This window comes from Notolepis coatsorum, assembly GCF_963971535.1.
Source record: "Notolepis coatsorum genome assembly, chromosome: 17".
In the NCBI taxonomy this organism is placed as follows: domain Eukaryota; kingdom Metazoa; phylum Chordata; class Actinopteri; order Aulopiformes; family Paralepididae; genus Notolepis; species Notolepis coatsorum.
The window spans coordinates 101,677,202-101,749,290 of record NC_140181.1 but is presented as its reverse complement, the minus strand read 5'-3'; the positions used below and the strand labels follow the sequence as shown (position 1 = coordinate 101,749,290).

At 42.8% G+C, this 72,089-nt stretch overlaps 1 protein-coding gene across 1 annotated transcript; it reads right to left on the bottom strand.

Annotated features, from left to right (window-relative positions):
• Positions 1–31,727: 31,727 nt before the first annotated feature.
• Positions 31,728–59,094, bottom strand: LOC311244183 (acidic mammalian chitinase-like; the record flags this gene model as incomplete). Its single annotated transcript, XM_084333590.1, has 11 exons — positions 31,728–31,996; positions 32,267–32,399; positions 32,666–32,782; positions 33,985–34,167; positions 34,283–34,400; positions 34,955–35,079; positions 53,336–53,501; positions 54,108–54,164; positions 57,195–57,399; positions 58,950–58,979; positions 59,070–59,094. The coding sequence occupies 11 exons, from the start codon at positions 59,092–59,094 to the stop codon at positions 31,728–31,730; spliced, it is 1,428 nt and encodes a 475-aa protein (XP_084189716.1).
• Positions 59,095–72,089: the final 12,995 nt, after the last annotated feature.

Below are 72,089 nucleotides of genomic sequence, written 5' to 3'. Positions count from 1 at the left end.
TGAGGAAGAGGAGCGCGGAGCAACTGAGGAAGAGGAGCGGGGAGCAACTGAGGAAGAGGAGCGGGGAGCAACTGAGGAAGAGGAGCTGGGAGCAACTGAGGAAGAGGAGCGGGGAGCAACTGAGGAAGAGGAGCGGGGAGCAACATAGGAAGAGGAGCAGGGAGCAACTGAGGAAGAGGAGCGGGGAGCAACTGAGGAAGAGGAGCGGGGAGCAACTGAGGAAGAGGAGCGGGGAGCAACTGAGGAAGAGGAGCGGGGAGCAACTGAGGAAGAGGAGCGGGGAGCAACTGAGGAAGAGGAGCGCGGAGCAACTGAGGAAGAGGAGCGGGGAGCAACTGAGGAAGAGGAGCGGGGAGCAACTGAGGAAGAGGAGCAGGGAGCAACTGAGGAAGAGGAGCGGGGAGCAACTGAGGAAGAGGAGCGGGGCGCAACTGAGGAAGAGGAGCGGGGAGCAACTGAGGAAGAGGAGCGGGGAGCAACTGAGGAAGAGGAGCGGGGAGCAACTGAGGAAGAGGAGCTGGGAGCAACTCAGGAAGAGGAGCGGGGAACAACTGAGGAAGAGGAGCGGGGAGCAACTGAGGAAGAGGAGCGGGGAGCAACTGAGGAAGAGGAGCAGGGAGCAACTGAGGAAGAGGAGCTGGGAGCAACTGAGGAAGAGGAGCGGGGAGCAACTGAGGAAGAGGAGCGGGGAGCAACTGAGGAAGAGGAGCGGGGAGCAACTGAGGAAGAGGAGCGGGGAGCAACTGAGGAAGAGGAGCGTGGAGCAACTGAGGAAGAGGAGCGGGGAGCAACTGAGGAAGAGGAGCGGGGAGCAACTGAGGAAGAGGAGCAGGGAGCAACTGAAGAAGAGGAGCGGGGAGCAACTGAGGAAGAGGAGCGGGGAGCAACTGAGGAAGAGGAGCGGGGAGCAACTGAGGAAGAGGAGCGGGGAGCAACTGAGGAAGAGGAGCGGGGAGCAACTGAGGAAGAGGAGCGGGGAGCAACTGAGGAAGAGGAGCGGGGAGCAACTGAGGAAGAGGAGCGGGGAGCAACTGAGGAAGAGGAGCGGGGAGCAACTGAGGAAGAGGAGCTGGGGGCAACTGAGGAAGAGGAGCTGGGAGCAACTGAGGAAGAGGAGCGGGGAGCAACTGAGGAAGAGGAGCTGTGAGCAACTGAGGAAGAGGAGCGGGGAGCAACTGAGGAAGAGGAGCAGGGAGCAACTGAGGAAGAGGAGCGGGGAGCAACTGAGGAAGAGGAGCTGTGAGCAACTGAGGAAGAGGAGCGGGGAGCAACTGAGGAAGAGGAGCAGGGAGCAACTGAGGAAGAGGAGCGGGGAGCAACTGAGGAAGAGGAGCGGGGAGCAACTGAGGAAGAGGAGCGGGGAGCAACTGAGGAAGAGGAGCAGGGAGCAACTGAGGAAGAGGAGCTGGGAGCAACTGAGGAAGAGGAGCGAGGAGCAACTGAGGAAGAGGAGCGGGGAGCAACTGAGGAAGAGGAGCGCGGAGCAACTGAGGAAGAGGAGCGGGGAGCAACTGAGGAAGAGGAGCGGGGAGCAACTGAGGAAGAGGAGCTGGGAGCAACTGAGGAAGAGGAGCGGGGAGCAACTGAGGAAGAGGAGCGGGGAGCAACTGAGGAAGAGGAGCAGGGAGCAACTGAGGAAGAGGAGCGGGGAGCAACTGAGGAAGAGGAGCGGGGAGCAACTGAGGAAGAGGAGCGGGGAGCAACTGAGGAAGAGGAGCGGGGAGCAACTGAGGAAGAGGAGCGGGGAGCAACTGAGGAAGAGGAGCGCGGAGCAACTGAGGAAGAGGAGCGGGGAGCAACTGAGGAAGAGGAGCGGGGAGCAACTGAGGAAGAGGAGCAGGGAGCAACTGAGGAAGAGGAGCGGGGAGCAACTGAGGAAGAGGAGCGGGGCGCAACTGAGGAAGAGGAGCGGGGAGCAACTGAGGAAGAGGAGCGGGGAGCAACTGAGGAAGAGGAGCGGGGAGCAACTGAGGAAGAGGAGCTGGGAGCAACTCAGGAAGAGGAGCGGGGAGCAACTGAGGAAGAGGAGCGGGGAGCAACTGAGGAAGAGGAGCGGGGATCAACTGAGGAAGAGGAGCGGGGAGCAACTGAGGAAGAGGAGCGGGGAGCAACTGAGGAAGAGGAGCGCGGAGCAACTGAGGAAGAGGAGCGGGGAGCAACTGAGGAAGAGGAGCGGGGAGCAACTGAGGAAGAGGAGCGGGGAGCAACTGAGGAAGAGGAGCGGGGAGCAACTGAGGAAGAGGAGCGGGGAGCAACTGAGGAAGAGGAGCGGGGAGCAACTGAGGAAGAGGAGCTGGGAGCAACTCAGGAAGAGGAGCGGGGAGCAACTGAGGAAGAGGAGCGGGGAGCAACTGAGGAAGAGGAGCGGGGAGCAACTGAGGAAGAGGAGCGCGGAGCAACTGAGGAAGAGGAGCGGGGAGCAACTGAGGAAGAGGAGCAGGGAGCAACTGAGGAAGAGGAGCGGGGAGCAACTGAGGAAGAGGAGCGGGGAGCAACTGAGGAAGAGGAGCGGGGAGCAACTGAGGAAGAGGAGCGGGGAGCAACTGAGGAAGAGGAGCGGGGAGCAACTGAGGAAGAGGAGCGGGGAGCAACTGAGGAAGAGGAGCAGGGAGCAACTGAGGAAGAGGAGCGGGGAGCAACTGAGGAAGAGGAGCGGGGAGCAACTGAGGAAGAGCAGCGGGGAGCAACTGAGGAAGAGGAGCGGGGAGCAACTGAGGAAGAGGAGCGGGGAGCAACTGAGGAAGAGGAGCGGGGAGCAACCTAGGAAGAGGAGCGGGGAGCAACTGAGGAAGAGGAGCGGGGAGCAACTGAGGAAGAGGAGCGGGGAGCAACTGAGGAAGAGGAGCAGGGAGCAACTGAGGAAGAGGAGCGGGGAGCAACTGAGGAAGAGGAGCGGGGAGCAACCGAGGAAGAGCAGCGGGGAGCAACTGAGGAAGAGGAGCGGGGAGCAACTGAGGAAGAGCAGCGGGGAGCAACTGAGGAAGAGGAGCGGGGAGCAACTGAGGAAGAGGAGCGGGGAGCAACTGAGGAAGAGGAGCAGGGAGCAACTGAGGAAGAGGAGCGGGGAGCAACTGAGGAAGAGGAGCGGGGAGCAACTGAGGAAGAGGAGCGGGGAGCAACTGAGGAAGAGGAGCGCGGAGCAACTGAGGAAGAGGAGCGGGGAGCAACTGAGGAAGAGGAGCGGGGAGCAACTGAGGAAGAGGAGCAGGGAGCAACTGCTCCTCTTCCTCAGTTGGGTAGAATTCGGCAGTGGCGTGTAACTCTGTCACTCTTACCAACCACTTTGGCGAGTAGACCATGCAGCGTCACCGTTTTAGAATTGTAGTGAAGAGTCTCTCTCTCTCTCTGTTTCAAGTAGCCAAACTTTACACTATAAAAACAAACTGGATATTTGGAGTGTGTGTGTGTGTGTGTGTGTGTGTGTGTGTGTGTGTGTGTGTGTGTGTGTGTGTGTGTGTGTGTGTGTGTGTGTGTGTGTGTGTGTGTGTGTGTGTGTGTGTGTGTGTGTGTGTGTGTGTGTGTGTGTGATTTTTGGTTGGTGAAAATGCTGAGTGGCTAGTGACTTTGGAAAACCACTAGCCACAGTGGCTGGTGAGCCAAAAGGTTAATGTCAAGCCCTGGGTAAGATACTGTTACGATTGGGGTTGACAGTGAAGGTGAGAACACAGTTGCAGACCAGGAAGAGAGGAGGCAGAGACGGCAGGGTAACGTGGATATATATAGACTTTACTTGGAAGACGACACGTTACAAAACGGAACATAAATGGCTGGCTCTAATACAAAATTAAACTGACGACACGAGAAAACAAAGATGAACAAAAAATGGAATACTAATCTACTTACAACACTCAAGACAACGCAGCAAGGCAAGGGATAAGACAGGGGACACGACGAGCAGGGGAACACCGAGGTACTGGAAGAAATTACACCACAACAAGGAGAGAGAGAAGCACACTAATATACACAGACTAACGATGATGAGCCACACCTGGCACAGCCAGGCAAAAACAAAGAATACAAAATCAGACCACAAAAGGAATAATCAAACCTGGACACAAAAGGCAATAAGACACACAACAACCAGACAGGGAGAGACGACATCAAACAAAGGCAGGGATGGCCCAAGATAACAAATAAGTGGAAATTAACTCTATTTTTAACCAGACCAAAATGGCCGCCTGCACCATCTGGCTCATCTGGCCACTAGAGGGAGGTAGGAGACCAGGTAGGAGACCACTGTCAGGAGGTAGGGAATGTCCAATGTCTTTATCATAACCGGCCCACCAAGGGCTGGGCCTGGGGTCGTTACAGATACTGGGGATTCATAGACTGAAATGTGTTCTGGTCATGACCCTAGAAGTTTCCGCTAGCTGTGCTGCTAGGTCAGGTCTGCTAGGCGAGGCCTCCACTTCATCATAAAAAACAACAACTCAAGAGCCATCTTCCTCTCCTCCAAACTGGAGGCATGGTCATAAAGAATGTCCAAGAAATCCTGGATTTAACGCCATGCCTCACCACCCAAACAGACTGACAAAGAACTACAGGAAACGAAACAAGAAACTACAACTATGGAAAACAAGGCAACCAAATACCAGACACTGGGGCAAAACATGGTACTACAGTACAATACTAATACTAAACAGTGAACATAATACAAGTAATACATAAATAATAAACAAGTAAACAACTCTAACCTAACAGGGACACATGAAGGGGAGCAAGAGAGAGAAGGAAAGAGAGAGAGAGAAGAGAAAGAGCACAGAGTGAAAGAGAGAAAAGGAGAACAAACAATGACACAGGGAGAGGCAGAGCAGGGGAAAACAGTCCATGGACAGGCCCAACATTACACAAACAACATGGCCAAGTTCAACGGACCCATGCCCCTTTGATGTGAGCTTAAGTATTGACAAAGCCAATGCTACATACCCTACCACATGGCCCCTAGTGGCCACCACAACCCAACATAGATAGACAATAGACAATGATTTCCTGAGGATTCTGCTGAGGATTCTGCTGAGTGAGCTGGATACAATCCTACCTGGAGGGGAGAGAACAGATGGTGGAGGTAAACGGTACCCTATCCCCCCCCCCCCCCCTCCCAGTGAGCTGTGGTGTTCCACAAGGAAGCATACTAGGACCGCTACTGTTCCTAATTTATGCAAATGACAGCTTGTGACTGCAACTTGTTCCTGTTTGCGGATGACTCAGCCCTGCTGGTCTCTGACAAGAACAAGTTACAGGTTGAAAAAACCCTCAGCTCGGAACTAGGCAAAATCTGCATATGGCTCGCCGATAACAAACTATCATTACACATGGGCAAAACAGAGTCCATTCTCTTCGGTTCAAATAACAAACTCAGCAAGACCGAGGGCTTCTCAGTTACAGTGGGTGACAATATTGTCACAAGGAAAGATGAAATTACCTACCTGGGTTCCATCCTAGAGGCTAATCTTTCCTGTGACAAAATGGCATCCAATGTAATAAAAACAGTAGAGCTGGGCCGTTAACGGCGTTAACGTGCTGCGTTAACGCTATACTAGTATCGCGCGATAATATAATTAACGCATTAATCTAAAACAATTTTTTTTTTTTTTTTTTTTTTTTACATTATATATTTTTTTACCTTTATTTACCCAGGGTAGGTTCGCTGAGCACAGATGCTCTTTTTCAGGAACACCCTGCTTCACATTCACACAGTTCCATTCACACCTGGGAGCTGCCAAGTACAACCACAGTTGACACCTTTGGCCACTGAGCAACTCCACTGGAGCAGTTGATTCAAGCCATGTCACATAGTTCAAGTTTGAAATGATTCTTTCTGTTTTGCTCCTGAGAGTGTGCTAGATACTGTCTGTACTGGTAATATTATTTATTTGTGTTCACTTCTGAATAAAACAACTTATTAAACACAAGTACATCTTATTGAACATTATTTTGATATTTCATTACCAATTATCATAGCAAAACAGCTTTTTCAAACAGTCTGTAATGCATTTTGGAAACAGGAGATGGGCTCATGGTGTAATGGGCCACCTGGCCTGAGAAACATAAGGAGGAAAGAAAAAGTAAGGACTTACTTCTGGTCATTATTTGGGTAGAACACACATATTTTGAATGCCTTCGGCATTTTTTTTTTTTTTTAGACATTTTAATCTAGATTAATCTAGATTAAATCCAGGATTGCAGATAGATTAATCTAGATTAAAAAAATTAATCTATGCCCACCTCTAAAAAAAAGTCAAGCAACAAACTCGATTCTTGTACCGGATCTCCTCTCTGGTAAACAAGAATACCCTGAAGATTCTGGCAGGAGCACTCATTCAAGGGTACTACGACTATGCTTGCACCTCATGGTACCAAAGCACCTCAAAGGCGCTAAAAACAAAATTACAAATATCTCAAAACAAACTGGTCAGACTGCTGCTTGACCTTACTCCTAGAACCCACCTCACCCCTGCCCACTTTGACAACCTAGGATGGCTTAGAGTAGACGACAGAGTACAGCAACTTGCAATGGGCCTGGTCTACAAGATACACTACACAACCAAGGTACCCATGTACATGTCAAAATACTTCCCAAAGGTCAGTGAATACCACGACCACAACCAGAGGGAGCTCCACAAATCATGTTAAATCCAGATTCGGCTCAAACAAGGGACTAAACACGTTTCGCAATTATGCCACATCAATGTGGAACGCCCTACCCAAAGCTGTAAAGGAATGTGAATCACTACCCACTTTCAAAAACACTCTCAAAGAACACCTACGGGAGACTGCAATTCGAAACTGGCCCCTGCAAATGTCCTAACCCAACCCCCATCCAATGTACAGTAAATTACCAGGTATGGCTTTGTCAATATTCCAATGTACAGTGTACAGTGTCCCCCCCCCCCCCCGTGCCCAACACCCCCCCCCCCCCGCCACCCCACCCACCCAACCACCTCCAATGTACAGTTCCTCCCCCCCCCCCCCCACCCACCCAACCCCACCCCACCTACCCAACTTCCTCCAATGTACAGTTTCTACGTCAAATGTATATACTCTCTTTTCTGGACTCTTTTTGTACCACAAACAGTACTGTATTTGCAAATCTGGTTTGTCATAAATGTATAGATGTAGCAGTACTGTTCAAGTTCAAGTTTCAAGTTTCTTTAATAGTTGTCATACAGAAGTACAGAATACTTTTGTACAAAATGCTTCTTACTGTTGCGCTCCAGAGACTGTGCATGACAAGATAAGTATGAAATAAAAACATAGTAAAAATTAGAAGTAAAAAAAGAGGTCACAGTGTTCAGTTTTGACATATGTACAATGTTCGTAGACGTAGTTACCATACAATATACAATACTGTGCAGTGTACTAATATACAATACAATATAGTGCAAGGCATAAATGGACGAGGTGCAGTTTAGGTACAATTCACAGTAGGTGTACGAGTTGTAGTGCAAATCCTTTATCAATAAATATAAAGTGTAAGTGTGTTTGTGTGATCTAAAGTGTGGAGAGTGGGTGCTGCAGTGTGTTGTTTGTTTGAGTGAGTGTGTGCGTGTGGGTGTGTGTGCTGTGTGCATTTGATGGTTGTTGCATAGTGATTATTGTTCGTTTAGCGATTATTTTCGTTTAGCAGCCTGATGGCCTGGGGATAGAAGCTCCTTCTGAGTCTTTCTGTGCTCGCCATAAGACTCCGGTATCGCTTGCCTGACGGCAGCAGTTCAAAGAGGCAGTTGTTCGGGTGGCTCGAGTCCTTAATAATTCTCTTAGCCTTCCCCTTGCACCGCTTGTTGTAAATGTTCTGGAGGGTGGGAAGCCCCCCTCTAATTGTGCGTTCGGCTGAACGTGTCACTCTTTGTAGTCTGCTACGGTCTTGTGCAGTGCTATTCCCAAACCAGGAGGTGATGTTGCCGGTCAGGATGCTCTCTATTGTACATGAGTAGAAGTTCCTAAGGATCTTCTGACTGACTTGGAACTTCCTTAGGCGCCTGAGGAAGTAGAGGCGTTGTCGTGCCTTCTTCACAACACTGTCAATGTGTGTGGTCCATGTCAAGTCCTCGGATATGTGGGCTCCGAGGTACTTGAAACTGTTCACTCTCTCAACTGGTGCCCCGTCGATGCTGAGGGGGCTGTAGTCCTTGACCCCCGACCTCCTGAAGTCCACAATCATCTCTTTTGTTTTGCTGACGTTCAGGGAGAGGCAGTTCTCCTGACACCACTGTGACAGGTTCTCTACCTCTTCCAGGTAGGCCCTTTCGTCGTTGGCAGAGATCAGGCCCACCACTACTGTGTCATCAGCAAATTTGATGATGGTGTTGTTGTTCCGCTGTGCTATCTGTATGTCTATCTGTATGTCATGTATGTCATATATGTTATGATGAATTGAAAATGGGGGACCCTGATGTAAACAAGACAAAAGTCTTTCTCTGGTCTGCATCCCCTTAACAATTGTGTGTATTGAGCTGTACTGTACTGTACCCATTCTGCAATCTGTTAATAAAGTTTTCAATCAATCAATCAAAGGAAGCCTAGGTGCTGCAGCACCAGCGAAATGTTTTGTGGTGCTGGAGTTAACTCCTTTCATGCTCTGCTGAGACACCTGTCGTCTGAATGTGTCTCAGAATAGGATCATCCTGTTGCTGACTCAACCTAGTCTCAGTGGCATCAAGTTCCAGTCCTGTATCTGGAAGTATTGGTACAGTGCCCTGTTGTAGAGCTGCTATTGGTTTATGTTTTTATTTATTGTGATGTAATTTGTTGATTATGTTTGTGTGTTTTTTACTTATGAGATAGACAGGCAGCGAGAGCCAGCATATCACCAGTAAAGTGTATTTGTCTATGAACATATATCATTAAACACCATGACAGTCAACAGCAGTGATGCCACAGATTACTTGTAAAAGTAATCCGATTACTGATTACTGATTACTCCTTTAAAAAGTAATCCAAGTTACTTTACTGATTACTTGATTATCAGAGTAACTTAGTTACTTTGAAAGTAACTAGGTTACGAAGTCGTCGTCGTTCCCCCAACATTTTTTTTTAAACGCTTTATTGAAAGTGCATAAATTGTTTTTAACTTGTTTCTCTGCACATAACGTAAATTGTTAAACTAGTGCTTCAGCTTCTGTACCATCAAGTATGGTAAAGCAACAGTCTATGATGCTCACAGCATTAGAGCAGCCAGCCAGTGGTTTTACAAAACCAGTGTATCCATTCACATCTAACAAATGCAGGCTGAACTATTCAATTATATCAACTGTAACTATTAAATTGTTTTTATAAATGTCTCTCTATAAACATACAATCAGTCTCTCTTTAACATGTAAATTAACTGTAAATCTGGCAAATAAGAGCTTTTGCTCTGCCACCATCAAATATACATTAATCAAAAGGGAAAGAAACAATCTCTCTCTTTTGCTGTTTGGCTGGCCTCCGAGTCCTCCTGTACCTAGTCGAAGCGTCGGCTAGTGTTGTGATTCCAGATGCTTTCAATGCAATTGGATGTGCTGTTTTTAGCGGTAGACAGTATTTTGTTTCCTCCGCATATGCATAGACGAGCGTTTTGGGGTGGAAGTCTGAACAGAAACCGCAAAAGTCTTCTTGCGGTTTCACTTTTAATTTTGCGTTTAGACAAGTGTTTTGGGGTGGAATTCTCAGACGAATGCAGACGAGGCTGTAACAACGGAGCCCTGCTGTCACACGATTAGCGCATATGTCACATGACGTGCTGTGAAGACCCGCCCTACTCTGCCTCTGATTCGCAGACTGTGGATGGGGAATGTGATTGTACCAAAGCAGAGTCACTCACAGACAGAGTGTCCAGTCACGCCGCGGGACACATTCTTGTGTAACCCTTTCACTGCCACACTACGTCACTCCCAAATAAGAAAAACAGCTCAAAATGTATTTTTGACTGTCGAAAACGAAATAAAATACTGCATTCCGCCTGCATTATGAATTTATGATGAGATAGTAACGAAATAGTAACGCACAGCCACTTGGACAAGTAACTGCAATCAGATTACTGGCTTTTAAAGATTAACGCGTTAGATTACTATTTTCGGGGGAAAGTAATCAGATTACAATAACGCGTTACTTAGTAACGCGTTACCGGCATCACTGGTCAACAGTACATGTATCTGTCTATGAAAAGATATCATTAAACAGCATGCAGAAGCTTTAACTTCTTTCTCTTGTCCGTCTTCACCTGAGGGAGCCTGACATCCTCTGTGTCAGGGATGGGTGGGGTCCTCTCTAATCTCAAAAGAGAGCTATGTCCCCTCGCCTGGAAGCCTTCCAGCTGTTCCACACCCAGACCTGACAGATACAGTCAGAGAAGAAAGACAGAGCTGGACAGCAGCCGATAAGATCTGCCTCACTGGCATTCTCCAAAAACATTATGAAGAATTTAATTGTCATGCAGATTAACACACACACATGCGAGATGAGCAACCCAGAGTAACACACACACACACACACTGAGTCACCGATGAAATGTCTCTCTGCACTTTTCCCATCCTGTCATCCTTCCCCCCAAGAGCAGACATGGGACACGCCCCGGGGACCAATCCAAGTGCTCCTGTTCGTCTTCGTCAGGAGCTATCTGTTCTGCATGTTTTTCCATTGGGATTATCTTATAGGGAGGGGAAACCCTTGCGAGCACGGGGAGAGAACATGCAAACTCCACACAGAAAGGCCCGGGAGATACCCCACCTGAGTACCTGGCAACCCGGCAACCTGGTCCCCAAGCGGAAATCAAACCCTGGACCTTCTAGCTTATCACTGCCAAAGTCTCTTTCTTTCACCATAAGATTGAAGCCTCGGCTAAGAACCTCCACAAACTGCACGCCACCATGCCCCCCCCCCACACTCTCTCTGTGAAAGACTTTGCCACCATCTTTGAGAAAAAGGTAGAGAACATCCGCAGCTGCTTCTCCCAACCCCCACCCACTCCAAATGCTGACTCAAGAGCCTCATCTTTCACTCTGTCATCCTTCTCTCCCATTACAGACGCCGAAACGTTGACACTGGCAACGTCGAACTGTCCCACTACATGCCAGCTGGACCCAATACCCTCCTCACTCCTCCAGACCAGAGCACCAGACATCCTCCCATTCCTAATTGCAACCATCAACTCCTCTCTCAACTCAGGGGTGGTTCCCAACTCTCTAAAACATTCACATTTACATTTAGTCATTTAGCTGACACTTTTATCCAAAGCGACTTACAAGTTCTGTACGACAAGTCATCAGGAAGGGTACAACTCTATCAGCTGAGTAACAATGTTCATCAAAATGTTGCGTGTTACAGTGTAGGTTAGTTTATTAGGACAAGTGCGTGACAGTAAGGTTAGTTAGGGTTAGATTAAAGTAGATTAGAGTTGTAGGCTCTGCACTGGCATGGCTGTCATCCAGCAGATTCTTCCTGAGAAAGACCAGAAGGATCCGCTCCTTCCTGACATAATAAGCCACCAACTGCAAACAACAAGTTTCAAGTTTCTTTATTAGTTGTCATACAAAAATACAGAATACTTTTATATGAAATGCTTTTTGCTGTTCTGCTCCTGAGTGCTAGATAAAAATAAAATAGATAAGTAAAAAATGTAAGTAAAAAGTGTAAACAAGGGGAGCTCCAGTAGCTCACCACGTACCGCGAGCGCTATTTCAGCGCCGTGGACAACCGTGCTCGTCACGGATCTGGGGTTTAGCGAGTTCGAATCCCGGACTGCAGCCGTGCCTTTCCCAGAGTGTCTTCCCCCCCATCTGAACCCTTTCAGCCTGTTTCTGTCGGTCGAACTTGACCAGTATAAATGCGATAAACGTATAAAAGAGCCAGGGGAATGGCCAAAGTTTAAAAAAAAAAAAAAAAAAAAAGTGTAAACAAAAGTGTTCAAAACCAAAGTGTTCAATATATATATATGTATACAATATACAATACAGAGTAGAAAATAATTAGTAACTGAGTTACATACAATATAAAGTACAATGCAGAATGGGATGAGGTACAATTTAGGGTAAGGTGCAATGAGGTATGAGTTGTAGTGCAAATCTTTTTACCAATAAATATAAATATAAAGTGTGTTAAGTGTCTAAAGTGGGTGCTACAGTAGTGAGTTGTTTATTTAAAGGTGACATGCATTATAAATGTATTTTTTCAGTCTCTAGCATTGTATTATAGTAATAGGAGTTAGTATCAATGGGTCTCATTCCCGAACGAAGTTACGACAAAATATTTCGTCTTAGCCAGATTTCGGCCCATTTAAGACATTATTAGGGCTGGGAGCGGGAGTCCCCAAACTTTCCTGAGATCGTATTTGATCGTGGCTGAGAGCAGATTTAAGAGTGCTGAGGAGCACACTTAAATATGCTCTCAGCCCACGATCAAATCTCATGATTGATTGACTAATTTAAAATGTTATTATAACTTGACAGACTGTGTTCTCATAGTGATTCCTTCACGTCAACGCTACAGGCCTCCTTGGAATTAATTACTTAATCATAATTAAAATAAATATGACAATATTTGTACGATAAGAAATAAATTAAAAATAAATAATATGGATTCATCTGATCACAGGGCAGCTGCTTAACCATATCTGAACCAGCTATTTTGGACAAATGTATAATTACTTTAATTACTCAGATATTCAAACACAATTATGCAATTATTGTGAAATGATTGAAAATAATAATAATTTAATGCCTTCTGTGGAATTTGTATTTCTTATTTGTTACACATCTGTTTTAATGATTAATTATATACATTTGAAAGAATGCAGGTCAACATGCAATGTATCCCATTGATTGGTATACAATGGGACAGACCTTTGTTTGATTGATTGATTGATTGAAAACTTTATTAACAGATTGCAGAATGGGTACAGTACAGTACAGCTCAATTGTTAAGGGGATGCAGACCAGAGAAAGACTTTCTTCTTGTTTACATCAGGGTCCCCCATTTTCAATTCATCATAACATATATGACACACATGACACAGATAGACAGTACTGCTACATCTATACATTTACGACATACCAAATTTGCAAATACAGTACTGTTTGTGATACAAAAAGAGTCCAGAAAAGAGAGTACATTTGACGTAGAAACTGTTGGAGGAGGTTGGGTAGGAGGGATGGGTGGGGGATAGACTGTACAAGCAAAACTGTACATTGGAATATTGACAAAACCATACTTGGTCATTTACTGTACATTGGAGGGGGTTGATATAGCTATAAACCTGCATTCCTTCGAATATATCATTAATCAATTAAACTTATATTGAAATACACTATATAGCCTATACACCAACACTGAAATGACAGTGTATAAATAAATAAGAACTAAAGCTAATCGGTGGAAATAGACTGCATTAATATTCCATAACAAGTCTTGTGTGCGCCTACGAATGAACAGTAGCCTATAGGCTTAATTATGGAATAATAAGCCATACTGCGTTCATTCATTACGCCCGCCGTAGGCTATATATATTATATGTCATTCATTCATTCATATACAGTACTGCGCGCGCGCGCGTGTGTGTGTGTCTGTGTGTGCGCGCGCGCGCTGCGGCAGGTGTGTACCGCGAGCTGTATATGATGCCAATACATTAATCTAATCTAGTTTTGATGGGCGCAAGCGTGATTACGAAACCTAGCCGCATTTCTCGGAGAAGCTCTCTGATTGGCACTGACTGACGCTAGGTTTCGTAATCACGCGGCTCGCAAAGCCCTTCCGCCATTCCATTTCACACAGCTGCGTCACCAGTTGCCTTATGGAGCTATGGAGCTATGGAGGCGTTGTTTTGAATGCAAATGAGCTGAACGGGAACGCGCTTTAGAGTTTAAGACAGAATGCCATTCTCCAAGCAGATATCAGATAATATAATTTGTGCGACCTTTTCAGCCACTTAAGACATATTACCAGCACGTTCAGGACTCAGAGTGTACTTGTCATAGATTATGTCTCAGTGGTTCCAAGATAAGTCTTCCAGAATATATCTTTGAAATATTTTCGGGAATGAGACCCATTGTGTTTGTGTCTCTAAATACCATATTGGCGGATTGCCGTCATTCAGGTCATTCATTACCTGGTCCATTTTAATCAGGTCGTTCTGATTTGACTCGCATGGTGACGTCATGTGGCGAGGATGGAGCGGATAGTGATCCGATTGGCTCTGTGGTTGTATCGCACCAAATGGGGTTTGACAGAGCGAGCGAGAGAGAGAGGGAGAATCAGATAGACCCTCGCGACAGAGCACACATACACACACGCAGGTCGCGCTGTCGTCTCTCGGTCTGTCTCTCTCTCTCCCCCTCTCTCTCTCGATTCGGGAGCATAGCGCGCGGCACAGTGGAAGACTTCCTCAAACAGGAGAGGGAGAGAGAGAAAGAGAAGGGGACCTGCGTATCTCGCTCGCAGCTGTGTTTACACAGTTCTCTCTCTCTCTCTCTCTCTCTCTCTCTCTCTCTCTCTCTCTCTCTCTCTCTCTCTCTCTCTTTTTTTTCTTTTTAAGGTACTTAAAACTGTTCACTATCTCAACCGGTGCCCTGTCGATGCTGAGGGGGCTGTAGTCCCTGACCCCCGACCTCCTAAAGTCCACAATCATCTCTTTTGTTTTGCTGACGTTCAGGGAGAGGCAGTTCTCCTGACACCACGTGCCAGATTTTCTATCTCTTCCAGGTAGGCCCTCTCATCGTTTGCAGAGAGCAGGCCCACCACTACTGTGTCGTCAGGAAATTTGATGATTGTGTTGTTGTTCCGCTGTGCCACACAGTCGTGTGTGTACAGTGAGTAGAGGAGGGGACTCAGAACACAGCCCTGGGGGGCCCCTATGTTGAGGGTGATGGATGAGGAGGTGCAGTTTGGCTGAACGGGCCACTCTCTGTAGTATGCTACGGTCTTGTGCGGTGCTATTCCCAAACCAGGAGGTGATATTGCCAGTCAGGATGCTCTCTATTGTGCATGAGTAGAAGTTCTTAACACTAGAACAGCCGACAAGGGGTCAAATGACCCCTAGGCATTTTCAATAAATGTGTCCTCGTCACTGAATGACTTTTCCTAAAAGTACCTGTTTTATCTGGCACGGTTTCTGAAATTTCAAAATGACTTCAGGAAAATGTAATTATAACGTTATTCCACATATGGAAAGTCACAGCACTTTGCAAGCGTCTAGCGCAGGGGTGGCCAACCCGTGGCTCTTTGCCCGTCAATGTGTGGCTCTTCCAGCCAAATATATATATTTTTAATTATAACATTTTTATTTTATTATAATATTATTATTATAATTTTTTTTTGTCACTCAAACCTGTGGTAAACCTCATATTTTTATATTAAGAGGTAATTATATAGTTTACACTGTTTATTTTTCTCATATTTCTCATATAAGCTGTGGGGTCACCTGACCCCTTCCGGCGGGAATCAGTGACATTTTCTCCATGGCTGTGCTAGTGTTAAGAAATCTCCAATCTACCAAAGTCAGCACACGTTACCCCACTTATTAGAGAGGGTTTAAACTGAGCCAGCTGGATAGGCTGGTTTAGGTCCGAGAGTGAGAGCATCTTCAAGAGAGGTTCGCTTCCCACTCCTGGTGACTCCCATTTGTCACATGTCTTCCCCGCCTCTTCTCCTGTTAATCCTCTCCTCATCTGTCGGTCATGTCTGACCATGAAAAGCAATAAATGCTAAAAAATAAATCTTTAAAAGGAAGTAAACATAGAGCATCCAGCACTAGGGGCAAGTACCATGCTGAAGCCCTCGGGGTGCTCAGGGGGCGCAATCTCAGAGCCCCCTTTAACCCTTTCACTGCCACACTACAGGTTACCGTCGGTAGTGTGATAGTAAAGGGTTAACCTTATCTAGTGTGGCAGTGAAAGGGTTAACCTGCTGTTGTGTGGCAGTGAAAGGGTTAACCTGTGTATCGTCGCAGTGAAAGGGTTAACCGTTTGGTAGTGCGGCAGTGAAAGGGTTAAGAAGAGTGACACCAGCCTCAGGCTCCCCACTGTGCCATTGTCGACCTTAGTGTGTTGTGATGAAATAGCAGCTGTACACACCTTCAGGGTTGAGGTAGCCCCTTCCGTGACTGCGATGTGCAAGCCAGGGGCTGGCTTTTGAATACGCAGTCACTCGCAGCTATATAGCTTGCAGGCTCATTTGGACCACCAAGCACTGCTTAGGAGCTCGGGGTGGGTCAAAAATATATCAGATATGAATTTCAAAGGTACCCAGCGTACAATTAGGGTTACACACAGCGACGCGCTGGGGTCTGAAAGCTCGGAGTTGCTAATAAACATTTGAAATCATTGTTATAAAACGAGTGGTACTCACAGAGTGAGCCGTGTATTTCCGCCGTTGGTGTCACAGCGCATGCGCACCAGGCAGCCAAATACGGAAATACACGGCTCGCTCTGTGAGTACCATGCGTATTTAGCTGCCTGGTGGCGTGAACACTTTCGGCAACCAACATGTACTTCCGCGTTTCTCTGATTGGCCAGCGATCGGCCAGCCCTCTACGCTCGTTTCCCCCCTACGCCGGTAACGCGCGCATGTGCATTTCGCGCATTTCGTACTTGTCTCCCTGTGTACAGCTGAGAGCTCCAGCATTAAGCTAACAAGCTGGGGCCGCTGGTATACTTCTGAGAGCTCCAGCATAGCTAACTTATGTCCGCGAGCTAGGCGCAAGCCAGAGTAAAACACAGTTTTCATTCAATCAATAATAACATTAACGAGACTCTCATTGTGTCTATTCTGCTAACGCTACCTCTCATTGCTTTAACGTTACCTAGGCTCTCGTGTCTATCTGCTAACGTTAACGTTAGCATTAAGCTAACAAGCTGGGGCCGCTGGTGTACAGCTGAGAGCTCCAGCATAGCTAACTTATGTCCGCGAGCTAGGCGCAAGCCAGAGTAAAACACAGTTTTCATTCAATCAATAATAACATTAACGAGACTCTCGTTGTGTCTATTCTGCTAACGCTACCTCTCATTGCTTTAACGTTACCTAGGCTCTCGTGTCTATCTGCTAACATTAACGTTAGCATTAAGCTAACAAGCTGGGGCCGCTGGTGTACAGCTGAGAGCTCCAGCATAGCTAACTTATGTCCGCGAGCTAGGCGCAAGCCAGAGTAAAACACAGTTTTCATTCAATCAATAATAACATTAACGAGACTCTCGTTGTGTCTATTCTGCTAACGCTACCTCTCATTGCTTTAACGTTTACCTAGGCTCTCGTGTCTATCTGCTAACGTTAACGTAAGCATTAAGCTAACAAGCTGTAACGGCACCAGTCTCGCGTCTATCTGCTAACGTTAGCATTAGGTAATAACCGGTTTAAAATGGATGGTGATTACTTCACGTTGTGTCTATTCTACTAGCATTAACCATTAGTTACTAGTACAAACAATCAATAGCTAGTTATATTGATCACCCTATGTACGATAGCATAGCCATGCTAAAACGCTAGCACAACATTAGCACCTAACCTAACAACAACAACAAGCTTAACAAGTCAGCGATCTTTTTGTGAGACTAAACTCTCTGCTCGGTGGCAAATTGTGTTGATGCCGGTTTTGTTTCATCAATAAATGAGGCAGAATACACAGTGACTGTATCCTTTTTTGTTTATTGCACTTGTTCCTGCTGCAAATGAAACCCAAAGCGAGACATTAAAGATGGCGGCTTTCTGTTTTTCTGGAGACCCTCCAACGAGTGACGCGTCTCTCTTCTGACCAATCAGTGGTCTGCAGTGTTTCACGTGACTCATGAGGGGGTAAACGAGCGTAGAGCGGCTGGTATTCACGAAGGAGAGCACTGGCCAACGCTGGCCAAACAGAGAAACGCGGAAGTACATGTTGGTTGCCCAAAGTGTTCACGCTGCCTGGTGCGCATGCGCTGTGACACCAATGGCGGAAATACACGGCTCGCTCTGTGAGTACCACTCGTTTTATAACAATGATTTAAAATGTTTATTACCAACTCCGAGCTTTCAGACCCCAGCGCGTCGCTGTGTGAAACCCTAATTGTACGCTGGGTACCTTTGAAATTCATATCTGATATATTTTTGACCCACCCCGAGCTCCTAAGCAGTGCTTGGTGGTCCAAATGAGCCTGCGAGCTATATAGCTGCGAGTAACTGCGTATTCAAAAGCCAGCCCCTGGCTTGCACATCGCAGTCACGGAAGGGGCTAGGGTTGAGGGAGACCGGTGTTGTTGGGAAAGCAAGAAGAAGCAAGAAGAAGAAGTCGCTCTGGATGTCGACATGATGGAGTGGAACAAGAAGAAGCAAGAAGAAGCAAGAAGAAGCAAGAAGAAAAGGAAGAAGTCGCTCTGGATGTCGCCATGATGGAGTGGAACAAGAAGAAGCAAGAAGAAGCAAGAAAAAGAAGAAGTCTCTCTGGATGTTGCCATGATGGAGTGGAACAAGAAGAAGCAAGAAGAAGCAAAAAGAAGTCGCTCTGGATGTCGACATCACTCATCGTCAGAACAAGACTAGAACGAGAACATGGAGGTCCAGGAGGTCCCTGAAGCGGATCTCTTTGTCGGCATAGGATTTGAATATTGTTACATTCACAGCATGTTCCTTGAAGTGTAATGTTTCACTTAATTAATTATATACAAATGCACTTTTACTTTTTGGCTGCTCCTCTGCGGTTGCCTAAAGTATTTTACCATTGGCTGACTTGTACCGCAATTTACTCTCACTGTACAAAAACAGGAAGTTGCTGCAGACAATACGTTTCATTAAGCCAGAAACAAGAAGTGTCATTTCCACATGCTTCTGTCGAGCAGAAATAGGTAGAAAAATATATTTCTAAATCTAACGGCCAACGGCCAAGAGGAGAAACCAATGACGGCTAACACGGCCTTCTGATAACCACATAAAAGATCCTTGTATTCCCTGCTCGAGACCAACAACTTCTCCTTGCCTCAGCTGAGCGAAGTAGTTGTTGTCACACAGCTGTCTATCATTTGTACTTTGTACTTTTATACTTTGCTTATTCACTTTCAAATAAATACTCTGAAAGACTAACTCTCTTTTCATCATTCAAGATTCTCGATAAACAAACACAACACTACTTAATTAACTGTAGTAGTAACTGCACACTAAAAGTGGACAAGCCACCACAGCTAACGGTAGGAAACGCCCTGGCGCTGAGAAAAACAACAGGCTGCAGCACACTGACGAACAGGAAAACAGGGCCTACCAACAACGCTGATAATAGGTGATTCTGCTGTAGGCTATATCAACAATAAGAGAAATACAAACATATACTGCTACGCTGATGGAACTGTTTGTGAAATAACGAAGCACATTCCAAAAATTATATCTGAAAACACAGCAGCCATGAAATGTATCATCCACGTAGGAGCAAATGACATCTCAAATCGACAGTCTGAAAATCTAAAACGTGATGCTAACGAATTGCTGAAAATGCTGGATTCCACATCAGTGGCCCCTTACCAACAGTCTCTAAATTGACTGAACGATTCAGCAGACTTCTCCAGCTAAACAAATGGCTCTCAACTGCATGTGTGCTGCTACACAATGTCAAATACATTGCAAACTTCGACATGTTCATCTGGAGACATGAACAGTTGTTCCAAAATAATGGATTTTCTCTAAACAGATCTGGAGGAAGAATGTTCACTTCACATATATTCTACTCCGTTGACAATGGCCTTGCAACAAGCTCTAAGACAGACAATAACACAAACTAACTCTGATGACATCAAGGCGATAGAATCGCTAAGATTCGACTGAGGGGTCCGATCGACTGGATCGGATCGCGGAGCACATCCACAGGATTACAGCAGAACTAACAGCGCTCTCCCTGTATCGATGTCAAGACAATATATCGGGGATCACCATCGCCCCCCCCCCCCGTTTTTCCTCCCCTGTGTCACTCTCCTCCTCCCACCTCCCTCTTGATCGGAGATCCCCCTCCCCATCAACAACCCTAAAACGCAGGGCGCCCCTCCACTCTCCTCTTCCCCTCTCCCTCTTGCCAGGTCATCGCCAAAGTACCAAACCCCCCTTCCCCCCTCTCCCTGCTCATCTCTGCTCTCCCCCCTCTCCCCTCTTTTCATACAGAAATTGCAGTGATTCATATGGAGGTAGATTTCTATCAAAAATAAACAAACGCAAAAGTATAATCCACAATCGTAAAAACTATCCACACACACACACCTCTCAATTTGTGTTTTGTAAATCATAAGGACACACTTGATCTGCTTAGATTTACATATGGAATTCTAAGGACATGCTTGATCTGCTTAGATTTACGTACGGAATTCTAAGGACACGCTTGATCTGCTTGGAGTTACGTATGGAATTTTGAGACAAATATTTCGCTGTTTTCCCCCATGTGGATTTGTGTCGTGAAGCTTCTTCTTCTTCGGTGCTACCGAACATGGCCCGATGTGTGTTCGGCTCATGAGCGCTACTAGTAGCCAAAATCGCAAATTATCTTTAGCCCTAAGCATCAACATTCCATTATGAAAATGAATGCTCAAAATAAGCATATTATTGACCATTTTGAAGATAACAACTAGGGCTTTCAAATGATATAAATTATCTGTATGATTATCATGATTATTATTATTCATATCTTTCATATTTGATACAGAAATTATTACAAAAATCTTGTCCGGCCACCACATTTCAACAAACAACTGCATTTTCAACCACTTTACTGACAAGCTAGCAGGAAACTTAGAGGGTATTGGATATATGGTGGAGAGCTTTGTGGGGTGGAGTGACAGCAACCACCTCCAACTCAACACCAGTAAAACCAAGGAGCTGGTGGTGGACTTCCGGAGGGGCAAGAAGAGGCCCCCCCTGATTCCCATCACCATCCGAGGGGATGAGGTGGAGGTGGTGGAGTCATATAAGTTCCTTGGGGTACACCTGAACAATGAACTGGACTGGTCGAACAACACAGAGGCCCTCTACAGGAAGGGACAGAGCAGGCTGTTCTTCCTGAGGAGACTCAGGTCCTTCAATGTTTGCTGCTGCAGTCGTTCTACCAGTCTGTAGTGGCCAGTCAACTCGAGGGACACCAACAAGCTAAACAAGCCGGTGAGGAAGGCTAGCTCCGTGGTGGGAGTCGAGCTGGTCAGACTAGAGGTAGTGGCAGAGAGGGGAATGAGAAGGAAGCTGGCTGCTATCCTGGAGAATGCCTCCAGTCTGTGACGTTCAGTCACAGACTCATACCCCCCCCCCCCGACACTCAACTAACCGCCTCGGCCAGTCCGCCAGTTGTCTTCACATTTTAATTTCTGTACTGTACTGTAAATACTGTCTATCTATTTATCTATTTATTCATTCCTTTTAAACACCATGAACTAAATGTCCAAAATACTTTATCATGAACTGAAATTATTCTTATTTATAAAACTAGACATTTAGGCAATGGATTAGGGCAGTTTATATAAACTGTGCCTTTATGTTTTCATGATAAGTTCTGTGTTGATTTATTTACTTATACATATTTGTACTTGTGTTATTGCACATACCGCAGTCAGACAGTTTATTGTATAAATACCTGCTTTCTTAATCTGTTAATTGTTGATTTTATTCCTTTACGCTGTGATGCAAACAGGGAGTAAGAATCCTGTTGTACTTGTTGCATATGGCAAATAAAACTATCTGAATCTGAATAAGACAGGCTCGGAAAAACGTTATCCACCGGGGGCACGGGTGGCGTGTAGAGAATGATGGGGCGCTGGGTGCAGGGCATTGAGATGTTCTTTGGGGGCGTTTTGTGGGTTGTCTGTTTTTAAATACCAGTTTAGTCTACATTCAAATGTACATTTTCACAATTGTATCATTAGACTTGCTTCTACAAAGCTTTTGACAGGGTTTTCCTTGCTTTTTCTGATTCACTTGCGCATAGATTTCCGTTGTTTTCTATGGAACAGCGCTCCATTGCTTCCGGAGAAACAAACTTCTCTGCCTCAGTTCTTTTAACGAGCACCAACAGAAAGCTGTCTTACTCTTGTGCTTTATAGCCAGGGGGGGGGGGGGGGGGGGGTGGGGGGGGCGGTGCTCGGCTGAGAGATTGCAGCAGCATCTTGCAGCAGAGATTATTTCATCAACTTGATCACCCATGATGGAGCTCAGGTCGTGTTCCTGGAGAGATTACAACTGGATTCTCTGGAACAGCAAACCTATATGATATGACATAATCCAAGTTTATGCACATGCCAATTTTAGAATAGCAGGCTACCAAATGTACATGGGTCATTCCTGGCTGACTTTTCAATGTGCTAACCTTTGGGGGGGAAATCATGTTTTTTTTTGCATTTTTTGAATTATGTGTATCAGGTAAATAACATGTTTAACATTCAGGTACTTGTATTGGTAGAGCTCAAGTACTTAAATAATAATAATTATGGGTGGATTGTTCAGCCATCGACCGTGAGAGAGTTCCACCCTGTTAGGGACATATACATAGCTATTGCAAAGTGTTAATAATGTAAATATTCAACAATACTTAGCTTTTCTTACCCCTTATGTGTCCCTTATTCCATCATATATGGTTTTATTTGAATAATAAAGAAACAAGAATTGTGGAGTAGAACATTTGTTTATTATTCAGAACAGTCACACCCAATTTACCCAAAATGGTAAATAATTAAACAATGTTGCCTAATAAAAAAACATGTATGCTGTTGATCCTTTTCAACTGTGCAAATTAACAAGGAGAGTGACAACAATGTTAATACCAAAGAATACCGTGAGATCATAGGCAGTTTGATCTATCACTGATTCTTGAGAGTTGGGACAAAACATGTCCTACATAGAAAAGTCTAATTTATATAAAAAATAAAGAAATTCATAATGAGTGATATACTCACAAAGTTACATCTAAAGGTATTGTGTATACTGATGTTATGTTTTAGCACATATATTTGTTTTTTGGGGGATATTTGTTTAAATGTATAATCTGTGGTTAGAAGCTCCCATGTTAATTATCTTGTCCTCAGCAAGGGGTTACATTATTGACCAGCCCAAAAAAGCTTGAAAGACCTCTCCACTTGTGAAAACATACATATCAAATGAAAGATAAGGGTTATACATGTATAAAACAATGCATGCCATGAAACTCAAATAATATTGCCCATAGAAATCTACCTATCAAAGTTGTGTCCTCAGTTTATGTCAACTCTGTCAGACCTTTTCATAAACCTAATTAAATCAGGCAATAGCATGGCTATCTCTATCCTTGAGGACCCCTTTTCCTTCCCCTGAATGTGGTGAATGCAACACTACCACACATGGTCTGGTAAGTTTTACACTTTTTGATATTTTAGACAAACAATGTCAATATTCCGATGGTCACAGCTGGAACATGTCAACACCGTCTCTCCGTTATTATACTTTTAAAAAAACAATAGTGGATTGAATTCAAGTGTTTCAGTGAGATTATTAAGACAGCTAGCAACTGCCAAAAAAACTAGCTAGCTGCAGTGCACAATACAGGCTTGGAGGGAAAATGTGTGCCCTTTTGTCAACTCCGTCAGACGTCAACTCCATCAGATTGTGTGTCTGACGGAGTTGACGTGTAAACTGATGGAGTTGACAAATCCATCAATAACCTCATAATATGCTATTATTATACTATTTTTGAACATGGTAAAGGATTTAAATGTTATTTCAGAGTTTTATCTGCACAGAAGTGTGCATATAATAGCATGCATCAGAGCATGGGCAGGCTGTGGTCTGCTTATTGAATAATTGTCTTACTTTCCCAGCACATGTGTTAATAAATAAATATAAATATATCACTTGTCTACGTTGATTGATTGATTGATGTAAAATATGGTGCAGTGTGTAGTTTTCACTACCAAACATCTACACTCTTGCCTCTTATAGAGCGGGGAAGGAGTTCCATGTTGCCCTTTCATATCCCAGAAGAGATACAAGACAGAAGAAAACAGTTATTCTTGTTATTATACTGTTTACTTAGATCATCAGAGCAGAGGGGCACGGTGGTAAACTGTGGATATTTGTTAGGTTTTAGTGAGTTGTTCCTTACCTTCGCGTGGGGTATGTCTGGGAGTGCTTGCATTCTTTCATTTATTTGCATTTCTTTTAAATTTGTTGTTGTGTTCTTGTTCTGTTCTTGACTTATTGTTATGTTTCTTCTTGACTTGTTTAAAGAAGACGTGTACGGCCCATGGGGACATTAACGTGTGTTGTCGGGCCTTACAAATAAATTTGTTTTGATTTGATTTCATCTTAATATCTTTATAATAATTCTTAATATAGGACTGGTCCATGCGTGTCTAGATTGCTGCATCATCCTTTCTCTGACTTTCCATCCATAGTGTAATACATTATGGTATGGAGTGATCAACAGGATAATTCTTTGCTAGTCAGTTGTCACAATCTTATCAGTTGTAATTAAGGCTGTCAAAGTTAACACGGTATTAACGCGTTATCGCCCGATTCTATTAACGCCACTATTTTTTTTAACTCACGATTAACTTTTAAGATTATTATTATTTTTGTATTACTAGACTTCACTCAGGTGTATTATTGATGCTCTCATTGATACTATGTTTGTTTCTGAAGTGTGTGTGTGTGTGTGTGTGAGATATATATAGAGAGAGAGGGGGGTGAGAGAGATGAGGAAGGGGCAAGAGAGAAAGAGAGCCGGGAGAGTGTGAGTGTGAGAGAGAGAGGGGGGGTGTGTGATTACTCAGCCCTTGTGTGGGTGAATGTAACAAGTTCCTAACGTTTTCTTTCCCCTATTATTTCATGCACACTTTATTCATTGTTTTAAATTATTATTTTCTTTTAAGTTATTTTGTGTGCATCACTCTGTTTTGAATTTGATGCAAATTTGCAATGCATGAGGGTCATCCTTTTGTGTTAAATGGCTGCATAAAGCAAGCATTTGTTGACTCATGTTGATAAGATTATTAAAACTTGGAACTTGAAAAATATCTGTTTAAGGTAGATAAAAAAAGATATGTTAAAAAAAATGCGATTAATTCATGATTAATCGCGAGTTAACTATGGACAATCATGCGATTAATCACGATTATATATTTTAATCCATTGACAGCACTAGTTGTAATATACCCTAGGATTATTGGAATGAATGTCTTTGAATTTTCTCCCACTGCTTCCACTGAACATGGATTTTGTCTGCACAAGCCAGTGTGAAGATGTTTGCAACATGTAGAAACTACGCACTGCAGCTTTAACGTCAATCAATCATGTTTAGTAAATAGACACCTGATTTTATAGTCTTATTCTAATACATTTTCATGACTTTTGTATTATAGGAAAGCATGGCTAGACAGAAATTGTCAGTTGAGGAGCGAAGGAGAAGAAATAGAGAGTACCAATGAAAGAGAAGAGAAGAATTACACAGTGACGAAGAGAGCAAACATGTCATGCAAGAGCAGGAAAGACAAAGGTGGAAAAAGAGGGTTCAAGACAAAAAAGTAATAGAAATAGACAAGATGGGAGACAGGGCACAGAGGTATCGGAGAAAATATTGGAGAGAGGTCCAGAAAAGGTGCAGATAGAAAAGGTCCTGTGAAGGTGCGGTGCTGGAGGCAGACACCCCCCCAGATCAGGATATTCTAGATAACAATGCCAGACAGCGCAGAGAGTCTCTCAGACAGGAACAGAAACAAAGTAAAACACGAAAAAGGCATTCAAGATAAATACAAACTTTAAAAGAGAAGATTACAAATGTAACAAAGCAACAAAACAACCTGAGAAAAACAATAATGTGCTGAAAAAAGGCTACAAATACTGTACATCACCACTGGACTCTCCAGGCACGGAAACAAAGAATATGCTATCAGGAAGCAAAGTAAGGAATCAGAAAATCCAAAAGGCCCTGCTATTCCACCACATCCTCAGAAGAGAGCTGAAGACAAACAAACAAACTCCTGGCCCACGGCGCCAAAAACCAGCACTGAGTTCATCAGGCACGATTCTTAAAAAGTATCGTCTTCTTCAACAAATGAAAGACTTTGGGTTAACCTATAAGTTAATGAGAGAAAGGGAGCATCCTCAGAAAAAGCCAACATTCATACAGGGTGTAACACAGAATGTCCAGGATTTCTTCCTGAACTCTGCACGTGTGACGATGTGTGATGATGGATAGTGCTAATGATGGCTTTGTCATTATAAATTATTTCCCATATCTTTTAAAATCTTCAAAATTTTGCAATACAAAATTATGTAGGTTAGAGTTATCCTATCCCAAAAATGTACTCATATTTAAATTCCCCATTAAGAAATGCATCATTTAGACACCTTGCATGTTAGGATTTCCTTCAGATTCATGTTGGCATCCATGTATGGCGAAGGCCCGGACTGGCCATCGGGAGCTCTGTCTGTCTGTCACACACACACAAAGGGAGCCGCATGTGATTGGTGGAGGCGGTACCAGGCCATACAACTGATTGACAGTTGAGATGAATGAATGAATGAATGAATGACTTTATTTGACAATATAAAAAATAAACATGTGACAGAAGAGCACAGTCGGGATATACTGCCAAGGATGAAACACAAAAAAGCTCAGAGCTTATTTCCATTGTGGTCCTTGTAGGGGGGTGGGGGAATGTGATGCTTAAAACATGCATCATACAAAACGTGACATCACAACACATCACATATACCATTTAACATTTATATACATACAGACTCATACAACATGCAAGGGTGCCTTAAGCTAAGTGTCTAGGTATAGTCCCTTTTGAGCCATGTCTTCAGATGGCGAATGGAATGGCAGATGGCACTTCTGCAAAATGACAGGGAGAGACAGCGAAAGACAAACAATTTCAAGCATAACCTGCGCTTGAAGATGGACAGTGGAAAAAGAGGAAGGGTCGAGCAGAGAGGGAAAGAGAGAAAAATACATACTGCTTACTGCTTGTATTTCACAGAACAGTCAGATAGGAATTACTGGAAATGAAATGTTTCAACACTTCAACAGTGAAAAAAAGAGGAAGCATGGAGCAGAGACGGGACGCCCTAAATGTTGCCGCTAAATGTGGCAACATTGACCAAATGTTTTCTTGCACCACGGGACCACCAGGTTAGTCAGTGATAAAAATAAACATGCTAGCTAGCTAACATAGCTAATGTTACCATGCATCATCATCATCCCCTGTCATTTTTCCCTGCATAAATCTTTTATTCAACTTCAGTCCTGATCATAACCATTTAAATGTTTCTTGTAATGTCAGATTAAAAATGAAATACTCTAACTTTTCTGATTTCTGAGTTGTTAAGTCTGACATTACAAAAACTAAAAATCCATCAAAATCAGTGTTGTTGCTAATCATTGACACATGATGATTATAACAATTATTAGCCTGTAATAATCCCCCCCAGAAAAATCCACTTTGCATTTGATATATTGAAAATATTTAAATGTGTGTGTTTTTTTAACAATAATTTGTGATGCCATCACAAACAATGGCATTTAAAGGGTAAACATTTTAAAAGTCCTGCACCAGCATGTAGGGAATTAAGTCATTGTAACAAAAATCTTCCTGGTGGGGGACCCCCAGACCCCCTGCTTAAAAATTTGCCTGACTTGGGCTATATTTCGCACTATATTTCCTGGCCTGAATAATTCCCCCAGTCCGGCCCTGCAAAGGGGTGAACAATTGTCAAATCTGCCAGTTTGAAATACAAAATGATGTAAGTTAGAGTTATCATATCCGAAAATGTTTCCTATATTTTAATTCCCCACAAGAAACACATATTTTAGACACCCCTCATGTTAAGATTTCTTTAAAATTCATGTTTGCACAAAAGTATGGCCCGCCCTAATATGATGACCACTGGTGGCTAGCCAAGATCATCGATGTGGATACTGATCAACAAGATGTAAAAGTGGAATTTCTGCATCCCCATGGTCCAACAGAAAAGGTTCTGTTTCTGCCCAGTTCAAGACATCATAGTGAAACTAATCGGAAATGCAGAAGGAAACGAAGAGGAGAAGTGCAGGGTGAGAACGTGGAGATCAGGAAGTTGGGTAGATGAAAACAGGGACGAGAAGAAGGGGTCCTGGTCTCCATGACTGTTTTTGTTGTTGGAAACAGTGCATTTTGTAATAGTTGGAAACAGTGTATGTAAAGTTTGTTGTTATTACAATTGAGTTAACAAAATGTTCAGTATTAACATTAACAAGGAGTTATTAGTTCTTATCATTGTCACTTCCATCTGTTCCAACAAAAATGCATGTGTTCATTTATCAGAGATGCATATACAATTTAGTCAACTCTGTCAGTTTCTTGTCAACTCCGTCAGATCTTTGTCAACACCGTCAGATGTTTGTTTTTGTTAATTCTGTGGAAAATACAAATTTCTTCTTCAGTTTATGTTGTTTAAGTAATAAAGGAGCATCAGATCTTCATCCTCTTGTCTTATTTACTTAATGATCTTTTTTTTATCATATCAAAATTAAAAACAAAGTTTGAAAATGCAAATATTTCTAAATCTGTGTTTTCAGAATAGTGTGAAATTACACCTGAGGTTTATATATTATATTTGATTGCATACCAGAGTAACTAAACACTATTACAACATACTTCAGAACCTTAGATTCTTGTTGGACTGGAATAATTAGAATTATATACTTTTTTGTGTGTCTGACGGAGTTAACCCAAATCAAGTTTCAAAGGGAAACATGTGAATTTGTTCAAAATGTTTTTCTATGTAGAGCCCGCACCTTTACATGGTTAAATAGCTCAGACCTTTCTCTACATGAATATACAACTCTAATCAATATAGTGTGCATTCTCAAAATATAATATTCAAAAGTGTTTTGTCCCGACTCTCAAGAATCAGTGCTATGCAATGACTTGTACCTGACCAGATATTAGCTGGATCACAAACACTGGCAAAGCCAAAAGCAGGGAACCTAGTAGCTGCTAAACATGTTTTGAGATACCTAAAGGGGACCAGTGACTATGAGTTGTGCTTCAGGAAATCTGACAAAGACTTAAGTCTTATAGCTTACAGTGATTCTGATTCGGCATCTTCTGAGGAAGATAGACGGAGTACAACAGGATACTGTTTTAGCCTGACGAAACAAGGCCCTGCAATATCCTGGAAGTCAAAGAAACAACCAACAGTAGCACTCTCAACATGTGAGGCTGAATACATCAGTCTAGCTACTACTACTCAGGAAAGCATGTATCTAAGGAAAGCATGTATCTAACTCAACTATTAAACGGCATGGATAAGAGAGTCTACCGTTGTACAAAAATGCACGAAGACAACCAGGGGGCCATTGCACTCAGTAAGAACCCAGTGAACAGACAGAGGTCCAAACACAAGTACCACTTTATTCGTGATGCACTCAGCGAAGGGAAAATAGATATTGTTTACTGCCCAACAGAAGATATGGCTGCAGACACTTACAAAGCCGGTAGTTAAGTTCAAGTTTAGTAAATTCAAGAGTTTCTTTTTTGGAAACTAACATGAGTATCGTCCTTTTCGGCTTGAGATGATGAGAACAAGTGGGGGTGTTGAGATATATGTTCTCATTATGTCAAGGAAAAAAGATAGTATGTTATGTTTGTTATGATATTATGTGTTAATGAGTATGCGTTCATAATACAATGTTTTGTATTGAAATGTGGTGCACCTCTATTATAACATTTATGTTTATTATTGTACGTGCAATACGTGAAAAACGTGATAGTAGGACGCAGCAGCGGGAAGCCGAGAACGTACTTAGCGGTCAGCTGTCAGTGCGCACTGAGGGAGGAATGGTGTTCAGAGTGGTTACAGGTGTAAAGGCCACTATAGCAGCGGACCGGGGTTGGGGTGTTGGTCCTGGGGGGTCCAAGGTTCCTGGGGTGGGGGGGTGGAAGGAAATGTCTTTTGTGATGTCTTTTATGGTGTCTTTATTGCCAAGTATATGATGATGATGATTGATGATGATGATGAATTTATTTCAGACTCAAGGTCCATATTACACATATACAAAACAACAACAAGAATACAATAACAAAAGAAACAAGGCCAACAACATAGATTAAAATACATAAAGGCATCGGCTCCAATGTTTCCACAAATCAGAGGAGTACCTTGTATCACTTCATTTTTTTCATCACTAATGTATACTTTTCACATACAAGGAATTTGCTTTGGACGTTATTGGTGTGACATTAGCGGACAGACATTAACACTTTGGATGCCCAACCCGAGTTTTCTCGGGTTTACCCCCTGCGGGTTGAATGCCCATAACGAGAATATTTGTTTTTATTTTTTATTAGCGATCTGAATTCATATTTCATCAATCGAGTCTACCGTTGGAAAATCAGCCACCCCAGGCGCTCAGATGTGAAAAAAGCGCCCCCTATCGTCTCCCAGATGGTAATTCACCCTTTTGGATTGGACTCAGTGAAAATGAATGAGAAAAAAATACCCGGACTCCACATTTTACTTCTCACTCATGTAACCAGGGTCGATCAGCTTCATGCTGGACCCTCAGAGCAGCGGGGATTATGTGTTTTTATGTGTTGGATCAATAAAAGGATCGATTTTTTCGAATGGCGATCAGGAATTGGAATAATCCATTTGGATACCATCTGATCTCAGGTAAGGAATCTATGTTACCAGTTTTAGGATAATCAGACCCGTTTTCACGGAGATATAAGCTTTTTATTTTTTTTTGTGATATGGCTGTTTGACTCTAAGAGCGATCAGGAACTGAGAGAATCGATTTTCAGCACGCGGCACTAGCGTGCACACGTACACATACAATCATCTAGCGTTTATTTGAAAACGATTCATAAATAGGCTGACAAATGACAACGTTCTAGAATATTACAGTACGGGGCGATTATCATGGAATCCTCAATTTTTTCCGTGAAAACGAGGTGAAACGGAAATGAACCGATAAAAAAACAATCTGCTTCGACAATGTTGACTGGAAATAGGTCATTGATAATGCGACGGGCAGATTAGACACATAATTTAATTTAAAACATAGATTAGGCGATATTAATGCTAACATTGAAGTGGATGTGGGCATTCAAGCACTAAATGTGCGCCCCCTGCTGGGCATTCAAAGTGTTAACAGACAGATAATACAATAAAGTGGTTGAGTAAAATAAAATGAAATATGAGCTAAATTAAGAAATAAAATATAGGCCAGGGCTGTACGACTGTATAAGAGGTTGTGTAAAATTATGTGGGATATAAACTAAATTAAATATAGCTCTAAAATAGATATAAAAATGTATTCTTTTTTGCCTGTTCGACGGAAGATACCGACTGTCACATGACCATAGTATTGTCTCCAGAGCTATAATATAGAATATAGATATAGTTCTACAAACAAGGTGACGCACCCCTATCTTTAAAGCGTGGCCTATCTAGAACTGGATAACGATAATGGCCGGCACAGAATGAGTTAAAATGGAAACATAAAAGATATTTGATAATAAAAAGAGTGGTTGTGTGTGTGTCACAGCTGTGAGCATGGTAATGTTGCAGTGGAGGAGAAGTTTGGTAATATGAATCACATGTAAATAAACTATTCACATAAAAGAAACAAAACAAGCAGGCGGTCTTTGTGTGGATAAAGACATGGCGGGTGAAGGAGCAGAAAACTCTACACAGTCTACATGCTGTCATAATAATAATACAATTCTTATACTTTTTTGACTTTACCTTCAATTGGTAGGTATCACAATGATATTCTGAAAAACACAATCTTCATTGGATAATTAACACATCTATGGCCAGTAACAGCACTTGCAGCTGTTTCTGAAAACAAGGCCAGTGTGGCATCTCATGAGGTAGGTGCGTCCATGGAAACACTGATAGTAGGAGTTGGTGTCTTTGTCGTTGACATACAGGTCATCAACCTTCCAATCACAGAAGCCACTACCAGGAGCAGTGGTGGTGGTGGTGGTAGTAGTGGTGGCAATATGTGGGTGCTTCGGGTCCTTAGTTGTGACTACTGGTGGCCGGGTGGTCATGGGTGGAGGAGGAGGTGGTGAATCTGGCAAGACAGCATGTGTTAATTTAATTAGGTTAGTTAAGTTAATTAAAGGGTGGAAAGAAAATATCTCATTAGTGTTTCAGTGTATGTGTTAGAAAATCAGTGAGATGTCTGATTGATTGGCATGAGGATCACGTAGACCATGTACAATTGCGTAGAATAAGCACATATAGTCTTCACTGTCCTTGTTCCAAATGATTGGAAGTCTTACACAGTGTACCTTTAACCGTTATATTATGAATCCAGTGTTGAGATTTCATAAATTTTCACCTGAAGCCAGAAGAGAGCGCAGGTGGGCGATGAGGGGGTAGTTGCCCTCTCCACAGAACTGTCCTGCAAAGTCATCCTGGTCCAGAGACCAGACGAAGGCACCTCCAAACTTGTTGTCCTTCAGATATTGTACCTATGGAATAATAGTTGGCACCACAACAACCATTTTCAACCCTCTCAATTGCCATTAGTTTGGGGTAATTGGACAAAGCAGAGAGATATACTGTGTTTCTGATATACTTCATCAGTTAGTTAGTTTTCCATTATTTCTTCAACAAAATGTACAATGCTTGGTTGCAGCAAAGTGACTTGAAAGCTTGCCTCTGAAAACTTTTCTCTTTTTAATCTCTCTGAAAGATTGGAATATAAGACTGATATCACCGATATGTTGTAAATTACCTTGATTTCATAGCTTTTCTTGTTGTCAAATCCGACCCACTCATTTCCTTTTGTGGCATAGGGCACCATTTGCTCATCAGTCCAGTGGAGATTGGCTCCTTGAAGGAAGGTGCAAATCTGTTGAGAATATACAGTGACTCTTAAACGTGGTCCATGAGGTATGGGGATATATGCATATTCATGTATTAATTTATCTCAACTTAGATTTCATTGAACCTAACTTTTAATATTGTCACAACTTCAGTCAGTCTTTAATACGTTCTTTGTTTAAGCATTATTATACTCATTAGATCACGCCTAGGGGTGGTTGTTAGGCCCGACGTGCAGCGGAGGGTCGTTAGACCCCCCCTAGGCGTGATCTAATGAGTATAACACACGACTTCAAGTGATGTAATGCTTTTATACAATGGCCGAATTCACCCAACCTTATGGCTATACTCAATAAACACACAGTAATTGAAGCATAATGGAGATTTATTCACAAAACCATCCACAGAGAAAGTAGATCCAATAGTAGATCCAATCTATGGCGGACTCATTCAGACTCATTAAAAAAAATATATATAAGTAACTCGGTTGTGGGAGGGATCTGGGGTCATGTGGAGTGTGTTATACAAAATAACAACGACTAACTTGACAGTTTCAGCCAATCAGAATCAAGATATTTGCATGCCATTGTATAATTGCTGATATTAACTCTCCTGTCATTTCAGACCTGGACACTCTCTCCTGCATCACCTGCTGATCACATTCACCTGCCCTGTTCCACTGACACACACACACCTGCCCCTTATTAGCTAACCAGCCCTTCTGTAGTTAGACCTGTTCATTTATCTTGCTCCCTGCCAGATTGTCTTACCTAGCTATCCAGCGTTTTGCTATTCTGATTCATCCTGCCTGTTTCTGCTATTGACCCTCCCTGTTGGATTTTCGACTTCTTCTTATATTTACCCCTGCTTACTCTTTACACTTTCCCTGCCTTCCCCCTAACTGGATTTGTTTGCTACATGGACTGATATACTATGGTATTGGCCCCTGATTACTCATTAACTGTTTCTCAGTTCACATCTGAACTGTCACTGTGTCGTTGCTGCTGGGTTCTTGTCTGCCATACTGTGGGCCGTTACAAATATGGTGTTGCATAGAATTCCTTCCCACATTCATCGAAGATGCTCCAGTTTTTAGCTCATGTCATGACAATGAGATGCTATATGAGATTAAAACCACAATCCTGAGGCAGCTCCACGAGCACTGTTGCCCATTACAGTCACCCCCAAAAAAGTTCTCTGTGCATCTTCACTGTCTCATCATTCACTGACCTCATAGTACGACAAGGATCCAGCTACTCCAGTATAGGGTCCAGCGGAGGCGGGTCCACTGGCTGGTGCTCCGATGCCATTGGCCGCTGAAGAAGTGCGGAATGTGCGTCCATAGGTTGCAAAACCCATCATGAGCTTCTCAACAGGAGCCCCCTGGTCTCTCCAGTACTTCATAGCAAAGTCCTGTAAGGGAAATATAAAACGATGAATGCGTTGCTATAATAAAGAATGAATCGGTCATCGGGCGTCTCGTGACGATATGGAACGATCATCTCTGATGTGGAAGTTCTTCACTCACCACATTGTAGTAGATGTTCTCTCCCACATCTGAAGAGCTTTTGTACAGAGGACTGTTGTGGCCAGTGTCCCAGGCTCCATGGAAGTCGTAGGTCATGACATTTATAATGTCTAAGTACCTGGTACACAAACACAGTGACGCAAACACAGACTGGTTGATGACACATTGTACTATATTCAAACCTATAGTATTCATACATGCTATAGAGATTTACTACATAAATGCTGTAGGTTTTATAGTATTCCTGTGTTGTTGTTTTTTCACATCTATAGAATTGTATCACCACAATATTACAGTGAAATGCTATGTTTCTGTAGTGGTTACTATAATTTACAAAAGTTCATTTTCATATGTTGTATGTGTTTTATAGTATTCCTGTGTTTTTAAAATGGTCATATCTATAGCATTTTATCACTGAACTATTAGAGTGAATCGCCATAGTATTTTTGTAGTGGAATATTCTAGAAATATATGGTGACTGACTATTATAATGCTATATTATTCCTGTGGTTTACCATTGAAATGATTTGTAGTGGTTCCCTATAGCATTTCTATAGTAACCGGTAAAAGTTTAAAAAAATAACAAATTTTTTTATAATAAAAGAAAACAACAGGAATACTATACTTTTACAGTTCATTTTAACAGTTAATTTTCACATGGGTTGAACTCACTTTGAAACCTCAGCGACCTCATATCCGTTGTCAATAGTTCCCTTCCCAGCAGCCACTGCAGCTGTGAGCAGCAGCCTTGGTTTATTGGTGTCTGCAGCTTCTTTTTCAAAGGCAGCAATTAATTCCTAAATTCAAAAACACAATGGGAGATGACAATAATGTGTCCTGTATTTTATTAATAATAATAACTAGACAATTCCCTGGGGGAAATTGTGAAAGTGTGGGTGATGCCTGTGCACCGCCGGCCAACGGGAGAGGGTCTCTCGCGAGTCTCTATGACAAATGGTTGTTATAGGTGGTTGCTAGGGTGTTTCTAGGTGGCTACTAAGGTGTACTAGGTGGTTGCTAGGGTGTTTCTAGGTGGCTACTAAGGTGTACTAGGTGGTTGCTAGTGTATTGTTAGGTGGTTACTAATGTGTACTAGGTGGTTTCTAGGGTGTTTCTAGGTGGTTGCTAGGGTGTTATAGGTGGTTGCTAGGGTGTTTCTAGGTGGTTGCTAGGGTGTTGCTGGGGTGTCTAATGTAAGTGGTATAGTTAAAGGGTTAACCCATTGTATAGAGGTCATGGCTAACATCCACCAAATGAATGTAGAAGTCAGTACTGAGTTGATTGACACCTCTCTTAAGTCTCATGCACATGCACATGCAGGCGTCAATCAACTCAGTACAATTAAAATCCTAATTGACACAAATCCATCCCCAATGCATTTCAATGAGGCTGCGCTTCCTTCACTCTCACCATAATTAAAGCAAAACGATAAGACATGAATCTTATTTTTTTTTAATATGAGCACTTGAGAAACTTCATGAAGGGTTATGTGCAATATTGTGCAATTCCGTCGACAATTGTGGCCCATGTGGTGATCGGAAGACAAGGGAAGGAACGGTGAAATCACAGATTTCAGCTAGAGTAGAGAGTCCATAGTGTGTATGTGGAGCATGACTGTCAAAGAAATGGCCATAAGTTGAGATAGAAATGTCCAATTCCATTTATCTAAAATATTTATATTTTCTTTTATCAGCGAGGGCACAGTCGTCGCATGGTTTTGGTGTGTTGTTTTTATATCTAGGTCCAAAAGTCAGATCACTGTCGTAATTTACAAAAGGTGATGGTAAAACAAAATAATTCTGTTTCTACACTCTAGTTATTTACATTATGCCATTCATTCCTATGGACCAAAATTGCCCATTTAGAGTCAATTTGTACCCAAACGGTGAGGTGAAACTTTCCAAAAAGTAATAGCAACTCGAGTTGGACCGAGCTGGTCATTCTGATACCTTACACTTGTATGTGGTGTGAACGCTCTGGCAGGAGTAGTCGGACAAAGATCGGCGGAATAATAAATAAATAAAGATACAATATAGATTTCAATAGTGTGGTGTGACTGGCTTCGCCAGGTCACCCACACTAATAATAATAATAATAATAATAACGAATGTGTGAATCATTATGAGGATGATGTATTGTGGACTGATAGCCTGCAGGGTCCTAATGCGTAGGATCTGTAATGATGTGTAGGTTGGAGTTTAGTAAGGCTGAGACGATATGCCATTTGGAAGAATCGATAAATCGGGGCAAAATTATCGATAAATATTGATTTTTTTATTATTATTATTATTGATTTTTTATTATTGTTATTATTCTTTTTTTATTATGGCATCTTCCTGATCGCTACTGGCAGCGCTCTCAGCACGACTCGCTGTCGTGGGCCAACTACAGCATTGCAAAAACGACAGTGAGTGCATGTGACACACACACACAAACTAACGTTAAATAATAGAAAAAAAAAGGAATTTAAACATTTTTATTTCAAAAAAATTAAATGTACACATGCAAGAAAATCGATAAGTGATGCCACTCATCAATTTCACGCAGTTATCGATAATTAGCGATAAATCGATAAGTGGTCTCAGCCTTAGAGTTTAGTAACTTATATTATTAACACAAATTTTACTGTGAATGTCCCTCCCTAATCCCCACTCATCTGCAACCCACATCGGACCAAAATAACTAATTTAAACAATGTGTAATACCAAACAGGGCTCTTTTGCCTAGCGGTTGCTGTTTGACAGTATTGCAGATTCTTCCTTTAATTGTGGTCCATTGTAGCTCAATGGGTAGAGGTTAGAGGGCACTAAGGCCCTGTCCACACGATCACAGGTATTAATGACACAGTTTTTTTTTTATTAACCAAAAAAATAAAACTGTCCACACGACTGGATTAAACCCTGCACAGAGTGAAGTCATATGCATGTAGTACAATGCCAAAACAGTAGGTGGCGATGTTGGTCAGACATGAAGGCAATTGCTTTTTTTAACAATGTTTTTATTGCATTTTTTTTCTTTTATACAAACATACATATATACAGACAATAACACATGACAAAAATAAAAAGACACCCTTCAATCCCCTCCCTTCCCTAATCATACTTCAACTTGACATTCCCGCAGACATATGACAATAATAGAAACAATTATTGTTAAATAAATTATAAGGAATCACGGAAATACCAACATAAATAAAAAATATATATATATCTATATATATATATATAAAATAAAATAAAAATAAAAATAAAAACAAATAAAATAAAAAACCCTTCTTCGGCTTCTCTACCCTCATCCGTTTTTATTTTTTTTATTTTATCTTTCTCCCTTTTTCCCTTTCCTATCCCTTACCTTTCCTGTTTCCTATCTCTTTCCTTTAGATTCTCACATTTTCCAGGAAATATATAAATGATGTCCATGTCCTTTCAAATTGTTCTGTTTTTCCCTTCTGTATGTATGTTAGCTTCTCCATTGCTAAGTTTTCTGACAATTCCTTTAACCACTGTTTAGCTCCTGGTCTCTGTATCTCCTTCCAGTTCAAAGCTATCACTCTCTTGGCTTGTAACAGACAACAATTAATCAATTTCCTCTTTCTAATGTAAGCTGGAAATGTATCTGGATATAAGTGAAGTATACATAACTTAGGATCGGTCGGGATTTCTATCTCTGTCATCTCCGATATGAGCTCCAAGATATCTTTCCAATATTCCTGTATCTTCTCACATTCCCACATACAGTGGTACAGGGTCCCCACCCCCACCCCACACCTAGTACATTAATCCGGGATCATGGGATAAAACTTGTGTAATTTCTCTGGCGTCATATATACTCTATGTATCCACTTATATTGTAGAAGTTTACATCTGGTATTAATTGAACGTGTTTGTGACATTTCACATGCTTGTTCCGAGTCCTCTTCTGTTATTTCCACCTCCATGTCCCTCTCCCATGCCCGCAAACTGCTCAAGGAGCTCTCTTCCGATCCTGATAACAACACATCATAAAACTTGGATAATTGTCCTCTTCCCTCCATATTGTCCCTCGTAAGTCTTTCTATTATGGATGTGGGTGGTTCCTCTGTGCCCCTGTTCCTTGAGACTATGTAGCTCCTGATTTGAAAGTATTTAAATCTATGTGTTCTTGGGATATCAAATGTGCTTAATATCTGTTCGAAGGTCATCAATTCCCCCTATTATGTATACGTTTTTAATCCTCTTTCTGCCCAATTTTTTAATCCCCCATCATTCCTTCCCGGTTTAAATGCCTCATTCCCCCAGATTGGTGTATACCCCGATAATTTATCCCTTCTACCTAAGTGTAAGTGCGCTTTGTGCCAGATTCTTACTGTATTTTAGAGGAACGGGTTCTTTGTATGTTTTATCAATAAGTTACTCTGTCGTGAATACATATATGCATCTAGTGTAATTTTTGTCTCTTCTTTTTCTATCTCCATCCAAGCTGGTATATCTGCATATTGAAAGTAGAACATTGCTGTCCTGAGCTGTGCCGCCCAGTAATAAAGCCTCATATCTGGTAGTCTAAGCCCTCCTCTGTCATACGGGAGGTAAAGGAGTGTCAGTCTCAACCTGGGCTTTTTATTGTTCCATATGAAACGCGTGAACATCGTTTTCAATCTCCGAAAGAAGGTTTCCGGTAAGGGCATTGGGATTGACTGGAATAGGTATAGGAATTTAGGCAATATAGTAATTTTAATAATATTCACTCTGCCTATCATTGAGTCTCATTCCCGAACATTTTTCAAAGATATATTCTGGAAGACTTATCTTGGAACCACTGAGACATAATCAATGACAAGTTCACTCTGAGTCCTGAACGTGCTGGTAATATGTCTTAAGTGGCTGAAAAGGTCGCACAAATTATATGATCTGATATCTGCTTGGAGAATGGCATTCTGTCTTAAACTCGAAAGCGTGTTCCCGTTCAGGTCATTTGCATACAAAACAACGCCTCCAGGGCTCCTTATAAGGCAACTAGTGACGCAGCTGTGTGCAAATGGAATGGCGGAAGTGCTTTGCGAGTCTTGCGAGCCGCGTGATTACGAAACCTAGCGTCAGTCAGTGCCAATCAGAGAGCGAGAAATGCGGCTAGGTTTCGTAATCACGCTTGCGCGCCATCAAAACTAGATTAGATTAATGTATTGGCATCATATACAGCTTGCGGTACACCTGCCGCAGCGCGCGCGCACACACACACACACACGCGCGCAGTACTGTATATGAATGAATTAATGAAATATAATATATATAGCCTACGGTGGGCGTAATGAATGAACGCAGTATGGCTTATTATTCCATAATTAAGCCTATAGGCTACTATTCATTCGTAGGCGCACACAAGACTTGTTATGGAATATTAATGCAGTCTATTTCCACCGATTAGCTTTAGTTCTTATTTATTTATCCACTGTCATTTCAGTGTTGGTGTATAGGCTATATAGTGTATTTCAATATAAGTTTAATTGATTAATGATATATTCGAAGGAATGCAGGTTTATAGTTATATCAACCCCCTCCAGTACAGTAAATGACCAAGTATGGTTTTGTCAATATTCCAATGTACAGTTTTGCTTGTACAGTGTAAGTCTATCCCCCACCCACCCCTCCTACCCAACCTCCTCCAACAGTTTCTACGTCAAATGTACTCTTTTTTCTGGACTCTTTTTGTATCACAAACAGTACTGTATTTGCAAATCTGGTATGTCATAAATGTATAGATGTAGCAGTACTGTCTATCTGTGTCATGTGTGTCATATATGTTATGATGAATTGAAAATGGGGGACCCTGATGTAAACAAGACGAAATTATTTCTCTGGTCTGCATCCCCTTATGTAATTGAGCTGTACTGTACTGTACCCATTCTGCAATCTGTTAATAAAGTTTTCAATCAATCAATCAATCAATCAAAGGTCTGTCCCATTGTATACCAATCAATGGGATACATTGCATGTTGACCTGCATTCTTTCAAATGTATATAATGAATCATTAAAACAGATGTGTAACAAATAAGAAATACAAATTCCACAGAAGGCATTAAATAATTATTATTTTCAATCATTTCACAATAATTGCATAATTGTGTTTGAATATCTGAGTAATTAAAGTAATTATACATTTGTCCAAAATAGCTGGTTCAGATATGGTTAAGCAGCTGCCCTGTGATCAGATGAATCCATATTATTTATTTTTCCGACATCAAATTCGTAATTTCTTATCGTACAAATATTGTCATATTTATTTTAATTATGATTAAGTAATTAATTCCAAGGAGGCCTGTAGCATTGACGTGAAGGAATCACTATGAGAACACAGTCTGTCAAGTTATAATGAAACTTTTAATTAGTCAATCAATCATGAGATTTGATCGTGGCTGAGAGTAGATTTAAGAGTGCTCCTCAGCACTCTTAAATCTGCTCTCAGCCACGATCAAATCTGATCTCAGGAAAATTTGGGGACTCCCACTCCCAGCCCTAATATGTCTTAAATGGGCCGAAATCTGGCTAAGACGAGATTTTTTGTCGTAACTTCGTTCGGGAATGAGACCCATTGATATTGGTAATTTACTCCATCTTTCAAGGCTATTTTCTACATCTGTCATTATTGGATCGTAGTTATTTTGTACTAAGTCTTTAATCTCCGGGGTTATCTTTATCCCTAAGTAAGTAAACCCTTTGGGGGAGCTCGCAAACTGCGTGTGTACTGGCGCTTTTCCCCTTTCTCTTTTATTAAGTAACATAAGTGCGCTTTTATTTTGATTCGTTTTATATCCTAAAAATACTCCAAATTTCTCTAGTATTTCGTTCGCATTTCTAATTGAAGTATCTAATTTTGTTAAGTATAGTATTATATTGTCCGCGAAAAGCGATAGGCGATGCTCCATTCTCCCTATCCTCATCCCCGTGATTCCCGGGTCCTGTCTAATCATCATCGCTAATGGTTCGATTGCGAACAAAAATAGCAACGGAGAAATCGGACATCCCTGTCTGGTAGATCTCTGTAATTTAAATGGTTTCTATATTTGGTTGTTTGTAGTTATTTCGACCATTGGGTCTGTGTATAGAATCCTAATCCATTTTATATATCCTTCTCCAAACCCGAACCTTTTAAGGTTTTCAAACAGGTATCCCCATTCAATCCTGTCAAATGCCTTTTCGGCGTCTAGTGACAGAACTGCGTCGTCTTTTTTGTTTTTCTTAGTATGTAAAACATTTAGTAATCTCCTAATGTTATGAAATCCCTGTCTTCCCAACACAAATCCGTTCTGGTCATTTTTAATCAGATGTGGGATCGATTTCTCTATGCGTCTAGCTAGTGCCTTACATAAAATCTGAAGGTGGGGTTTCCCCCCCTTGGTCTGTTGTGCAATAGTCACTTTTGGTGAGTTTTTTTTTTTTTTTTTTTATCTTTTTCCCCCTCCATTTTCCTCCGATTTTCTCCCATCCCAATGTTAGTCGTATGCCAATTCCCAATCCCTTCTCCCACCCTCTAATACAGCCAATTGTATTAGTGTGAACGGCCAGCCAAGCTGGTGACAACCCCGGAGCTGTGAGGCGAATCCAGCTCACAGCTCCGGGGTTGGTGACGAACGCAATCTCCGCTCGGCCACCTAACCGCCCTTTGGTGAGTTGTTTCTATACAATTCAGTTATATGACATTTAGGTATGACACAGGACCAGTGTTGGGCAAGTTACTTTAAAAAAGTAACTAGTTACAGTTACTTCTTCCAAAAAGTAACTAAATTACTTACTCAGTTACAAATGATAAAAGTAACTAGTTACTTCAGAAAGTAACTATTGCGTTACTTTCAAGATTTTTTTTTACATAAACAACATACACAAATCTAAACTATTTTAATGTTGCTGTGGGACAAAGTGAGACTAGCCTCCAATCAAATGCCATGTATGTAGATTTTATAATTACTATGTTTATATAGTGGATCATACAAATACAAACAGAATAGATGTTTTGGAACTTTTGATATGTATTGCCCCTCAACAGGCCACAACTGGGCAACATTAAATTATGCTTGTTAACTCTTTCAGTGCCACTCACGAGATTTCTCGTGTTTTTTTATAGGTGGTTGCTAGCCACTCACGAGATTTCTCGGAATTATTATTATTTTTTTTTTTTTTGCGATCTGAAAAATTATTGCATCACCCGAGCCTACCCGAGTATAGCCGAGGGGCGCCGACGATCACTGTGGAAAAAAGCGCCCCCTGTCGTCTCCCAGATGACATAAGTGATTTTGGAATGGACTCAATGAAAATGAATGGGGAAAAAAATCCGGTACTCCACATTTTCCAGTTCACTGATCCAGCCGGGGTTACCACAGTTCATTCTGGAGCCTCAGATCCCCCCGGATCATAGAGATCTACTGTGTCGCGTTGGATCCATACACTTATCGATTTTTTCGAATGGTGATCAGGAATTGGAATATACCAGTTGGATACCATCTGATGTCAGGTAAGGACTCTGTGTTATCAGTGGTAGGATAATCGGAGTAAGTTTGATGAAGTTATAAGCTGTTTTGTGAAATGTCTTCTTTCGTTTTCATTGTAAAACTCCGAGAGGAAATCAACGAGGCGATTATCCTCGCGTGCACGTATAATATTGATCATCTAGCGTTTATTTGAAAACGATTCATAAAAAGGCAGACGAATATCAACGTTGTGGAATATTCCACTAAAAGACGATTTTCATAGAATGCTCCAGAATGGGCTGTTTTTTATATCAAAACGGGGGCTTTTCTAACTGCTCTGAAACGGCAACGACGCCATAAAAAAACAATCTGCCTTCACAGCACTGTCTGGAAAATAGTCTTTGATAATGCGATGGGCAGATTAGACACATAGCCATAATTTAAAACATAGATTAGGCGATATTAACGTTAACATTGGCGCGGATGGTGGCATTCAAGCGGTAAAATGGAAAACCAGGCATGGCATTTAAAGAGTTAAGCACTATACCAAAAATAAATAACAAATATATACTGCTTGATTGAACATTTTAATTAACAGATTGCAGAATGGGTGCAATACAGTACGGCTCAATACACACAATTGTTAAGGGGATGCAGACCAGAGAAAGAGTTTTGTCTTTACATCAGGGTCCCCCATTTTCAATTCATGACATTTATGACGAAAGTCTTTCTCTGGTCTGCATCCCCTTAACAATTGTATGTATTGAGCTGTACTGTACTGTACCCATTCTGCAATCTGTTAATAATCTTTTCAATCAATCAATCAATGACATACACAACATACAGATATAAGAATCTAATCGAATCATCTAAACTAATCTAATCATGACATTTAAGACATGCATGACGAGCACCTGCAGCCTGTGCTATTAAACCAGGAAGTGCAGCACTGTTGATAAGGCTGTCGGCACTGCAGTAGAGCCACTCAGTGCCCTGCGCTGCAAAGAGTGAACACAAAACGCTCATGGACCCGCGGTCTCATGTTGACTGAAGGCCTCTGCATGCTACAGCAAATTCAAAGCAACTTCGACACAACATCGACAAAGCAACGGTGTTGCAGACACTCTACCTTTATGCTTCTGCAAAATCAACGCGCAGCCTATGTAACATTGTACCCCGTATGTAGCTAGGTTCCCTAGATAGATGACGCTTCCCTTCTCAACCAACCCATTGATAAAAGCAGAAAAATAAGCATAATTTTTACTTCCGGGCGGGGGGTTTCAAAATAAAAGAGCGAGTCTAAAAGCACCGTAAATACGTTTATTTTTTACAATATCTAACGTTACACGAACCTAAACTAATCTAAAGTTAGTTTAGGTTCGTGTTAACTTTGGATAATGTACAAAATAAACGTATTTCCGGTAATTTTAGACGTCGCTCTTTTATTTTGAAAACCCCCGACCGGAAGTGTTATAGTGTCTGTTGCTAGCAGCTTCACTTTCTGTGCTTTTCGAGCTAACGTTACCGTAACATCATTAGTTTCCAATGGAGAGGACCTCGGCTCACATGCAGCTCAAACTACCTATTGGAATAAATTACTTGATTGATGTTTAACTTGTCCCTGTGTGTGTCCAGTCATTTCGACTAGCAAACGTTGTATTTAACGTTACCTCAGGACGGATACCATTGTATTTACTTGGTTAGCTATGTAGCTAGCATTTTGAATAGACCCAATGCTAGCTGGCTGGCTACATCTTTATTTACTAAATTATGGAGGCTTTTTAATCGTCAAGGTAAGAGAGGATTTGTCATGATCAACTGAAGGCGTATGCTATGGAACAATATGTGCTTGGGTTTTCAGAAAAAGGCGAGCTATGTGACGCTGATTATTTAGCGTCAACGCTGGCTTCAACAATGGAGGATATTATTCTCTGCGGGACTAATATTATTCTATGACAGCCCCGCCCCCATTCGCTAACCAACCAATCACTGCTACGCAATATCAACGCAACGGTTGTTCAGATTAGATTCTGGGGACATGTACGCAACGTCCAAGCAACACAGTCTACAAGACCCTCTAAAACAACTGCGCTGAAATCGCGCCGATGTTGTGTTGCAGTTGCTTTGAAGTTGCTGTAGCATGTAGAGGCCTTGAGTCGCTTGTGTTGTTCGTTGGATTCGTTTTGGATTATTTGGGCTCAAAACGTACACTACACGGACCGCGGTCTCATGCTGACTGATCAGTGATCGCTTGTCTTGTCGCGCTGTGTGTCAGACTCTGGATGCTTTTGACACCCGCCCACCTCCACCTCTGATTGGCTTACCATGACATTTTATTCAACCTCAGCCAATCGTCAGCATGTATGCTTGGCTCGCGCACTGCCCACTAAACAAGGAAGAACATATTATTGCCTCTCGGCGCAGAGATCTGTCTGATGAAAGAAACAGGTTCATTCATAGTAACGCGCCGCATTTTTATTAAGATTGGAAGAGTATACTCGTTACTGAAAAAACTAATGCCGTTAGTAACGCCATTACTTATAGCGCCGTTATTCCCATCACTGCACAGGACTACACAAGCATTTTTAGTATAGAAATGTGTCAACAGACTAAAGCAGGGAACCACAATATTTTGCATACGAATTATGCAGAATGTAATATCATAACTGTCATAACTATTAATTTTCTTGCAATTGAGCCAATTTTCCTTAGGTACGGTTTTGAGGTGTGTGAAAACACATTCACAAAAAGTATGGGTTACTGAATGCTGAACTGCACTGTTATAATCACTAAGCCATTGTAAGACCTTACCTGTGTCCCTGTATCACTTGTCTCTGCTGCCCTTTGATTAAAAAACTTCCCTATGTCTATTTTCCTTTTTTTTGGGCATATTTCAGTTAGTCACAGTAAAAGTCACCTAGTAAAAGTGAGATAATTGACAATATCAAAACATGCTAGGGCTGTACCGAATAGTTCGAAGCTTCGTTCATAATGTTGACATTCAAATTCTAAATCAACATAAAAAATTGTAATACATTTTTTATTTATTTTTTGCCAATCTTGCCATACCAGAACGATGCCCCTGGTCTTCTCCTTTATATAGCTGTTTTTCCTCTCCTTTTCCTGTCTTTCTATGTCTTCCATTTGTTTATAGTGTTCCTTAGATTTATGTTTAGTATAGCTTATCATCTCCCCCCTTATATATGCCTTAAATGCTTCCCATCTCATCGTTGCACTTGTCTGGTCTGTATTTATGGATACATTTTGGGTTGTTGAGCCATCTGGTTTGGAGTCTGAATCTAGGGGGTGCTTTTGCTATTTCCGGCATGTTCATAGTCAACGTCATTGGAGAATGGTCAGACAGTAATCTACTGTCATATTCACTTCCTGTACATTTAGACATTAAGCTTGTCGAAACAAAAAAATTGTCTATTCTAGAGAATGATGGCTTGCTTAGTAATTTTGAAGCGCATGAATATTCCCTCTTGTCTGGGTTTAACTTTCTCCATATCTCTACCAAGTCGAGGTCTTTCATAAAAACTTTCCGTGTTTTTCCGTGGGAGGTGTCCATCCATACCCCCTGACTTATCTATTTCCGGTTCCTCACGCAGTTAAAGTCTCCCCCCATGATGAACTGTCCCGTGAGAGTTGCCATTTTCATAAACAGTTATTGAAAAAACAACGGGTCATCATTGTTTGGGCCATATATATTTACTAGGTTTATCTGTGTGGAGACTATTCCTGTTTAGTATTATAAATCTCCCCCTCGGTTCTACAATTTTATTTCTCAAATTAAATGGTATCGACTTGTCTATTAGTATCATTACTCCTCTAGCTTGTGAGTTGAATGGTGCAGAGTAGACTTGTCCCTGCCATCTATTCTCGACTCTCTTGACATCGTCCCTAGTGCTGTGTGTTTCCTGTAAATAAACTATTTTTGCTCCTGATCGTTTTATCTTCCCTAGAATCAGTTTTAGTTTAACAATATGGCTCATCCCCCTCACGTTTCAGCTCATATATTTTATTTTGTTCCTACCAATCCTTATGTCCTATGTTGCTCGCTCTCTTCTTGCCCTCATTCCACCTTTATGTTTTGTGATGTGGTGTTCCAGGCCAGCTGAAGTTTCTTGTAATTTTTTTTTTTAAAACACAAATATCCCCAAACCCCACATATAAAGCTACCATCCCCCCCTATTGGGTGTGGACATCTGACTTTCCTCTTTTCCGACTTCCTACAGGTCTCATCCTGCTTCCTTTTAACAGGATGCATCTTACCTGCCTATCTCCCTCTCTTGCCGCTCCTCCCTCCTAGTATGCTCTAACCCCATGCTCCCTTTTTCTCATTTCTGCTATTTAAAGTCTAACTTGACTAAACTATCTTCAACTTGATTCTGTATCACTACTGCCCCCCCCCCCCCCCCCCCCGCCTCCTCCCGTAACCATCTCGAGGAACCCTCTATTCCAGCCTCTAAACTTCTGGATCTCTATCATTTTAAAACATTGAAACATTGAAACAAATCCATTGAAACAAAACCAAATCCGCCACCAACCGGGCATTGACCATAATCCAATACCTGTTAAGAAAGGGGATATGACCTACGAAAACCTCTAAGCTATACCCATTACCCGTTAAGAAGGGGGGTATCTCTTGTAGAGTTAAATCAGAACTTGCTGCACCTTTATGTAATATACCCTTCCCCTTCCTCCACAAATCCTAACTATCCACTCCTCCTCACGTCTATGCTGGGTCCTTGACCTCTCCGTAGTGTCCCTATATAACTATCCCGTATACCTGTTGAAAAGTAGAAATGACCCATTTCCATAAAATATACATTTCCCCTTTCTTAACAGTTCCCAAAATCCCCTTCCTTTCCCAGGTTTAAGGTGGGTTCTTGAACCTTTCTTAACGATTTTTCCTATATAAAGCCCCTATACATTGTAGCAATACCATCTATTCTCCAAGAAGGGGGCTACTCCTTGTATAGAACTGGGCAACATCTTTTACAGGTTTGGAATGTGGGTGTGTCCTATAAAGATCTACCGCAAAATTTGCATCCTTTTTATGAATCATATATTTTCCCTTCCTCCCCCTCTCTCAGCTTTCCCCCACCCCCTATACCTATGTTGGGTCCTTGACCTCCCTGTGGTTTGTCTGTGTGTGTCCAGTACCTATACTGAACGGTAGAGGTCGCCAGACCTTATACCTTATACATTTTTCCCTCTCTACTAGTTTCTCTTATCTAAACCAAAAATTGCAGTGCCTTTATGAAATACATATTTTCCCTTCATCCCCAATTCCTAGCTAACCACTCCTCCTTCTGTCTATGTTTGGCCCTCGGCCTCTCCATAGTGCCCTTAACTAACTATAACTACTTAATTATAACTGCACAGTCCACATATTGAAAAGTAGAAATGACCCTTTTCCATAGAATATACCATTCCCCTACTTCAACAGTTCTCAGAATCCCCTTTCCCCCCCCCCCCCTTCCCACTTTTAAGTTGGGTCCTTGAACCTCTTGTTCCTATATAAAGCACCTATATATATTGCATTTATATCAATTATCCGGTAAGAAGGGGGGCCTGCCATATATATACAAGCCTTTTCCCTTACATTTCAAGAATGGGGGTATGTCTCCTAGAGAATTCAATCAGAAATTACAATCCTTTTATGAATTATACATTTTCCCTTCTTTCATAGATCTTAACCCTCCCCTTCTTCCCATGCTTGTGTTGGGTCTCTGACCTCCCCATAGTGTCTCTGTACTTGTACAGCCTATATATTGAACCATTGAAATAGCTAGATTGTATAGATTATTTCCCTTCCCCCCCTCCCCTCCCTTCTATATACCATTCTTAGCTACCCGTGTCATCCTCCTGTTGCGGTCCCTCCTGTTGCTCTCCTTCTGATCCTTGCCCCGCAGGTGTCTGTCTCCGTTGCGTTGGGTCTGTCCCAACCGTCATACCACAGGCTCGTCTTGCTTGTTCTGGAGTATCGCACAGCGTAGTCCTTCCTTTCCATGTCACCTTCAGAATGGCTCCTCGTACAAAGCCTGTCTGTCCTTTCCCCCGAAAGCAGTAGTCTCTCACCTCCCTGTATTCCTCCCGTTTCTTGACCAGGGATGGGGCGAGGTCTTGGTATGTCCTCACCTGGAATCCTTCGTGGGGCAAAACTCGCTTCTTTTTTGCGATGTCTAGTATGGTTTCTTTGTCCCGTTGGTTGGAGAATACCACTATGAGTGGCCTCCTCCCGGTTCCGTTTTCGCCTTTCTTTTTCTTTCTTGTGGGAGCCCCTCTGTACACCGCCTCCAGCTTGGGATTTTTAGTGAAGACTCCTTCTCCCGCTAACCCCCCGAATAGTTTTGAATAGTATTCTGTCAGCGTCCCTCTCGGTCCCTTCGGGTCCTGTTCCTCTGGTATGCCGATCACTCTCAGATTCTTCCATTTAGCATAGTTGATCATATTTTCCATATTCTCTCCCATCTCCTTACTGTCAGCTCGGAGCCTCTGGCACTCCCTCTCCCAATGATCTTGGTCCGCAGCTCTGCTAACCAACGAGGCCTCTCTTTCCGTGTATCTTCTCTCCTGTTCCTCCATCCTCGTTTCTAGGTTAGCCACGGTAGTTTCACATGCCTCCACCTTTCCAGCCACCCCTTCTCTTATCCTTCTTTCCCAACTTGCCAATAAAGTTTCGTTTTGTCTCTCCAGCTTTTCCTCCAACCGTGCAAATTCCCCAATTAACTGCTGGTTCTTCTTTTCCGCTTCTTCTTTCAAAAGTGAGCGCATGGCATGTCTGTTGGTTTCTTTTCTCGGCTTCTTCTGACAAGAATGAGCGCATGGCTTCCATTGTCTGTTGGATTCTTCTTTCCGCATCTTCTCTCAAGAGCGAGCGCATGTTTTCCATTGTCATAGCCGTCTTTCCTTCTCCCTCTCCAGTCTCCGCACCCGCTGTTATCTCTTCCTTGTGTATCTTTTTGCTAGCGCTTAGTTCAGCCCTACTAGCCATCTGTAGCCTGGTGGCTACTGCCGTTAGCTTCTTGCTATCCGCTCCTAGGCCCAAAGCCTCCGGCATATGGCTCTGCCTCTGCCTAGTGGAGCGTCTGTTTATCTCCGACTCTCTATCGCCTTTTCCTTCTGACTCAGAGTTTTTCATTTCATTTTCTCAATAGAGTAGTCTTGAAACTGTTTTCCCCTTCACTTTTCTCTGGGGGTATTCGGATTTAAGCCGTGTTTTCAGATAGTTTAGTCAATTAGCACCGGGAGCATGTGGTGCGAGTTGTCTACTGCACGGCCGCCATCTTGAAGTCCTCACATGAAGGCCATTTCAACCAATCAGAAAAGGTTGAACGCTCACTACACTTCCTGCTTAACACATTCGGGACGGGCCACGTATAAATCCATGCTTAAAGGACCGAAGGACGGATATATCCGTGGCAAGTTGTTTTGGCTTTTATTCCATTTTAATAACCTATTCAAGGTCGCCGAGCTGCACTGCAGATTTACCCTACTCTTTGAATTCGAAAAAGTGCATTACCGGCCAGATCCTCTTAGGGGCGCTGTCGCGATAATGCAGTGTGCCCTGTGGCTGAACGGTGCATTCTTTTTTTTTACTTTCAATGGAGTTTCCAGTTAGCTGGATTCTGGATGTGCAGCCTGTAGCTTGGAATACGTTTTGGATCGCGGATTTCAGTGTGCAGTAAAGGAATTTATCATCAGCTAATGGATATATCGATCTACCAGATGGCGATCGATAACTGGGAAATGGTCTGGTGGACCCAACCGGTAAGATCTTTTTCACGTAAATTACAGCCCGATCGGGCCTTGTTATGATACTCAACCAGCCGATCAGCCTATGTGGCTACTTAGACGAACACGGTTATTGGTAATCAATAATAAGAAACAATGTCCCCCGCCCCCCCCCCCTTTCATGCATACATGCTTGAGGATCGTGCCGATCATATGCAGTTTGAGTTTTAACTGTAGCTTATGTATAACGGAAATGCCATTGGATATAACGTTAGTAGCTATTAGCCCTTTATCTAGCCTTCCAGGAAATATACTAGACCAAATGCCGTATAACGCTTATATTCACGGCGCTATAAAATGAGAACGTATTGATTAAAAAAATATTTCTTTAAGCCATTTTGAAGGGACGGTTTATGGTCTCAATTGACAATGAGAATGGACAGATAGCAATACTATAAAGTATAGATTTAGCTCTACAAACAGCCCCACTGACTGTGCAAGTCTGTTTACATATGCTGGTCGTCTAGAGTGATATTAGACGCATCTCAATGGCCGCCAATGTGTTAAAAACAACAAAATCACCATATTTAAATACCTCGCGTTAGCCATTTAGCCAACGTAGCATTTATTTTTCAGCAAAGAAAGTGCAATAAAAGTGCAATAAACAAATGGATACATTCACTGTGTGTTCTGCCTTTCATTTTTTGTGAAACAAAACCAACATCAACACAATTTACCACCAAGAGCGGATAGTTTAGTCTCACAAAAAGATCTCCGGTGTTTTTAGCTACATGCTAATGTGAATGGCATTCTCCATGTATAGTTAGCATCGAGGCTAGCTGAGGCTAGCATCGGCGATTTTGTTAGCTTACATGCTAACGTAATATTGTGGTAACGTTAACGCTAGTAGAATGAATGGATGCAGGCGGTTAGGTGGCCGAGCGGAGATTGCGTTCGTCACCAACCCCGGAGCTGTGAGCTGGATTCGCCTGTTCGAGTCCAGCTCACAGCTCCGGGGTTGTCACCAGCTTGGCTGGCCGTCTGCACTAATACAATTGGCTGTATTAGAGGGTGGGAGAAGCTGGCGGGGTGGGTCCGGGTCGTTGTAAACAGCGACTCCTACAGTTCGGTCGGGGCGCCTGCTAAGCGCGGATAGGACTTGAGGGGGATAGTGTGGTCCTCCCACACGCTACGCCCTCTCGATGAGAATCCGCGCTGCCAGGTGAAAAGAAGCGGTGATTGGCTGGACGTGTGTTGGAGGAAGCACGTGGTAGCCTCCACTCTCCCAGATGATCTGACTGTGGGGGGTAAGTGCGCAGCGACCAGGAAGGGACTGGGAATTGGCATACGACTAACATTGGGATGGGAGAAAATCGGAGGAAAAATGGAGGGGGAAAAAGACCAATAAAAAAAAAAAAAAAATAATGAATGGATGCAAACGTTATTTAACACATTCCAGAATGGGTACAATACAATACGGCTCAATACAAACAATTGTTAAGGGGATGCAGTCTGGACTGGGTTCCTTATAACAATAACTTGACAACACATGAGTTTAGTTTAGCCGCAGCTACATGTTTACTCTGAGCGTCAGGTCAGGAATGCGACAACAGACATCAGTCGATCACAACACTCTTCAACACAGACGATACGTTTCGAACAAAAGTTTGTTACAATCATTTTCATATAACGCTACTTGGGACAGCTCTGCTGTAAACACTGGTGTAGCTGGCTCTGCTCTAATCTCTCTACCCCGCGCTCAGTTGCTAACTTGCTATTGTTTGCGACAGTCTGCCGTAAACATGGGAAATAATTGCGACAGCTCTGCTGTAAACACTGGGAATAACCTTGGTTGCTATGCCCACACTGTAACCGGGATGTGTGCAAAACTTCACCCTGGACTCCGGTTTTCAAAGACTGCGGTTGAAGTGTAGCAAAACCCTGGTTGTGTGTGCCCGAACAGTGCAACTGCGCACATACAATCACGGTTACATTAAACCCAGCGCTCGTGTAGACAGGCCCTAACACTGCCAAGATCAGGGGCTTGACCCACACTGAAACATGTATAATCATTCCATTTGAAGGAATCTATGTTTTTCAATGTGTATATAATGTATATATCGGTGGGTGACAGCATCTGCTATTAGATATTAGTTGTAAGAGGACAGTATCAGTCACTATGTCTGGCTCCAGTGAGGCTGCAGACGAGGGCCTGTTATCAGCTGAGCTCTCAAGCGAGCCAAGGTCATTGTATGCAGCGGCACTGGGCTCTCACATGGTGGTGTGGTCAAATCGTTTAGTAATATCAACATCGCCGTTGCTATAGTGATTTGGGTCAAAAGTGCCGTTGCCATAGTAACAGTCACGAGAGAGGTCGACATTGCAAGACTTGAAGACGGTAAGCTGTGGGGTCTTCAGGAGACTAGTTAGATTGAGACACGACGCACAGGCGAGCAGACGCATTGATCAGAGACTTTGAGATCCCTCCTCACCCTCGCTGGGTGGGGGAAGGGAATATGCCACATCATCGCTAGCTTCGGCTAACGGGAGGTTTTGGCCGACGACGAGGCCCAGAACCATTGGACTAATAGCATAAGAGACAGTGGAGAAGAATGAATTAAGACTGTTCAAGGACATTACAGAATAGGTTACATCTGGTACGAGGCTTTGTTTATGGAATAAACAACGTTTTTCCAAGAAAGGTACCACGTTTGCCAGTGTCGAATTATTCTGATTACGGATAGCATTAACGGGGATGAAACAGTTGTACAGCCAGCTGATTATGACCGATATCTTTCACATTGTACATTGCTTTGTGTCTTTGTACTAGAAAGGCGTCAAATGCAGTCCCAACTTCAATTCCCAAACCGACCTTGCAGAGCAGGGTGAATCTCTTCTTGTCCTCCGGAGGGCTTCCTCTTGCTCCAGGGTAAGCCCAGTCCAGGTCCAGTCCATCGAAACCATGTGTTCTCAGGAAACTGATAGAGGACTGGATGAACGTCTGGCGGTTGGCAAGGGATGAAACCATGATGGTGAATCTATGAAGATAGCAAACAAGATACATCTGCCATGATATTTTTGACATCAAGATAAACACAATGTTTCCAATGTGATCCAATAGCCTCAACATTGTGGAATCTGTTTTATATGTTAGGCATTCAGCAGATGCTCTCCTTCATAGTGACTAATTACTACAAGTGCAATGTTAAGCTGAGATTCTTGTATCACTGACACAGCTAGTACCCAACATGAGGAGTACTGAGGGCAGATCAACAGTGTCTAAATAACCTCAGAGTACATAACTAAACACAATGATACATACATACATACATACATACATACATACATACATACATACATACATACATACATACATACATACATACATACATACATACATACATACATACATACATACATACATACATACATACATACATACATACATACATACATACATACATACATACATACATACATACATACATACATACATACATACATACATACATACATACATACATACATACATACATACATACATACATACATACATACATACATACATACATACATACATACATACATACATACATACATACATACATACACACACACACAGAGTGGGGGGAGGGTATACTCACTGGGCAGATCCGAAATTCCAGCCACCAACAGCCAACAGCGTTTTTAGCTCAGGATTGCTGTAAAAGAGATGCGCACAATTCTCTGAATCTCTGATGTATTGTTTTTGTTATGCTTCATTCTGGAATACTGGTACTATTTAAAGGTGCTATAGATTACATTGAGCCACTAGATGTCCCCACCAGCATGTCAGCATGTCTCATCTAGCAGCAAGTTTATGAAATGAAGTGCATTCCATGTGGGGAAATGGGAAGTAGGGAAGGGATACATATGTGCAACATGTAAATAATAACATTCATTTTGTTTGTCATAATTTATTCTGCCCCTTTCTAAACGCTCTGTGAATGTTTTATTTAATGGTTAGTCTACATAAACATTTTATCTATAGCACCTTTAACCTGTTAAGCTGCAGCCCTATTTTCAGAAAATCTGCCTAAAAGTACATGCCCAAGTAATTGGAAGATTGCTCCACTTCTACAAGGTCAATTTGCATGTTATTGGTATCTATGTATTCCCAGTGTCAGAAATATTGCGTCTGTTACTATGCTTGAGTAAATTGTAATGAAACAAAGGAGAATATAAATGATCATTTTTCTTTGCATCTCCTTTTAAAAAAATGTATTGATTTTTTTTGTTCTCACTTTTTCCGTATTTTTGCTCCCATCCCAATTTAGTCGTTATGCCAATTCCCTTCCTGGTCGTTGCGCGCATTGTCCCACTGTGAGCCTAGGGAGGGTGTAGAACTACCACATGCCTCCTCCCAGTGGCGGCCGGTGGGTACTTCGCCACTAGGGGCGCTATACCAAATATTTTGCAAACATGTACAGTACAGTACTGTACCACGCAAGACTCATGGCAAGACGTGAGCGATTCGACTCACGCTCACGGCAATGAATCGGCTCTTATGAACGAGTCGCTCAGCTGTTACTACAACAACACACAACCAGTCAAATAAAGTATAGTCTAGACTCTAATTCACAACTTGAAACACAATATAAATAGAAAAGTTAGAAACAAAACTCGCCCGTCTCCAAACACAGGCAGATCTCTCCCTCTCTCCTTCTCTCTCTCACACACAGCGCGACGTGGAATCGATTCGTTACACAATCAGACCTATTATATACCAAGAATAACTTCAGTATGAGTACAGGGCTGTACACATATTTTGCATATTGTTAAACGAGCCAAGGCTAGCTATTAAACTATCGATATGAATCGAAAATCTGGGACCCTGATGTAAACAAGACAAACGTCTTTCTCTGGTCTGCATCCCCTTAACAATTGTGTGTATTGAGCCGTATTGTATTGTACCCATTCTGCAATCTGTTAATAAAGTTCTCATTCATTCATTCATTCAAACATAGACGATATTGAACAAGCCATAATCCACGTATTTTCAATCCGAGAGAGCTGCAGTAGTTAAATCAATGAGCCATCGACATAGTCAGTGTGGTAAGTAACGTTATTATTGCATCCAAGATTGATACACGGCTGGCTAGGCAGTTGGTAGTCATAGTCTTGTGTTATAAAATAAATAAACAATCAGCAATGTCTCGCTTCATGAATGGCCAGCAGTAGCCTAACAGTACTGCTCCTAAAAAAAACTATTTACAAACGTTAACGTTAAGCACAGAGAGAGAGAGAGAGAGAGAGAGAGAGAGAGAGAGAGAGAGAGAGAGAGAGAGAGAGAGAGAGAGAGAGAGAGAGAGAGAGAGAGAGAGAGAGAGAGAGAGAGAGACTCACTGTTTAGTTTAAACGGGCAGGGCAGGAGAGCTTGATAAACGTGTATAATCCGCCATATAGCTTGTTAGCCAAGTGTTAGCTCGTTAGCACAACACTCAACAAGTACATTCCTTTGTCCATTTCCGCTCGAACAGACTGCAAACTACCTGGCGTTCTATCGCCATGCTCTAAGACAAACTCTAACCTTAACCAACTTTGAAAGAGTGCCTAAGCTTAACAGTCTAAAGAACTTGCAGTCACGGCACGCTCTAAGACAAACAACCTAGACCAACCTAGGAACCAACCTAGGAAGCTAGAAGCTAGAATTGGAACATTAGAAATTGGATTCGGCCAATCAGAGATCGTCTCTGTGAAATTCTGCCACGGAAAAAAATACTGGCGTCGGCCAATCAGAGAGCGTCTCCGCGAAATGCGGCTACAGATATTCTTGACGCTACTGGCTAGACCGCTTCAAATCGTGCCCGGATTCCAACATAATAGTCATATTTCAACGCACAACGCGTTATGCACTGATTGGCTGTGACGGATACAGCGATCAAACTGTGACGCGCACTCAGAGCGCTATCGCGTATAGCCCGGGCCGAGAAATACAAAAAAAAAAAAAAAAAAAAAAAAAACGTGATGTCACTTCCTGCTCTGGAAAACGAGTGTTTTTTAATTGCGATAATAACGTTATATTGTGCATTGGAAATACAAACATACTTAAAATGAGTAAATATTATTCATTTTAAACATGTTTATATTATTTATAGGGCTATAAAACAAAAAACAAAAAGATACCTTTTCTTGTTCTACTCTCATATAACCAGGCAGGGCCTGAAGGGGGGGCGGCGCCCTAGCGCCCCCCAGTGGCGGCCGCCACTGCCTCCTCCAATACATGTCGAGTCAGCCAGTCGCTTCTTTTCACCTGACAGCGAGGACTCTCACTGGGGGAATGTAACATGTGCGGAGGTTCACTCTATTTCCCCCCGAGCCCCACCCTGCGGAACAGGCGCCCCGACCGACCAGTAGGAAAATTATAATTTAAATCATTGGTAAACAAACATAGTGCTGAAAATATACACTTTGACTGTTTTGATAGGGTTAGGTCTTTACTCTTGGCTACATTTGAAAAAGAAACACAAGATTAATTAATACGGTCTGTATTGATCGATTGGGGGACCCTACAGCTTAACAGGAATCGTGAAACACATGCAAACATTATTGTTGCAAGATAAGAGTTTACATAACTTGTACTGATGTACATGAGTGATACAGGGGTGCGTTTACTGTATGGGTCTGAGTCTGATATTATCTGTACAGTTCACCTAAATGACTAGATGATACTACCAGCGTATACAACTCACCTAGTCTTCAGTCCATTAAAGGCCTTGTAGAGAACATCGTCATTCCACTCATAGGTGGCCAGCTCATTGGCGTGGTTGATTATAGAGAAGGCATAGATCAGATGTGTGCAGAGGTTGGGATCAACGTTGGCAGGCAGGTATTTGCCAGCGCCAGTCCGGTACTGAGACCAGTTGGTGAAATAACACACCAGTTTGGCAGATGACACTGATAAAAGCAGGAATGAATAGAAGAGTTTCATTCCTAAATGAATCGCACTAAAAACCACAACAAACCACACAATGCAATAAATACAAATTATTACAACTATTACATGACTGAACACCTTTGGGTAGCACTTTATAATAACACCATGTTATAATACATTTATAAGGTATTTGTAGATAATGAACTAATCATGAACAAACCATTTATATACATTCATAAATGATTATTAAATCATTTATAACTATATTTGTATACCATTTACAAAGTACTTATAACGCATTAGTGAATAATGAACTAATCATGAACAAACCATTTATATACATTCATAAATGATTATTAAATCATTTATAACTATATTTGTTTGTATAACATTTACAGATTAGTTCTACATTATTTATAACTCATTATCAACATTGTTTGTACTTGATTTGTTCATCATTAAATAATGTTGTTTAATGTGTAGTAACACATTTGTAGATGCTTTGAAAAATGGATATGAAGAAACTACTATAGTGTATCTTTCAGTGTGCTCAGTGATAATGACACGACACAAATAATTATTACTCTTGTGTGTTGTGTCGTCATCACATACATACTGAGCACTATATGTCATGCACATGTATTTTATATGTTAATAAAATTGCATTTATCTTTAGTCCTAATTCTGTCACTGTTTGATGTCACAAAGAAGGGTGTATCCGAAAGCTGCCTACAACATTTGTAACATGTGATGAAAAAGTAAACAAATAATTAACTGTATTAGACACTTGTTAATGATGAATAGGCTTCACTTTAGATTGGCCCCCACGATAGCATCTGCAAATGATTTATAAATGTTTTATGAATGTCTTAACAAATCATTTGTTGAACATGAAAAATAAATGGAGATACACTATAGTCGTTTTTTCATATCCATTTTTCAAAGCATCTACAAATGTGTTACTACACATTAAACAACATTATTTAATGATGAACAACTCAAGTACAAACAATGTTGATAATGAGTTATAAATAATGTAGAACTAATCTGTAAATGTTATACAAATATAGTTATAAATGATTTAATAATCATTTATGAATGTATATAAATGGTTTGTTCATGATTAGTTCATTATCTACAAATACCTTATAAATGTATTATAACAGGGTGTTATTATAAAGTGCTACCCACCTTTGTTTATAAAATAGTGACATTTTAGTGGATGTAGTCATCTTTAGGGGTATTGATCATACGGTAACAATGTTTAATCCAAAACAGATTGATATACCTTTTTGGAATGGAGCTCTTTAAATGGACACAACATTACAAAAGCTTATTTGCTGTCATCTCCAGAGTCAGATAAGAAGATAGACACCCTTCTCATCTCTGTACGTTCAGTACGAGAGAGATCTCCAGCGGATATGCAAATAGGCCTATGCAAATAAGAAGGCAAATAAGCTAATTTCCCAAAAAGTTGCTGTGTTCCTTTAATTATACAAAGATTAAAGTTTTGCATCAGAGCAATATAATATAATATTACATAATATAAAGTAAGAGAATAGATACATACCCATTTGAAGGCACATCAACAGGGACAGTCCTGTAAACAGACATTGTTCTTGAATAACGGTACCTGGGATTCTGCATGTCACTGAATCAAGAACCATTTATTGAACAAAATACAACTTACCAGTCAGGATTGTTAGTCTTGCCATGGTCAGTTTGCTGTTGGCCTGCCTTTAGCGACCTGCAATAATAGAACGATATGAGTTTGATGTTGTGTTTCTAAGGTTGAATTATATTAAGTCTATGTATTGTCAACCATATGGGGTATCGGGGACCTGGCTTAAAATAAATAAGCAATCATTTTACATCTAATGTACAGTTAACTGCCTCTAATTGTATTAGTAATCAAATATATAGCATGGCAACAAACAACAGAGTTATGACTTACCTGTTTTCTCTGTGAGGGGTGTGGATTTGTCGGGGATTCTGACCGTGCTCACCTCCTCTTTTTAAGAGGGGGATCCGTCACGACAAATAATTTAGTTCTATTCAGATGTGGATTTCTTTTATAGTTTAATTAGTCAAAAGTATAATCAACAGAGCAGTTGATGCAGAAAGAATAAAAGACAACAGAATATTCTCGAGCCAGTGAGTCCCTAAGACGAAATGCCACACAGACTGGTGGGTCCAGTTAGCTGTCCAGCAGTTCGCCTCAAAAAGCTCCCGTCTGTCTAGTGAGTCTGTCATATATAACTAAACTTAGGAGTTCCTCGCCCTCCCTCGACAGAGAGAGAGATAACTCTCAAGGTCAGCCTACAAATGGAATGCCGGTTACCATGGAACTTTCAAGAGTAGATATGGCATATTGTAGACACTGTTTCATAGTCCTTTTACAATAGATAGAATTATAGACAGATGGATGGATGGATGGATGGATGGATGGATGGATGGATGGATGGATGGATGGATGGATGGATGGATGGATGGATGTCGGGTGTCGCCAGATGATTACATTTTTTTTTTTTTTTTTTATGCAGTCAGGCCACTGAACTTAGAAGCAGGCCAGGCCAGTGTTTCTAGTTGCACCAGCGCAATAGTTCGATAACCTAGGTGGGGAACAACCAGGAGATCACTGCAACTCAGACAAGTTGGAGAACTATCTCTTTCTCTCTCTTGCTCTCACACACACATGTTATTGGTGGAGATGGGACCCTTACAAAAAACTGCTAATCATTGACACATGCTAGCCTGTAATAATCCCCCCCAGAAAAATCTAATTTGCATTTGATATATTGATAATATATGCCATCACACACACTGGCATTTAAAGGGTTAGAATTATAAAATGAATATGTGGTGTTATGATCAGGGCTGAAGTTGAATATGATTGTATTTTTTATCAATTACAAAAAAACTGAAAATCCATAAAATCTGTGTTGTTGCTAATCATATGCTAGCCTGTTTTTCAACAATAATTTGTGATGCCATCACAAACACTGGCATTTAAAGGGTACAAATAAAATAATTCCTGCACCAGAATGCAGGAAATGAAGTCTTTGTAACAAAAAAAATCCTGTCGGGGGACCCCTGCTTAAAAAGTGGCCTGACTGGGGCTATATTTTGCACTATATTTCCTGGCCTAAATGATTTCCCCAGTCCGACCCTGGTTAAAAGCCTCCAATGCTTATTAGTGTGTGTGCGTTTGAATGTTTGCATGTTTCAACCATACATTTCCATTTATTAAAAAAAAATATATATATGTTATTTTTTTTTTTTATTTTTTTTTACCTCCTATAATAGTGGGGGTTGCGGCTCTCTGACACCGTTATTTGGGGGTCGCAGCCTGAAAAGTTTGGGAACCCCTGCCGTAGACCACAAATTATTACTGGATATACTGGACAACATTGGCATCGGACAGGAAGCGGTAAATTGGTTCAGAAATTACCTCTCAGACAGAACACAATGTATATTTGCAGAGAACTACCAATCAAGTTTTTTAGAAATCAACAAATTTGGTCCCCAAGGGTCTATTTTGGCTCCGGTTTTATTCTCTATATCTTTATAAATGACCTGGGAAATAAAATCCATACAGCCAAGATGCATCTTTATGCGGAGGATACAGTCCTGTATACAAATGCTCCCTCCCTTACTCAGGTGATCGAGGACCTCCAGGCTGCGTTTAATTGTTTTCAAACCTCCCTTTTTGATCTTAAACTAGTTTTAAATGCAAAAAAAACTAAATCCATGATGTTCACAAGGGCTCACTCACAGCCAGTGAATCATGTTAATATTGTTACGCTAAAGGGAGCAACCGTAGAACATGTTTCATCCTACAAGAATCTTGGGCTATGGCTGGATGAAAAGCTATCTTTTAAACCTCACAAAGAAACTTAAACTAAAACTAGTTTTTTCTTTCGCAACAAACAATGCTTTTCCTTTGAGGCCAGAAAGAAACTTGTTCAAGCCACATTCCTGTCTGTAATTGACTATGGTGACATCTTCTTTCGTGTAACGTCAGAGGTCCAACTCTGTATCTTGTAGCCATGCCCTTAACTCTGGTCCCACATCAAAGAGGCTGGCTTCCGAGGGTGGTTTGTATAGCTACCGATATTATCGGCCGATATTGGCATAAAAATTTGATATCGGAAAATATCCGTATCGGTTTTCCAAAACAATTATTATTATTATTATTATTATTATTATTATTATTATTATTATTATTATTATTATTATTATTATTATTATTATTATTATTATTATTATTATTATTATTATTATTATTATTATTATTATTATTATTATTATTATTATTATTATTATTATTATTATTATTATTATTATTATTATTATTATTATTATTATTATTATTATTATTATTATTATTATTATTATTATTATTATTATTATTATTATTATTATTATTATTATTATTATTATTATTATTATTATTATTATTATTATTATTATTATTATTATTATTATTATTATTATTATTATTATTATTATTATTGTTATTATTATTATTTTTTTTTTTTTTTACCTTTATATACCAGGCAAGCAAGTAAGAACAAATTATTATTTTATTTATTGTCAAAGTATGCATAATGTTGTGTTAATTATATGACAAGAGATGTGTAAAGTTAATTACCTGAAATTATTCAGTTTTTGGGGGGGGGGGGGGGGGGGGGACCCAGGGCCGCGGGAAGTCCGCGGGAAGTAAGGGTGCTGAGATATTGATCGTTTTTGATTAAAATTTTTTTTTATTTTATATAATTTTTTTTATAAAATATATATATTATATATATTATACTTGTAGTTGTATTGTCTGCGAGACATCGCCACCACGCAACAAGTCAAAATGCTCTCTATCTGCAGACAGCTCCACTGTCTGTGTGTATACTCTGTTTTGGTCAAATCACATTTAGCGTGGGGCCTGAGAGTGCTGGGGCTGACGTTCTGCAGATGGATACTATTGAGTCAGAGCGTTCAACAGGGTCTGAAACGTGTTATGAGGGGGTGCTGAGATAAGTGATATAATAATAACGTCTGGTTTACCACTCTGGTAAACCAACACTCTCGTTCACTAGAGACCGCGCTCTCACGCTCAGCTCTGCGGAGCGTGCGAGACAAACATGTAACCGTTTTGATGCACACATCACAGCCCAGCTTACCCCACCTGTTGGAGATGCTTCCAGCTGCAGCCGTTCAGACCAGCGCTTACAAGCCCCGCACATACAAGCCCCGCACATAGCAACCCCTCGCTTCCATTGGCTGATTTTGGTGACGTGATTTGGGTCCCACCCAATGGCTGAGGTTCTGCAGACGCCTCTCTGATTGGTTGGGCTCCATTTCTGCAGCCCCCTCTTTGATTGGTTGAGCGAAGCCCCTCTCTGATTGGTTTAGCTCGCCATGCGGTAAAATGCGGATGTAATGTTATCATCTCAAGAAGATACAAATAAATATACTACCAGATTCGCGTTTATAACGTTATTTCGCGTGACTTCGCGGTTTATTCATAACGTTATGCACATTTCACAACACAGCCAGCTGTCAGAAACTGTACATTGTAACGTTATATGTTTATTCACGTAACGTTATTTCACGTGACGCGTTCAACTTGTTTACACTCCCCACTTACTGAAACTGTACCATGACGCACTCCCCACTTAACCCAGTTAATGCCTTAACTAGACAGTTAACAATATAACATTTAGATTAATTAACCCAGTTAATGCCTTAACTAGACAGTTATATTTCGTATGGCATCGCTCCCGCTCTGAGCCTTACGAGATACCCTATATCGCCTGTGATACCTAATGTATCTCCCACGAACAAAAACACATGCACCCCACCTGTATGGGGCCCCGCCCCTTATGGTGGCACCACCCATATAATCATGACTCTGGTCATGACACACCCTTCCTCTATTTTCGTCCCAGCGCACTGGATGCTTTGCACCATGCGAGCTAGCGGAATGTAAAAGATTAAGGAAGATTAATAATGTTGGAAGCTTACCGGAGGTTGCTGGCCCCTGGCATCTTCGACGCATGTTTTCGGCGACACGACGGGCCTGTGATGTTCCTCGTTTGATGACTGCACATCGAGGTTCAGCTGTACAAGGCTGGCTGTCGGGCCAGCTTGTACTCAGGTAGGCCCTGTGTCTTCAGGCATGGGTATTAGTGTTAGTAATGCTGGTTTGTGTTGTTAACACAACCTTGTTGTGTGTTGGCGCCAGGGGCAAGATGGTTTGGTGAACGTTCTCTGCAGGGAACGGTTTCCAAGCTGTCTTGGGCGTGCTGCTAAAACATCTAAAGCTATGCTAACATGCTATCGCTACTGCCGCATGCTATCACTACTGCTAATTGCTATGCTGTTTTAATGTCTCCGCCGTGAGATGTTGTCACTCTCCCGCCTCTTGCCCGGTTCATCAATGAAGGTCAGTCGGTAGCTGTTGTGGGGTTTTAAGTTCTATTTACCTTTTTCGGGTAAATGGGTTGACAGGGTAGGTCGTGGCTAGGTTCTAGCCAGGTATTACCTTGTGTTCCGGCGGGGTTTGTTGAACGGTGTTCCCATCTGGGTTGGCGTCGGGTAGTGGGGCTATGGGTCCAGCCGACATGGTAAACATGTTGCGTGTCTGTGCACAGGCAATTGTTGTCTTGGGTTCCACATTGCCTGGCGTTAGGCTGCAGTAGTATAAGGGCAGGGCCGCTTGGGAGAAATGTGAGGCCCTGTGCGTTTTTAGACGCGAGGCCCCCCATCTCCTGGGGCGGCCCTGTGTAGGGGGCTATTGTTTCATTTTGTCACTCTGCTATGAGAAGGTCTGTCTTGCTACAGCTTTCTCTCCTCTCAAACCATTCATACTGACGGTCAATCGGTATACTGGGGGAGTAGTGCGGGGGGGGGGCTTTGTTTACCTTTTTTGGTAAATGGGCTAAACTGGGGCTGGTGTTCTGTTGTGAATATTTTGAATGAAGACGGGTCTGGTCCGTCTCCCCTTAAACTTTGTGTGTATGGGTTTGCTCATTCTACAGTTTTTGTGGTTTAGCTCTTTTTATTCATTTAACCTTTTCATGGTCCACACCACAGTGGAGGGTGCTGTTTGCAATCACCACTGGTGCTCCATGTTAACGTCAGTCCTTTGTTTTTGATATATTGAAACAATGCCCCGCCCGGCCGACACCATGGGTCGGCCTGGCGAGATGGTGTCTGGTGGAGGGGCCTTGGGGGCCGGCCGACGTCGACACATCGCGCACGGTGTTGGTAAACCACTCCGTCGAGGATGTTGACGTTATTAGCTTTGACCCAGCCGCAAGCTATAACCGCTCAGGGTTCCCCTCTCCGCAGGGGATTTTGGTCTTCTGCTGGAGCGCGGGCGGTATTGTCCTAGGCCCTACACCGCCTCACACCGCGCAGCCAGAAGAAGAGAGAGCACGGCCTCGTCAGCGGCGATGACGGGGCCCTCGACAGGCGGCCATGTTTCCCCCGCCAGTGGTGCCCTGGTTGGAGAATCGACAGGGTATCGCGAGGCCGACAGTCTTGGCGGCCGAGGGATCGGCCATTTTGGGTGATTTCGGTGTTGGTAAACCACTCCGTCGTCATTTTGCCGCGAGCAGCCCGCTCCCCGTTCAATCCTCTCTCTGGTATCCCCAGAGGCGGGGCTCTGAGCATTCTCCTTTGGCTGCGGGCCGCGAACCTTCATTGAAGCGTATGCGGCCCCATTCTTCGCTTCTCATGGAGACAGGGGCTGACACCCAGTTGATGGCTGAGCCTGGGTCTGTCCGTGAGAATGTTGTGCTGTCAAGCGGCTCCCACACCTTGAACTGTGTTGGTTGAGCCTGGTGTTACGTCTGTCAACTTAAGTGTTGTCAGCAGGGGGGCTCGAAACCTTTTGAGGCACACAGTGCGGGCTTCCCCGGCCTCGCCTTCGCCAGGCCAGGTATCATGTTGGTGCTCCCACTCCTGGAATATTGGCAAGTGGTCGCAGCTCACATGGTTTGGGGTGGTAGTGATATCACTGCAGGGCTACGGTGTGTAGGAACCCATGGGGGCCTTACACCTTGCATGTCCGGCTGCGGAACAACTCCTTCAGCATGTTCTGGAGGGGTGTTCAGTGGGGGGGCTTTTTTGATCGGAAGCCCCCCGTATCAGACAGGCCCTTTTCTGTCGGGGTTCCCCCTTGGGTGCGATTGCCTCGTGGGTGGTGTCAGGGTCAGGTGTTCCGACACGGAACGCGCTCCTCGCACGATTCCAGGGTTGTCTTCGCACAGCGGGGGGGACCGGGCCAACTATCTACAGTTCCTGGCGGACCTGCGCCACGTGACGGCGGGTGCGTTGGGAGTGTCGTCACATATGACTACGGCAGTACCATATGTCGAGGTAGATGGAGAGAATGGTGAGGCGGGGACTTGTGTTTACACAACCCCACCCGTTTTCAGGTTTGGTACAGACCCTGTTGTCGGGGTCTCCAGCAGGGACAGCTCTGGTCGACGAGATCCAATCTCTGTGGACGAAGCAAGCCATCGTCATGGCGTTCTCCTCCCGGTGTTCTCTGCCCGAGAAGTCGGGAGGGAGGGGTGTAAGACCCAGGCTGGACCTGTCCCATGGGAAGGTTCAGCATTTTTTGGATCGTCTCCTACCTGTTGAACACTGTCAGGTGGGGGTCTGGTTCTCCTCCATAGACCTGTAGGATGCGTATGCGCATCCCCGATCTTCCATCCTAGGGCTTACCTACGCTTCCTTTGCAGGGTTAGCGTATGAGTACCAGAGGCTGCCGTTCGGTTTTCTCTGGCTCCCCGCATCTTCACCAAGTGCGTGGAGGCCGCACTGGGGCCTCTGCGTCATCCGGGGTTACGGAGTGTTCTGCCCTGATGACGTTCTGGTCCTTCGCGGTCAAGGTGGATCGTCAGGTCTCGTACCAGGCAGGTCTCTACCAGCCTGGGGTTGCTGTAGACTGGATGTAGAGTATTCCTCTTCCCAGTCAACGGTTGGAGGGCTATGGGCATCCATCTCGGAGCGTGTTGTCAACACGCTCGGGAGGTTCCGTCCTAGGACGGTTACGGCGCTGTCTCACGTCGCGTTTTCACCGACGCCTCCCTCGCTGGTGATGCGTCGGGCCAACGCAGTAGGGGGCAGCTGGCAAACCATGCTGCCCGGTCTGCGCTACGTTCAATGTGTTGGTGTTGAAAGCGGTCCTTCTGGTCCACAAATGGTGTTGATCAGGACGGACGATACGACGTCAGTGTCGTGTATCGACAGACAGGGAGGAGTACGCTCCCCCTGTCTGCACCAGGCGGCGGGCGGCTGGCTATGGGCGTCCTCCATCTGCGCGGCCTAAGGGCTCCCCACATCCCCGGCAGGGAGAATGTGGGTGCAGGTGTACTGTCGCGGGGCGGCCCTCATCCTGACGGGTGAGGATTGCGTCTGGACATGGCCAGGCAGGTCTGGGACCGATGCCGTGCCGCCAGGGATTCTTCCCCATACATCTGTTAGGTCAGTTGTTGGGACGGGTACGTTGAGGGGTGCAGGTTCTTGATCCTGATGGTGTTACCATCTGGAATGCGCATGCTCCCTCCACTGTCGCGCTTACGGCGTTAAGCCGGTGCAACGCTCCTTGGCTCCGACTTGGGATCTTCAATTGGTCCTCGGTCGGTTGTCCTTGGCCCCGTTTGAGCCGCTCGAGCGGGCGCCGTTGGGACAGCTGTCCTTCAGGACCGCGTTCCTTCTGGCTGTCACTTCCGCTAAACGCGTAGGTGAGCTCTGTGCTCTCTCGGTACGTCCAGAGTGCCTGTCTTTTCGGACCGATTGCGGTGTCACTCTGCGACCTAATCCTGCTTTCGTGCCTGAGAATATCCGGAGTTCTTTCCGCTCCCGGGATATTGTGGTTCAGGCGTTTCGTCCTCCTCCTCACACTGGTGAGTTAGATGCGGGCCTTCACCTGTCATGTCCAGTCCGTGCTTGGGGATTTACCTCAGCCGTACTCAGGATTTCAGGGTTACCGACCAGCTTTTTGTCTGTTACGGTGGGGCTCGTGCTGGTAAGGCACTGTCGGAGCAGCGCCTGTCCCATTGGTTGTGCGAGGGTGTTACCCTCTGCTACACGCTGGCTGGGCAGGATCCCCCTGGGGGCGTCAGGGCGCACTCCACTCGTGGGGTGGCTGCCTCTGCCGCTCTCCTGGGTGGGGCCTCGGTGGAGGACATCTGTGCTGCAGCTTCATGGTCCTCCCCGGGCTCCTTTGTAAGGTTTTACCTCATGGACATGACCGGGGGTTCTGTCTCCCAGGCGGTTCTGGGGTCTGTGGCCTTTCCTGCTTCCCGTCCTTTGGTCGGGTAGCGGGAGTGTATGGGTATGGGCCGCAGTGTGTTGAGTCACACGTGGTTCCGCCTGTACGGTGTGTTCAAGGGGTTCTGGCTCCCTCTTGTTCGCATTCAGGTGGAGTTGACTGCGCCCCCCCTTCGTTAGGAAGGATGGGGTGACAGGGCTCCCCGCACCCCTTGATGTGGGCTTACGGGTCCTCAGGGGGTACATCTGTCGGGTCTCGCACCCGCTCTTCCCCATTATCTCGTAAGGCTCAGAGCGGGAGCGATGCCATACGAAATATAACGATAGGTTATGTAGATAACCTAGTTATATTAGTATAGGCTAAGCTCCCGCTCTGCGCGCCCTGAGTTCCCTCTTGAGGGATCTTTTCCTGGGACGGGTTTTTGGCGAGGAAGGGTGTGTCATGACCAGAGTCATGATTATATGGGTGGTGCCACCATAAGGGGCGGGGCCCCATACAGGTGGGGTGCATGTGTTTTTGTTCGTGGGAGATACATTAGGTATCACAGGCGATATAGGGTATCTCGTAAGGCTCAGAGCGGGAGCTTAGCCTATACTAATATAACTAGGTTATCTACATAACCTATCGTTAACAATATAACATTTAGATTAACACAGTTAATGCCTAACTAGACAGTTAACAATATAACATTTAGATAGAGAGGCTGGTGGTCAAGTCAAGAGTTTTATTTGTCACAAGTTGTTTATTTGCATACACGTTTATGGGACAGTTTTCTACACCTGACTGAACGGTCTGGGGACAAATGATTAAGGTGGGGTTACAACGATATCAAGGATGAATATGAAAAAGGGGATCTGATCTGATGGTACTTGTACTTTATAATGTGTTATATATGTATGTACATGGATTTTATGTCCGGATGGTATATCTATGGAATGGTCACTGTCTCTATCACACTCTCATATGCGCATGTTTAGCCGCATACAAGTATCTAGGATACACATATTCGTATGTGTACATAATAGGTTTACACACACTCATATGCACAAGGCTAAGTTATACATGTCAGGGGCACACATACATGCACATACTCACTTATAGGAAATAGGCATACACACACCTACATATACACATAGTTGAGGTATAGGCTCTCACTGACACATATGGGGGATATACATGTACATAGGAGACACACACATACGTAGCTGAGACGCACATATATATGCACACCTGAGATATACACTCACATAGGGGGCGGAGGCACACATGGATACGAGACACACACAAGAGATAGGAGTACAGTCGCATACCTGGAAGATGCGCACACACACACATATGAGGCATGTACACATGCTTACGTGATACACGTACCCACATACATATGTTGGAGACACACATGCATGCATGCTATCATGCACACCTACATGTGTCTGGGACGCTTTCTCTCACATGCAATATGGAGAAGGGTGGCATCCCGATAGAGGATGCAGCACATACCTGCTCGTAGGTAGATCGGTCTACATGCAAAGTATATATATCAGGGATGTATACGCACAATGTATAGTATAGTATTTTTCTTTTTTTCGTAAGTCTTTTTTATTTTCCATGTCAGTTGTTAATGTATTTGTATGAGTCCTTTACATGTTTTGTATGTTCTTACAAAAAAGAAAAAGGCAAATCTTGGAAGTTGCATATGGTGATGTGGAAAGAGATGTTTTGAATATTGGAGAGATTTGTGCAAAAAATATAAAAAAAAAAAAAAAAATGAAATGCGGGTGGTCGTGCCCGCAAAGATGTGCATAATACAATAGTAATAACATATAATAGAATCGACATTGTGCAATAAAACAAGTAAACAGAGTAGGGCATATCGGTATATGTACATAAGTTATTTACAGAGCATGGTAGGACATGCTAGGTCCTGTGGTAGTGCAATATTAGCTACGGATGAGGCACTGGGTCTTTATGTACATGCTATATTGGTGGTCAATGTCACTTCGGATTGCTACGACACATCTCTACTGCTTGTGACAGGCTGTGGTGCGTTCCAGACTTTACTCCTGTTGGGAAACTATAGCGATGGTCTGTGCTCACCACACTTTTCTTCGGCCTCCCCGCAGCGAGCCGTCGTCGACCCCCGAGCTTCATTTTACGACGGGCAACAGAGGTGGGTTGAGCCGCTATACTTGGCCCAGCACGGTTAGCGACTCGCCTGAGTGCGTGTGCACGTTTTGATGCATGGCTGATACCAGAGCGGCCGAAGGTGTGTAGCGCTGACAGCAGCTTGGAGGGATTCCCCTTCAGCTGATTGAAGGTCTTTATCATGGCTTTATCATCACCACCCTCTGTAGAGCCTCTTGCTCTGCCTTTGTGCAGCTGGATAACCACACAGACTTCACACAGACTGTCTGTACAATACTGCTGTAGGCCTATAATACTTATGTAAATAAGTAAGGCAATTGAAATATATCTGCAGTACAGCTCAATACACACAATTGTTAAGGGGATGCAGACCAGAGAAAGACTTCCGTCTTGTTTACATCAGGGTCCCCCATTTTCAATTCATCATAAATGTACAGTTCCCTCCCCCTTGTATATATTTACTGTATGTCACAAATGTAACAGTACTGCATGGTCTGCATCCCCTTAACAATTGTGTGTATTGAGCTGTACTGCATTCTGCAATCTGTTAATAAAGTTTTCAATCAATCAATCAATAAATCAATCAATCAATCAATCGGTCACTGTACCCATTCTGCAATCTGTTAATAAAGTTTTCAATCAATCAATCAATCAATCAATCAATCGGTCAGGTCACGTGTACCCATGCTACAATCTGTTAATAAAGTTTTCAATCAATCAATCAGGGCCTGTGGTCATGTGTACCCATTCGGCAATCTGTTAATAAAGTTTTCAATCAATCAATCAATCTGTTAATAAAGTTTTCAATCAATCAATCAATGAATCAATCAATCAATCAATCAATCAATCAATCAATCAATCAATCAATCAATCCCGCAGTGCAACGTGACCCAAATCATACGGCAATCTGTTAATAAAGTTTTCAATCAATCAATCAATCAATCCCGCAGTGCAACGTGCAACGTGACCCAAAATCACGTGACCAAAATCAGCCAATGGAAGCGAGGGGTTGCTATGTGCGGGCTTGTATGTGCGGGGCTTGTAAGCGCTGGTCTGAACGGCTGCAGCTGGGTACTATTGACCTGTTGCGCCCTCCCTCTGCAATTCGTTCGCTGCATACATGATCGCCGACATGCAAAAGGTCTTCAACCACCCTCCCGGGGGCTCGGATAGTTCTGCTGGCTTGTTCACGCCAGGGAAACTGCAGATATATTCCTTTACTGCGAATTCAGCGTCCCAAAACTATTCCAGGCTGAGTCTATTTTTTTTACCAACGGATTTCCAGTTCCGCGTTGACGCTTCCAGGCCGCGTCTATTCGAATCCCAACCGGTTCATGTGTCGGCTACACGCTGTTAATAACACTGCATTATCGAGACAGCGCCCCTATGACGATCTGGCAATGAATTCCAAGAGTAGGGTAAATCTGCAGTGCCGCTCCGCTCTGTGACATTGAGTAGCCTCGGTTACAATGGAATAAAAGCCAAAACAACCTTGCAGTTGCAGTTACACTCCCCGCCAGCAGGGGGTGCTGCAGCCCCCGCCGCACCCCCAGTTGCCGCGTCCCTGGGGAAACCCTGCATATATCGGTATCGGTTGATATCGGTTGATATCGGTATCAGAAATTAAGAGTTGGACAATATCGGTATATTGGTATCGGTAAAAAAGACAATATCGAGCATCCCTAGCATGCTGCCTTTTCAATGCTAAAAAAGCTAGACAGTGTGTACTGTACCATGCTTCTCTGCGCTTCATCACTAGTGCCAAAGGGCTTACTCACCATTGTGTGCTTTACCAAATGGTAGGATGGACCTCTCTATACGTACAGAGGAAATCCCACATGTTTGTTTTTATATATAAGGCCATCCTAGGGAAGCTTCCCCTATATCTTTCCAATCTAATTAGCTTTGCCTCTAGCAGCTACCATACCAGGTCCACAAGATGGCTACTTTAAAAAAAAAATAGAATACACACTGAACTAGGAAGAACAGCTTTTTCAAGCTTCGCACCTTGGGCATGGAATGGGCTACAGGACAATATCCACTTAGATACCCTGGTCTCTCTCTGCAAATTTAAATCTGTATTACATAACTTCCTACAAGAAGGTCTCAACTACAAAACTGCTAAATTACAGTATTTTACTGTCATACACTTTGACTATTATGTATACTATTCTGTTTTGTGTGTTTGTGTTTACATGTGATGTATTGTATATTGTATACATGCACTTTTATTATGTTATTGTGTGATGTACAGCACATTTTTATATATGTCTGATATATTGC